Source organism: Amblyomma maculatum, chromosome 2, assembly GCF_055883805.1.
Source record: "Amblyomma maculatum isolate TAMU_Amacu chromosome 2, ASM5588380v1, whole genome shotgun sequence".
Taxonomy (NCBI): domain Eukaryota; kingdom Metazoa; phylum Arthropoda; class Arachnida; order Ixodida; family Ixodidae; genus Amblyomma; species Amblyomma maculatum.
This window is the reverse complement of record NC_139345.1, coordinates 94,864,547-94,936,635: the sequence shown is the minus strand read 5'-3', so window position 1 is coordinate 94,936,635 and position 72,089 is coordinate 94,864,547. Positions and strand designations below refer to the sequence as shown.

The window sequence follows — 72,089 nt, the reverse complement described above, 5'->3', positions numbered from 1 at the left end:
AGAGAAAGGCCGCATGAAACTGTTCATGTCGCAGTACACGCCACTTTGACAGCAATTACTGCCCGTGACTATCTTGGTTTCTTCCGCAACGTTTGGATTTACCTCAGATTCAATCACAATGCGTGATAGTTTCGTGCAAGTTTTAACACCTAATTCTGTACACGGGCATTTCTTTCTAACCCTGCATTTTCTCTCGCACAGTCTTCCTGCAGATGTGGTAGCAGCAGCGCAGTATGCCCCTATGGTGCCAAGTGCACGCGACAAATCCTGAAGCCGAACACTGAAAGCAATAACGGTGTACAAAAGTACTCAGGACGATAAAGCGTCGCAAATGAAGACTTCCTTTCCACTCCGCCTTTCTGCGCTTTAACATATTTGCGTTATCGATAACCAAGAAGCACAGATGACCCCGCTCGCCAAAGACTTGCACTGGCCTCCCACGCTCTCCGCTAACCTGAATACTGGAACAAGAAACATTACATTATGAAATATTAAGGAGAAACCCTTCAATGGATTATACCGTCGACGTTCGTTCGTCCGGTCATATTTTAGCTGCAAATAAAAAGACGCCATCATCCGAAACTAGCGTCATCAGAAAAATAAAAATTCGGTTCCCACCACGAATTAAACCTCTACCTCTTGGATCCCCAGCCGAGCACTTTAACCAACTACGCTACGTCGGGGATCGTGAAACGCATATTGTAATTCTCCTTTTGTACTGTGAAGATGAGTGTTATAATATCACATGATCTCAGATGGGAGTCGCATGTCAACTATGTGACATCAGTAGCATTAAAACGGCTCCTATTTTTCAGAAGACACCTCTTTCAAGCCCTGCCTTCAACAAACCAACTTGCATATAACGCTTTTGTTCGGTCTTTTCTGCAATATGCGATGTCGCTTGGTTTCTTCACACGAAATGTCTCATAAGTAAATTAGAATCCATCCAAAGAAAGGCAGTTAGGTTTGTGTTTAACAAATACAGGTATACTGGCTCACCGACCCAACTACTAATTGACGCCGGCATTCTCACTCTGGAAAATAGAGCCAAACTTGCACGTCTTGAGCTGCTTTATCAATTGATGCATAACCAACTTAATCTTGATAAATCTAAGTACATCACGACCTCAGAGGCAAGACCAACTACAGGTTTTCCCTCTGAATTTTAACCTAGCGCCAGCGGAAATAATCTGAGCGCCGACTGATATAATCTAAGCGCCATGTAATTTAGTTCGAATGCCAAGCATTTGATCATAGCGCCAGCATATTTAATCCAAGTGCCAACTCGAATAATCTCAGCGCCAACCAATTTAATCCGAGTGCCAACGCAATTAATACAAGCGCCAGCGAATTTAATCCGGGTGCCAACCAATTTAATCCACATGTGAAAAATGATTGTGGTGGAGGGCTACAAAGCACAAAACATGAATTCCAGAAATAAATAGTAATTGAGATCACATTCCAGACCATGCGACGAGTAAGCGTCACATCTGCATGCACTATTTCGCTTTGTTCTTATATTTTTGCAGCAACCAAGAACCATATGTGAAGCCGAAAAAAAAAATGCGGTTTGTGACACGTCTCTTGCAGCTTTTAGCTTAGACGCATGGCAAGTGAATAAATATACCTGTCATCTTCTAATGGTTTGGTTAAGCACTGCTTATCATGGGTTGTTTTATGCACTGAATCTGCATGCTGATGGCAAGTGCGGTCTACACACAACAGCCGGCTGTTTTTAGAAATTGCAACCGGTGCAGATATGTATTTGGGTTTATAATCATGATTTCACACCACTAGCAGAAAAGGATCAGTGTAACACACAGTTGGTTTCGGCGTGAAGACAGAGTAACGCAACCACGGAAAGAGAGAGCGCGCCCCTGCTTTCGGTCTGGCCGCGACACGGTAGAGTGAATGAAACTATGTACAGCGGAGCTTACAACCGAGGCCAGGAATAGCTACTGGCTTCTCACTATGGTCACCTTAGCAGCAGTACTTAATTTGCCAGGCCGGCAATCCTAGCAGCGTAGGTTGCCAACAAACTATAAGCACGTACAAGCACAGAAGTAGCCGACTGAAATGCAATTTTATTTTCTAGGAGACATTAGGCAGGTCTAAGTATAACTCAGAACGTTTTACATATCGTCTTCATGCAAAGCTGCCCGTATAAAAGAAAAGTTATGGCGGTCAAAAGCAGCACACTTTACCCTTTGTATTTGCTGCATAGAGTGTCGGGCAGCGTCGAGCAACAAACTGCGCCGATGGTCCTTTCTAGTCATTCCGGGGGGAGTGATTAGCACCAGGTCTCTCCGCTCGCTGAGGAAAGCTTTGACTTCCGACTTGAACTTCGAAAAGACTTCCTCTATAGGGGGTATTCACGTGACGTCACAGCTGACGTCAGTATGCAGTCGATGCCATATTTGTGTCCTGTTCGGACTAGTACTAGTACGGGGCGGCGGTTAGCTTAGCTGTTCGTGCGCGTCCGTTTGCTTTGCCACTCTGCCTCATGCCAGCACCGTTGTTATGAAAACTCAATCGGTATTATGAGTGACAGTTTGATTTATCAGCAAAGTGTGCGCGATTCGGACAGAGACCTGTACGAAACAAAACTTTGGTACCTACCCGTGTGCAGTCGATATGCGCAACTGCACGGTAAGCGTCGGCCTGTGCCCACGCATAGATATGTGCGACATTCATGAATCCCTTGTCCTACGGACGAGCTTCGTCACAAGAAACCAATCGAAAGCCTACTGACCACTCGAAGAATGCAACTACGTTACAAGCGGCTGGGTTAAGAGCCGCGGTTGAAGCAGACGAACTCGCTCTTTGTGTAATTACGTGCGTGCCGTCCAACGTTTATACCAACTAAACCGCTGAGATTTTGTAGCTGATATTTTGCATAGAAATGGCATTTGGTAGTCAGGATGTTTTATACAAAACTTGTTTGATGCACTTGCCTTAATCGGTCAGAAGAAGTCGGATGTTTGCATCGTCTGTAGCGGTAAGGAAGCAAAAGAAACCGCTGCCACAGGCCACAGGGATGACACCGGTGGCTCCATCTCGTTGCCTTGCGGGCTCGAAATAACTTTTTGCAACAAAGCTCTGGGAATACAGCGCAGTTTTGGCCAAGCTAAACTTGATTTGTTATGAGAGATAAATAAGTTTATAAAGTTTTTCAAACCTTCTGCAAAACAACTCTGCCCGACTACGTTCCTTCGCCGAATCTGCATGCGGTCTGCTTTGATTAGCAGCCGACACAGACGATGCGAACATCCGACTTCTTCTGATCGAATGAGGCAAGTGCGGCAAACACAAAGTTTAGCGAGCCCTCTTTGAAGGATTTTATTGCAGCAAAACACGGCGAGGAGGTGTTGGCGGCGCGCTGCATGCATGCGCATGACTGGAAGCTATACCGCGCTGCTCTTTTACCGGGAATGTGTCTTCCGAGTGCGTGAAGAACAGTCGTGCACGGATAGTGACAAGAGCTGGCTGCTGGGGCACATCCGGAAGATTCCAGTCCAGCCCATTTTGACATACATTTCTCATATTCTATAATACTTGTGCGGTTGAGCCGTGCCAGCCATACGTAACGTCGCATCTCGGTGAGGTATCTCGTTCGAGTGGAGTTGTTCGTGTCTACTTCCGGAACCTTAAAATGCCGAGGTCGTTCGCGCAGCTCTTCAGCTTCCTTTGTTTACACTGTGCACGCGTCTATTACAGTCTACGATAGCTCAATAAACAACATATTGCTACGGATGCCACTGATTGTAGAACCGCACGACAGCACTTGATACGTACGTTCGCCCTGTTCGTTCCGTGGACACAAAAATGGCCGACTGCGCCTCAATTACCCACAATACACCGCGCACAGCGCGTCAGTGAATACCTCCTATAGGGTTGAAAAATGGACTGTAAGGAGGCAGTCGCTTGATCGAGTGCGTCTGACTGGCCAGGCTTGCCTCTTCCGCACGGCTGTGAGCTGGAGCGTTGTCAAAAATAAAAACCGCTTCAGAACCAGGTTCTTCACTTTCAACACGGGCTGATATGTCGCTCAAAAATTCATTGAAAACGACCCAGTGAACCTTGTCTACGGCCGTCCAATGAATGACACCATTTGCGGACATGCCGGCGAGAATGTTAAGGTTTGCTCCTTTGGTGCCAGTCGTCGTCTGCACCGCAGGCTGTCCCTTCACTGCACGGCTGAAGCTCCTTGAACACCATACGTTATAGTTGGTCTCATCGATGTAAAACCTGCACAAGCGAGGTCCTTCACACTGCAACCATTGCGCGTATGTTTTGCTGCTGCGTTTCACGTCGTCTGTGTTGCGGTCAATCGGCCTCTGAGTCATCAGCTTCATAGCGTAACCGTGCGAATCCAGTAGGCGATCAATGCTACTTGTGCTGATGGCAGTTCCTGGCAATTCTTCCACTGCTTGCTTTATTTGCTTTAGCGTGAAAGCAGGGTTGTTATCCACAATATTCTTTAGAGCTGTTACCTCATTTCCGAATTTCTTCGATGTTCCGCCTTTCTTCAACGCTTCTCTATCACTCGCTGCAATGGATCTCGCCGTCTTTAAATTGATGCCCAGCGTGTCTGCCAATTTTTTCACATCTCCTCCACGCCTCGACATTTCGAGAATTCTGGCCCTGTCATGCTCGGAGACTTTGCTGTTCTTTCTTTTTGGTGCACCTGGAGGCTTGAACGGCGGTCCCCGTTTTCGTTGCCCGATTAGGATGTCAGGGCACTGCTCATCAGCTTCCATGGAAGAAAATAATGCGCGTTAAAGTTCATGCAAAATTAATGAAAACACGCAGACTACCACCTGCCTATAATATACGAGTACGCACCACCGTCCGGCTCTACTCCGTCGTGCAAATGCAGACGACAACGCGGCACACACAACGGAGGCGCGAAGATTGCCGCCTGCTTTGAAATCTCTTGTCTTCTGCGTTTCTAGCAGTTATTGTTTTATGCTCTTGAGAAAACATTTCTATTTCTTGCAAAAGAAAGTACACCTATTTCTAATAGTGAATTCACGTGTCTACGCTTTCATCCATTCTCCTAGCATAGCGCAAAAACCGACGACAATTCGGCACCGAGTAAACGGAGGCGGAAAACTTGCCGTCTGCTTTGGAACTTTTTGGCATTGGCTGTGTAATGTTTGGCTGATGAAATTACATATAGCTAAATTAGATACGGTTGATTAAAACGTTTTTTAATTGTGTGATAAACTAATTGTGTTTCATCGAAGACATTTTAATTCTGTATATATTCTGTAATCAGCAGTGCGCACATTTGTGGGATAAATTGTCCTCTTGGAATATAGAGCCAGTAAGCCACAGCTCTGGGACCCTTCGGTATTTCAGTGCCGAAATTGTGCGTTTGTCATTGTATTGACGAAAGTCATCCCATGAGCTAACACTTCGCTTACTCGTCGCATGGTCTGAAATGTGATCTCGATTTCTATTTATTTCTGGAATTCATGTTTCATGCTTTGGAGCCCTCCACCACATTCGTTTTTCACATGTGGATTAAATTGGTTGGCACCCGGATTAAATTCGCTGGCGCTTGTATTATTACGTTGGCACTCGGATTAAATTGGTTGGCGCTGACATTATTCGAGTTGGCGCTTGGATTAAATATGCTGGCGCTATGATCAAATGCTTGGCATTCGAACTAAATTACATGGCGCTTAGATTATATCAGTCGGCGCTCAGATTATTTCCGCTGGCGCTAGGATTAAATTCAGACGGAAAACCTGTAGGCATAAACATAGCCAAACACTAAAAGAATATTCTTTCCGCATTGACTGCCTGAAATATCCCTTTTTCCCCCTTGCAGTAAAAGAGCGGAATAACCTTCATCATCGCATCACTAATAGTACATCACTAGATACTTTTGCAAAACCTGTTGAAGATCACCTCCTGTCATTATAATATATTTCAAATGTCATCCTAAATAGTTGACTTCATGTTTAGTGCTACATTTATCGTTCATATTGTTTCTGTGTGATGCTATGTGGGCCATGCCTAACCTATCAGTGTGATCATGTTTGCCAGGCGTCAGTGATCTTGTTGTATAACAGTGATCTTCCCTGTATAACTGTATAATGAAGTGTGACACTGTATTCCCATCGTTTCACCTTTTAAGTTCCTTTTAAGACTACGCACTCTTCATCTGACATTTTTAGCCATGTAGTCCTTTTCACCCTGGTATGCTTTGTACTAAATGCCCTTCCTGTTAAAATCCCCAGTGGATTGACAGTATGTATAAATAAAAAAAAAAGCTTATTAAATAAATAAATAAATGCGGTCTTTTCCAGGATCCCCTGCCGAGGATCCCCAGGATCCCCAGCCGAGCGCTTTACCAACTGCGCCACGCCCAAAATTCTTCTTGTCTACAGTGATGATGATAGTAGCGATGACAGTGATGCTGCAATTAGTGATAATGACAGCGATGGCATTAGCAATGATAATAACGGATCATTTATTTGATGATAATAATGACCGAAACGTGATTGCAAACAAACAACTAAAGAAAAACCATTGACGTGGCAAAGCAAGTGCGTACAAACAAATGTCATTTGCAAAAACAAGTGCAGCGACAAATCCAACGACAATATTGCCTACATAATCAGCGGAAAGACAAACCACACCAATGTACCAACCGCATCTCAACCAGTGCAAAAATGAGCACTCGGACGCAGATCGTATTAGAGTAGCCGTTCTGCGATTCCATGTGCACTACAAGCACTTGGACCGCTTCGGTATCTGCGGAAGACTTTCAAAATCAGCCACGATCAAAGTGGCACTTAGCACTGCCTAGTATATATCATGCTGCGATGAACGGTTGCATGAGCACATGACTTACTGACCATTATTTACCGCATGACTAACATTGCTAATTACTCGTCGGAGTTAATTCCAGTTAATCAGTTACTTGCGACTGAAATTGAACTTTGCGGTGCATCAATTGTATTGTTGGATAGCTTATGTCGAGTATGATTGCCCTGGACTAATTGTAGGTCTCAGGTAGTTACCATTAATTAGTTAACTGATAAAAAGTTCAACTTCAGGAAAGTCGAATCATATATCATTTAAAAGGTTTTGAAGAGTAAAATCCGAAAATATATATCGTAGAGTAATCTGTCGATCTGGATGCAACTAGATTTAACCCTCTATGATATTTAAAGGATATTGCTATTTCCCCTTCGATTATACTGGAGCAGTGTCTTCCGAGCGGAGGGCTGTGCTTAAAATTTGGATGACGAGCGTCAAAGTCAGGGAAGCGTGAAGCGCTGTGTTAATCGGGCGCGAAGAACGACACTCGTTCTGAGGTGAGAAGGGCTAATCGAAAGCCGGATAGAAATAACGCACGCGGAAGTGTAGAGTTGCCTTGCAAAATAAACAAAGAAACACGAAATGCCTAAGCAGACCGCCTCGGTGGAAAGTACAAAAACAACCTTAAAAAAATCCACGAAGACCGGGAACAGCCAGCGGGGCTGATTGGGGGGAGGGGTTGAGGGGCTAGGAACGGTTTATTCTTCACGGAGACGGACCAAATCAGCGATCCGTAACGTTGCTGATAAGAGCTGCGATTTTCCCTGGACGTCCTTTCGTCGCGCGCGCTGCCTTTATCGCAGCCGCACTCTGCACCTTCATGGCCTGGGATGTCCCCATCCCCATGCCCTTCAGTGCTCAGACACCTCGCTCGGGTCGTTTTATTTCCGCCTTATTTTGCACGCGCTGAGTTGCGGGTGGAGGGTAGCCCCTACATGCGGACCGGAAGCGACCTGCTTTCTTGGTTACTTGCTCACTGTTAGGTTGGTGACGACGTCATTCAATCTCTTGTGGTCGTATCTATTGACCCAGAGCAAGACGCCGCTCCGATGGGCGCTTGACTCGACCCTGACACCTTGGGTGAACTGAATCCTTGTCAAGCAACTATCTCCCCCTCTCCTAACTTTCTCGACGTTCCCCTCTATCTTATAAAATAGTCTCAAAGTGTCGAGATGTCAGAAGTATGCTCACCTTCACCCTCGAGCTTCAGAGTACGTGTTTCTTCGTGCTTGCATCCGGGATTGTTGGCGTTACCACACCGAATAAGGGATACGGGTTCGCAAAGGTCAGGCCTGTGCTGCTGATGCCCCAGCTTTATCTATTGTTTTTCTTTTTTTTTTTTCACGTTGCACGCCTTTCACCGTGTCGAAACAAGGCTGCACTAGCGAAGCATATTAAGTGGTACCCGTTTAAAAGATAATTAGTGCCTAGAAAAGGATCAGATCATATGAAATACAGTTTGTGGACCCTAGTAGAAGTTACTCTGAAATAAGGAAAGAGCGATGACATTTTTTTTTTAATTTGAGCAGATGAATCAGCGCTTCTTGCAATGGGGAAGTTTCGTATCCGTTATTGACTGAAACGAGCTCAATAATGGTTGAGAAATATTGTTCGGAACTTCCGCTATCCGCACTTAGCTGCTATCGAAAGTCTGAGCCGTGGTCAGAGTTTAGCTGTGGTTGACGTCATGGCTTTCGCGTGACTAGATAGAGGATAGCGTGCGGGTATCAAGACCGACTGAAATACAGACCTGCACAGATAGCACTGCTCCAGCGCGCACCTTCTAGTTCATAGCCTTCGCCGCTAGGGAACGAACACTACGGGTAACCTGGCGATACTGTAAACCTGTTAATAAGAAGGGTCTATTAGTTCTGTCATTTTTCTTCGTCGTTATAGTTTATTTATCTGTCCACGCTGTAATGCACAAGCACCTGTTCTGCGCATGTGCAGCGAGTAACTGCAGTGCCGTCGCACAAAGCGGAATCGCGGTATGTCTTCTGGCGACAGAAAAACATTAGAAAAATAAACACTGTCCGCTAAAATACAAAAAGGCAAAATTTTAGAAGTATAACTTGGGCAAAGCTCTTTTTTTTTTTTAATTTGGGTACAGTTTGTTTATATTAATTTGTGATTTGATGATGATGAAAATGACAGACGAACAGGTCAACCGAGCGCCCTCAACGACGAGAAAGGTAACGAAAGTTGGCGCACGAGGTCCCATAGGACCCTGTTTTTTGTGCAGGTCTGTATTTCAGTCGGTCTTGGCGGGTATTTCGGTTTCAGCGGCGGCTCTATCTCCGGCGATGGAGGCCGAGTGACGTCAAAGTTGCTACGTGATTTCTCCCCGCTTCAAAGGCAGACGTGCGCACAAGGCGAGGAAGCTACGGAGAGAAGTAAAAGCTTTCGCTTTTAAAAAGCCTACCGACATATATTTTTCGTATCACAGAGCACCAATAGAAGTAGCCAGTGGGTAGAAGTTCGCGAGTGCTTTGAAGAAGGTTCCGACAAAGTATGCGCACGTAATTTAGCGTTTATTCTGTATCTAGGCGCTCAGCAAATTGAGAAATGTGAAGCCGGACATACTCCTGTGGTGCTCACTATAGTCTGAGCGCGTTTCTACGAATTGGGTCAGCTTCTCGAGCAATCTGGCATGCTGCCGAGCGCTCTAAATTTGCTTACTAACACTGCCATTCAAACTATACAGCTTGGACAAAATTGCATTTAAAAAGCGCTAATCAAACGTCGTAGCAAGAGAAAGAAAGAGAACGGCGCAATCTAGCAGACGGTGGAGCAGACGGTACTCTTGGTTCGAGTACAGACGGCGGAGGCGTCCATAAGCGCCACCTGTTTGTATGTTCATCTCCTCTTACGGCGCGCTGTTTTATCGCATTGTGTGAGGACTGAAGAGGACTGAATTCAGCGTAAACGTTTCTGTCGCTTCAGTGGCAGTAATTGCGAGAAAATGTACATCGCGTGGCAGCAAGCGGAACTAACCATGGTTTTGCACAACCGTGGTTACGCTAACTACGGTTAACCAAGCCCGTATAACAAGGTTATAAGCCAGATACTTGCGCGATTCTGAGAAACCCCCAGCGGGTAGCGAGCCTCTTGGCAGTTTGTCCGGTTTCACAGCACACATTTATCAGGACATTTTAGAAATACATTGCTTTGAAATGAGGTAACATACTTGATCAAACTCTTCCTCAAATCACTCGCCAACTTCTACTGACCAGCCGCATCAATTAATGCTCTTCGAAACTAGATAAATATTTCGGTAAATTTTGTTTATATGGGTTAATATATATGGGCCGCGCTGCCGTCTGATACTCACACACTTATCGCGGTGATTTAAAAACACTCCGTCTTCGAAATGACATTTCATACAATTCCAGACTGCTTTATGAAGTTCATGGTTGCTCTGAACCAAACGACGACAAGGTGCGCTGTAAAATTAGGAAACTGCTTTGAAAACTTTTGTTTCCATTAATGCCTATGGGCGGTAGGCCTACTTTTCTGTCTCAGTCGATCCAGCCGGCTGACAGCAGCGCCGCTCTATCTTGTGATTACGTCACATGTAGGCGATGGTCAATAGAATCATTTGTAAATTCGTGTACGTAAGATCTAAAAACATAAATAATCACCGCAAGGTCTTCTCCCCGTGAGCCACCCTCAATAAGCGGCGATTGCAAGTTTCATGAAAGGACGGCACTCGCTGCCGAAGCGCTTAATCTCATTCACCCATCGTTGAACTTTATAATTACCATTCATGAAGCATTCCCTGCTCCAAATCTGGCTGCATAGACGTGGACCACCGTAGGGGCGATTAAAATGGGACCGGCCCGTCTGGTTAAATTATGTGGAGATTTGCTCAAAGACGTCGAGCCTCGCATAGTTACTGGACACATTACTGGACACATTTAGATTTAGATGTCTTGTTGACTAATTATCCGGTCTGTCCCATATCCATTGTGCATTCTGATTATCAATGACAAAAACCGTTTTCACACACACACACACACACACACACACACACACACACACACACACACACACACACACACACACACACACACACACACACACACACACACACACACACACACACACACACACACACACACACACACACACACACACACACACACACACACACACACACACACACACACACACACACACACACACACACACACACACACACACACACACACACACACACACACACACACACACACACACACACACACACACACACACACACACACACACACACACACACACACACACACACACACACACACACACACACACACACACACACACACACACACACACACACACACACACACACACACACACACACACACACACACACACACACACACACACACACACACACACACACACACACACACACACACACACACACACACACACACACACACACACACACACACACACACACACACACACACACACACACACACACACACACACACACACACACACACACACACACACACACACACACACACACACACACACACACACACACACACACACACACACACACACACACACACACACACACACACACACACACACACACACACACACACACACACACACACACACACACACACACACACACACACACACACACACACACACACACACACACACACACACACACACACACACACACACACACACACACACACACACACACACACACACACACACACACACACACACACACACACACACACACACACACACACACACACACACACACACACACACACACACACACACACACACACACACACACACACACACACACACACACACACACACACACACACACACACACACACACACACACACACACACACACACACACACACACACACACACACACACACACACACACACACACACACACACACACACACACACACACACACACACACACACACACACACACACACACACACACACACACACACACACACACACACACACACACACACACACACACACACACACACACACACACACACACACACACACACACACACACACACACACACACACACACACACACACACACACACACACACACACACACACACACACACACACACACACACACACCACGCCCGCCCGCCGGAATACATATACACACACTCGTACACTCACACGTATACGCGCATGCACGCACGCACACATACATAAAACATCCAAATTTGTTATAGGAAAAATTTTGGGGTATTGCGCATACCGGTACTTGAGTACATCAATTCTCTAACGCGCTTGTGACTCTGGAGATTCCAGCACTAAAGGCCTTCGCGAAAATGCGCCAAGTAATACGTAAAGGCGGGTTGTGGGAAGTATGTCGTTCCATGGACCAGTACGTACTTGGTGCTTTCCCTTTTTTTTCCCGGAAATAAAAATGATCAAGTCAGTTGGGTTATTTTGATATTAGCTCTGAATATTTATACGCGTATCTGGTAATTAATTTACGCGTAAACAAAAACACCAGATGAAGACACAATGACACTTGTCATTGTAATTTTTCTTTCACTTTCAAAAAGTAAATAAGAAAAGGTCAGGGCAACGCAAGGAAAGAACAAATCCAATATGCAGAAATATAAAATGATATAATTTGGAGAAGATTAGCTGGTGTAAGATGGTCGAAACTATATGAGGCGTTTTGTCAGTTTAACAATTCATAAGAGCTGAATATGGGGATGTCTGTAGTGAAGAAAATGGGGCTATTTCACAGCACAGTGAAAGCATTTAAGTGGCGTTGCCTCATAGTACGTTTGTCCATGTTGTCCCACAGATGATGTAGCTCAGAAGCATGTTTCTTCCTCTTCGTCGAAATACAGACCGAGGGGGGTGATTTCCACGTACTGTACAACTTTATTTCATCCAAAGCTCGTATTCACTCAAGCAGGAAGTACACGAAAACTGCTTGACGCGAAGTTCAGTGAGCAGAAAATACATCAAATAAACAAGAAAACAGCTTTGTTATAGAGCGGCGTCACAAATGGGATCGCTGTGTTTGTTTTCCACTTGTTAGAGCCATTGAACGTATCACTGATATTGCGAACATATCGAAAATACAACTTATGTTTCAAATTGTTTACCAGATGGAAGTTACATCAAAACACCTTCTGAAGGATTCATCTAGAAGCCTTCATAAATCCTTAGGTATTATAAACTGAACAGCAAGAGAAGCAATAGTCCATGACAATAACCTAACTTATTCTCCCTCATTCAACAAGAAGACATTGTATCTACAACAAAAATACAAGTGCAGTGGCCTCAATCGCGGCATGATATACAGAGCAAATGCCATTTTATCTCAAGCAAGCCCGCCGAAGCATCACCAATTGAGTCTTTTGCAGGTAAATTGAAGCGCGTCCCACACGTACCGGAATAACACATGAGACGCACCCGTAGCTCACGGCATGCGCTGTGGTAGCTCATGGAGGCTAAAAGGCATTTGACGTCTACCTGACTGCTACGTGGCCCTTTCACTAGTGCGCAATAAGTACCGCATGCGTCACCATGTTCTCGGGTGCCGATTTGACTGAGACTGGCACCATCGAGAGCGTGACAAGTCGCTATTTCCTGAATAGCAAAAAAGATGCCGGATGTGTCATAAACAAAGTTGTGCATTCAACGTGTGTGGCGCTATGAACTATAGAGAAAGAAAAACAAAGAACACGACGCATTCGAGCAGCATGAAGCGAGGCTGTCACTCGCAGCCCTTTGCAGGAGGTACGTGTTTAAACAGCGCGAGAAATCAAAATCTTTCCGCGTTACGGACACCACACACGGCCACATTAAACTCGAGAGCTGCTGCAATGCTGCAAGGTTGAAGTTCTATCACTGTGTGAAATTGGCGCCTACAATGAATGCCAAGCGGCCTCCACAGTCCTCAAAAGCCTCGAAAGTGACTTGAATATTGGCCGATTCATTGGCGGAAATTCAAAGCTGCGCGTCTAAGGCTGAAACACTATTCACTGTCAGCCGGCAGCGGAAAAATATTTTTGCAGCGCTGTATCTAACGCACCGAACAGTAGATGCACCTTATGAACCAAGGTTCTTCGCTTTAGCGACTTTAGTCAGAAATCTTAATCCATGTATGGCTATTGGTCTGATAGTTTGTCAAATCGAGCAAGCGTGTACTTGTGTTGCATCTCTGTTCGTTATTGCTTGACAAAGGAAGGAAAAAAAAACACTGCCGGTAGCCTTTTAAGAAATCTGCTTTTTTTTTTTCTTCATGTTTTTGCGATCGCACTAAACCTTGTCATCCACCTCTGTCTCAACAAACAGCAGCTCCCGAGCTTACACACTTCCAAGGTATTAGTCGCTACAGTGCTCCATAAGCTTTTCCTTTTTCAAAAGTTCAAGCGACAAACCCGCTTTGTTCTTTTTTTCCCTTTGAGAGTTGGCATTGTTGGCACGTCATTTCTTCCTCACAAGGAATAGGGTCCACAGAAACCTCGCGGAAAGGGGGTTAATATCAATGCGGAGCAAAGTCGCAGAGTTGTGCGCAAGCGACCCGAGCAGGCGTCCACCACGCAGTTCGCCGAAGGTATTATCGCTGCTGGGCGCTTCACGGAGCATCCGCCCGTTAAGCACTGCAAGTCTGAGTTGTGAGAAGCACCGATGGACCGTCGCAGCGTCCACTCGCATAATCACGTAGCGAAGACGTCACATGTGCAACGGCATAGTCTTTTTTTCTTTTGTTTTCTTCTTTTTCTTCGTAGGCTCGAACAAAGAACACCGCGGGAAGAAACGAACGAAACAAGCAGTTCTTCGCAGCACGTCCTTTTTTTTTCCCCTTTTTTTTTAAGTTGGCTCCTTGCGGCGTTAGAAGCTACGATAGGCGTGGCTCGCGGTCATGGCGCTTCTTGCCCGAAGCGGTCAGACGCTGCAGCCGCTATGCAGCAGGATAACGAGTGTGAAGCCCAGGACTATGGAGGAAGACATGGGGCAGGTCATGGCAGCCATTCCGCGACCGGATGACGAGCTCGGGATTTCCTTGTCCCCTGCGACGAGAGCAGAAAAGAGAAAAGGGACAACATTTGGTAATTATAGACTTGAGTGGAGAGTGGCCATTTGGGTCGGTTAAGACACGGTGTGAAAAACAAGGCGACAGCACTAGCGGACGCATGTTTTTTTTTCTTTTTTTTTTTAATGCGAAATGCACAAAACGCTTACCAGTGGCTCTTTTCTACATTTCTAAATTGTTAATTGCTAAACAATTAAGCGTTACAAACTACGGCGACATAAGATAGGTCGCCATGAAATTAGGAGACGCCTGCTTCTGGAAAAGAGAGCAATGGTTAGCCTTGACCGCCTAGTAAAGAACAGAGACATTAGTCTGCCAACCAAGATCCGTATAACTCGTGCTATGGTCTTTAAAGTTGTGATGTATGGATGCGAAAGTTGGACTGTGAAAAAGGCTGACCGCCGAAGAATTGACGCGTTTGAATTGTGGTGCTGGCGAAGGCTCTTGAGAGGTCCTTGGACTGCCAGAAGATCAAATCAGTCGATATTGTCGACCATAAACCCTGACTGCTCATTGGAGGGTCAAATTCTAAAGTCAAAGCTCAGCTACTTTGTTCATCTGATGAGAAGAAAGGAGTCGCTGGAGAAAGATTCGATGTTGGGAAAGGTTGAGGATCGCCGAAGAAGGGGTAGGCAGCGAACGCGATGGTTAGATGGCATCCTCGAGGCACTGCAATGAAGTTATGTGATATTAGGAAGATAGTGAGAGACCGGAAAGCGTGGCGTGACATGGTCCATAGGGTCACGAAGAGTCGGACACGACTGAACGACTGAACTGAACTGAACTGAAGATAGGTTCCGTTGCTATACAGACGAAACGAACCGTCGTTAACTAAAGAGTTCGTTTACCAATTAAAAGCTGAAAAAAAAAATCATTTTTTATTACCTCTAGCTGTCTTTCATCCCACATAGGCCACAGAATAAATGTTGGCGTGCCAAAGCGCAGAAATAATCTTTATTTTGAATATTTCGTTCCAATTAATAGAGCACACTGGAACCACTTTTCGCCTCCGTCTTGTCCATTACCGTACCAGAATGCTGTATTTAATCATCTTTATTGACTCTCCGAGTACATACGTATTCTTTTTGTTTGTTTGATTGTTTTAGGACCACCCACCTCTCTCTGCAACGACGAATGGCCTTGATAGTAAATAGATGAAATTAAATAAAATAGAAAGAAAATTTTGGCAGAAACATAACACGAGCTTCGAAGAATTAAAAACAAAGTTGTACATTGCTAGGGATTGCCAAAAATACTCTACTCGCCTCTGTGAACCTAAGCAAATATTTTTAAGTGTGCTTTCGAGCAAAACAATCGTGTGTAGAAAAGGCCCGACTGAGGTTCCTGCATTTGTTCGATTATCGTTATCCTAAGTGTCTGAATATCCCAAACGTCTCTAGCCTTGCTGACAGATCAACCTCGCCTTCGCTACTGAACCCAAGCAGATTATCCCCTGTGTTTGAGTTGCACCATCAAGAACTCAAAGCGAAATAAACAACAGTCCACGGTAGGCTTCAGTGCGTTATAGAAAGTGTTTCGACGACAGAGCTTGTCTTCGCTGGTGAATTCGGACGGCAAACATGCCGTGACCATGCGCAATAAGTGACATAGAGGAGGAACAACTTTTCTCATTACAAAGCTGTTGTAGTGTTCTCACCGTTTCTAATGCACGATGAGAAATTTAGGACCTCGAAGTATTTACTCGGCCATTGCGGCGTTCAACTCCGGAGAAGCGCTTTGGATCAGTCACCACACAGGTAACGACCAAATAAACAACCACAAGCGGCCACATTTTTTTCCAGATAAAGCATTGCAGCAGCCAGAAACACGAACATTCAGCCTAAACGACACACATAGCCTCCCAGTCGGCTCTCAGCAGCGCCACGGGTTGCGGCCTCTTTATTAGACGGACAGGGAGGGAGTTTATGAGTGGGACGGCTGGGCGGGAAACGCAAAAGGGCTGCCTTTTTATACGAGCGACCGTAAATGAGTGCTTGCTCGGGCTCCGGCGAGCCGGCAACAACGGTGCCAATGGCACCCATTTCGGCAAATTGTAGTGTCGGCCCCTCGGAGCGAGTGCTGGCGTCGAGCACGACGACGACGAGCGCTGGGGTCCGTATATATATACGGCCTGCCATTTATCGCGAATAGGACACGTCGCATGTAAATGCGCCCACGACGACGGGCCTGTAGTGGCGCGCATTGTGGCCCTGCGGCTAGCTCTATATAAGACACGTCGTCGCTGACGCCTTCATAAAGCATACAGGCGGAGGAAGACTGTACGAGTAGGCAGAGGCGAGGCTCGACGTAGTATGCCGATAGACAGCGAATGTTAAAAAAGAAAAAAAAGAAAGTGATTGCGAGAAGCGCTCAAGTTTAGTGATTTCAGCGCTATATCGTGTGTGGAGTGCATTGCGCTAATAATTTTACTCCGTAGCTTGACCACTGTGCGTGTGCGTGTTACTTTTCTTCATTTAAAGCCGCCATGGAACTTTCAATTTTCCTGTTCATTCTTTCGTCAATTTGTTGCCGATGCCTAGGGGCGCATAGGGGCGATGGTTCACTCTGTGAAAATTACAAGACGAGCAACAGTGAACGGTTGTCTGCAGGCCGCAGTTTCAGGAACACATAAACTTAACTCCCGAGTATTCCATTGTTTTAGTGCATTTGAATAGCTGCGAAAAGTGGTGGTATTTCTCTATTTGTTCGGCATGAGAAGTGTTTTTTTTTTTTAACCTTATATTCATGACAAGTTAGAGGATGAAGAGTATGTCTCACGGATTTACATCCGAATGGGGAGTATACTCTCGTGGCCGGCCCACAAAAGGCATATACTTTGATTGTTTTTATTCTTTTCTTAAAATTTATGCTCTCTTACTTAAGGATCGCTGTAAAAAACCGCGACAAGTTACGAGTTAAGTTGTTTTATCGTGCTTTCAGTCTTCTGTGCACTATAACCAGCCTGATGTGGCTGCTGCTTTTTTATTATTATTTTTTTTTTAGAACGGAAACCTATCTCCAGCCTACAACTTCCACGTTCGCCGGGTGTCGGCGAATGACCTTTAGTTCTTCACGAGCCTCCCCTTTGTCTCCTTCCTTCAGCCAATGGGTGGTGATAAGGATATTTTTTCACGAAGCTCCGTCCTTTCCTTAATTAAGTCTCTGAGTGGGAATAAGGATATTTAAGACAGGATGATCTACTCTCTGGGCTGCAACTGCCAAGTTCGCCGGCTGTCACAAATGACCTTCAAGCCTCGCAAGATCAAATTAGGACTTATTCGTTTTGTGATGATTTAGCTAGTGCGTGTGCAGTGCTTTCACGTTAAAAAAAAAAATGAAAACAGAGCGGATTCAAACCCGTGCACTCGCGTTCAGTTGCAGAGCGTCTGAACCACTGAGCCACCGCGGCGGATAATCTCGTCGTCATCACCAGGTTTAAGTAGCGTTAAGCCTCCTGGACTTATTTTTTGTTCCTGTCCTCTTCATACAGTTCGTTAGACTAATGCGATTCACACGTCTTTTTATATCTACTAAGACGTTATGCTGCCTATTTTTACTGATGACACAGAGTCGGTACTAGTTCTCTCTAGCGTAGCAAAACAAAGTAATATTATGCAAGGGACCTTGCTGAAATTCGTGAGACGAATACATTATGGTTAGACCAATTACGATTATATGGACAAAAAACGCTGTGGCTTAAGACTCTTCTATCCCGCCCTATAAAATTGGTAGTCGAAAGTATCGAAATAAAAGAAAGAAAAGAGAAAACCAGATTATAGCATCGCATTACAGTAATTGCCGCTATGAAATAAAGAGCTTCTTCGATTCCTCAGAATCTTGCCACAAAGTCTCGTGAAAGAAAGACGAAATCATTTTCATATATTTTCTTTAAGCAAACATGTACGCGTAATTATGGAGTGTATCGCAATTTACCTTTCAGTCAAATTTGACTTTTGTCAGAGAAAAAGCAATAAAATAAACTTGTTTCGGAAGAAAAACTGACATTTGTTTAATTCACAACACAAAAACGAGAACACTGTGTGCAGTATTGAATATAACGATAGTTTCACTTTTACACCTTAGTATCGATATGAAGCTGCTATATGTGCTTTCTGGAGAGATGAAGAACAAGCAATTGCTGAATGCAAAGCTTACCAGCTCTCTCGTAGTCCTGATTATAGTTGGGAGGAGGGTAACCTTGAGTGCCTTCCTCTTCAGTGGAATACTCTCCTCTTCGTCCTGATAGAAAACAAAATATTTTCGGCTCGTTCTGATATTATGTTGAGTTTTTCTTCTTTTTTTTTTTCTACCTTCAGACAAAGAGGCATACTCTGGAAAAATGTCGGAAACTAGAATTTGTTCCCCTTTAAAAATCTGCTTTCGGAGCAGATTGTACTTGTTAACAATCAACGAAGAACCTTTCACACGCCTGTAATACAGCGACCCAATCTACCGCTGCTTGCAGTCAGTGTTATGGATAGAAAATATCTGCGCCAGCCTCATACAAAAAAAAAATTAAATCTCCCATTCAGTGAAATAGTTTCTAGAATGTTTCCCATAGAAAACACAATAGTGGCACGTGTGTTAGATGTAGAACAAGAAAGGAAATATGCGGCAGGAGTAGGGGACGTTGAAGTATGGAACCGTTCACCGTTCTGTGGACAAGGGCCGTCGGGCTAGAAACCACGCAGGCCCACTCTGCGGAACGGTAACGCCCTGTAAAAATGACTGGCCTCATCACAATTGTAGCAGAAGGGCCGACGGCTGCACGCCACACTTCACACTTCCGTGGTCGCTGATAGGCTGGCGAAGCAGGCCCACGAGAAGGAGTAGGCGACCACGCTGCTTCAGTCGTAGCGTTCACATTGGAGTCTGATGCCAGACAGAAGACAGATGCATAGGTAGGTCTGAAGTCAAGCTAGCGGGCAATCTCAGAGACGTGCTGCTGCTGCGCTTCCAGGCGCACCTCGTCCCGGACCGACTTCAGACATCTATATGAAAGAAGGCGTTCTGGAAGGCAGCTGGAAGGCTTGTATTCCTCCCTGACAACCGACCGAATCAGGTCACATAAAACGGCCTTGTCGCTTCCTAGGGGCATCCATAAAACAACGGACCCAAGCGTGCTTACACCCCGATTGTACTGACGGGCTCGTTGCAGGAGCGGCGTCTCCATGGTGGTTGCCTCCTTGAGAAATTCCGCAACAGTACGTGGTGTACTGCGCACAAGACCCGCGAACAGCTCTTGTTTTATCCCACGCATGAGGTGGCCAAGCTTTTTTTCCTCCCCTGTAGAGGGGTCGGCACGCTTGAAGAGAGGCGTCATGTTCTCCAGATACATGCGGACGCTTTCGTTTGCCCGCTGGTTACGGGAGTGCAGAGCAGCTTCAGCTTTCTCCAGGCGGCCTGCTTTGGGGAATGTTGCTAGGAGGTTGCGGCGAAATCTTTCCCTGGTAGACAGGGGTATTCTCGTGGTTCTCGAACCAAGTCCTAGAAGATTCATCGAGCGCAAAATACACTTTGTGGAACTTACGCTTGTATCTTCACCCATTTTAGTGGACGACTCCCTCGAAGTTGTCCAGCCAATTTTACGCATCCGGAAATAACTGCAGCGGTGGAACAAGCGCACCAAGAACGGTCCCACAATTAAACGTCCTCTGTTTCTATCGCGTATGTTCTTTCTTTTTCTAACCTAACACACGAGTCAATATAACAAAGCGGCATTATTACCGATGGCAGTTACCATGTACTCACCTTCTTTGAGCAGAGCATTGGAAGCGTGTGTTCCCAACTGGTGCCGAGGACCGTTCGATTGTTGCGTTGCTGAAATATGAAAAAAAAAAAAAAAAACGTAGAAAAACAAATGACAGAAATAGTCGCAATCCATACTGCTTGTTTCTTGCACAGAGTTTACACAAGAAGGCCACTTGGGGAAACGGGACTCAACAGACTTCAGGAACTAACCTTAAATATCATTTCGGCATTTTTTCATTAAAACTGAAATTTATTTAATTCGTTTCAAAGCATCCCGCAGTTTCGATCACGAAATACTCGCTTACACTTCTTTTGTCCCTACTACTAATGCCTATGATTTTCTAGTGAGTGCATGCAGGTTACTTCATATCAAATTATTTATTGATAAAATGTGTTTACATGGTTTAACTGCAATTTGCTTGCATATAATTAGCTTCTTTCTACCCAGTACAGTCCACACACTAGACTGCAAAGAAAGGACTGATGGCGTCCCTTTCCAGCCATATTTTATGCATTCTTTACGCACTTGTGTAATCTGTCTGCTTTATTAAGAGCTGCAGTGAAGAGGACAAGCCCCGAAGAGAGAAATACACTTTCACTTGGAATGCAGAAAATACTTAACACAGACAATTTTTTAATATATTTTAATCCACGGACATGCAATAAGCTTCGTTGAAAGCATAATAAGAGTGAAAAAGAAATACTAATCTAGGCTCTCCTGCTTTTGTGTGCGTTCTTGATGCGGTGCTATTCTAATCACTTATTTTTGCTAAGCTTTGTTGCATTTGCAAAGCGCCAGTAGTTATGGGTTGCCAACCGATTATAATGGAGAGCTTACACGTGGTCTCCCAGTGCTTTTTGACTTGGAACTCCTTGGAAGACGCCACTGTCGAAGATGTCGGCCGGGGTATCTCTGCAAGAGTGTTGGGATTGATTTGACGATAATGTAAATGTAAAACAACCTTGCACACAGTCCGTAACGTAAACCACTGAAATACCACTAATTGAGCTTCAAAGTGCAAATAAGTAAAGGAACCTAATTAAGGTAATGATATCTGAGTTTCTTAAAGAATAATCTGTTTTCGTATTCCCAGCTAGATTGAAACCTAATTCCTAGGTAAAAACGACTTTTTTTTACGCGAGCCTTTCAGTCCGCTTGCATTGCATGACTAAATCTCTGCAACCCTTGCCACTTCCTCTCAGGCTACCGTTAAATACGTGCGCCTAATAGTAAAACACGTAGGAAGTTAGTTCAATGAAAATTAGTTCCCGATACGAAAAAGAACCGCGTGTTGGGTGATTATTGCGTCCGGATAATGTTGCTGCGTTTCTCTATTGTCTGCCCTCCGAAAAATATTAACAAGGGCGGGAAAAGCGGCCCAAGTGACATGGAGCCGGTAGTAGGCGGATTGATGTTCCAGGCTTCATCGGCAACAGTGGCGACCATGATTTTTTTTTTATCATGAACGCCACACGACATGCCGAATTATATCATTCCTTTCCCGACTACATCGCGCACTCGTTTCAAGATTTATGCGAAAGAAAGTACGCGTGAGAATAAGGTAAACGCGGTATGCACTCGAGAGGTCTGGCTTTTTGGAGCCAGGACCCTCAAGTCTACCTAGTGCATGTGTCATAACCACGCCAGAAGGACATGTGAAGCCATTAATCCTAAATGTCTGAACCGCATAATCACTTTGCAAAATAACATCGAAAGAGCTTCCCGGCGCTATTATTTATCGCGGTTCTACAATAACCATATATTTTTATTCATTTTGTTTCTGATTTCATTTTCGCTCGCTTTTTACTTTTGTTGCCATGGACATGCATCTTTCCTTCTCCGCTTGTGGCCGTCGAAAATAACTTTCTTTCAATGCGTCCCGCGTGTTCAGATGAGTGTCAGACCTCTGCACTTACTACCGCACAGCGCACGTTTTGTGGCGAATTAAGTGCATGAGGACAGCCTCTGAAACAACTGATTGACTCACCCTGTAGCTTGATGTTGGCCTCGGTCTCTCCGAGCGGGTTCTTGGAGACGCACTTGTAGGTGCCGAAGTCTTCCGGCTTGAGGTCGCGCACGGTGAGTCGCAGCAGCAGGCGGTAGGGCCCCGTCTCGAGCACCAGCGAGTCATACTTGGCGTTCGAGATGAGCATAGTGCCGTCGTCTCGTTCCCAGAAGGTCATGCCCCGTGGGTGCGTCTCCAGGTTGCACTCGAGCGTCACGTCTGCCCCAAGGGGAGCTCCGACGAGCTGGTTGGGTTGCCAGATCATGGGTGCGACTGCGGATAGCACGGCACCACTCGGTGTGGGAACCATTTCGGCTGCCGGGCTACGCATTCCACAATAACAGATTTGGCGCTTGAGAATACTACATGTCAGAACACTCTCGTTCTATACTAAGCGTTCCTTGTGCCTGCTTGAATTATTCGATCATTCAGAGAATAATTGATACAAGCGAGAGTGTTGTGCGAGGAAGTTACTGTAAACAATCTAGTCTTTCCGATACGCAGGTTAGTCAGAATGACGATGCCGCAAAATAACGCTTTGAGTTTAGACAAATGCATGTCATCTAAGAGGAAATTATGCCAAAAAAAAAAAAAAGACTGGTAAAGATTTCTTGGTCACCCGGTTCGATATTATTGTATAATTTTCCATTGCACCCGATTAGTACCTTTTGTCTTTATCATGGGCCGTCTGTGACGGTACGTGCTGACACAGTACAGCGCCTTGTGGTCGCTTCTGCGCGAACGTATTATTGTTATTTTTTTGCATTTGTTGAACATTTGTTTACGGTTCCTTAGACGCGTCCCCAATACGCGCTGTGCCCCTGTAAGGGCTATTGATAGCCTGAATATTGCCACGTGACTTCGAAAAGTGCGGTGCGTCCGCTTTGTAGAGCGTTACAAGGCCTGTCGAAGAGAAAACGACTTCAGTGAAAATTTGGGCAAATGGGCAACATGACACTAAAGAAAGTCTTGAAAGAAGTCGAAAAAAAAAAATATCATTGCACGTTTTAAAGAACCGGGTGGCAGGTCCTAGATCCAAATATCATCCCGGTAAATATTTTTTAAAATACTGGCTATTACGTAATTCATGCGCGAGAGTAGCTACTTCTTTTCGTGCACGCGTAGCTCGATAGCGTGCATCTAGCCTTCACATTTGAAGAACTGAAATCAACTTTAGCGCGGCAATGCGGAATTGTCCCTGCAGTTACTTTCATGCCCCTTTTTTGTTACCTGCAGAGAATAATTTGCATTCCGGATAATGAACGAACACAATTTTCATCAACACTATTGTTGGGGATGTTGTGCCTCTTTGGGAGGCCAATGTGAAAGCTTCTTTATGCTGCTCGATGGTAAAGGTTACGTCGCTGCAATTCACGACGATGTGAAGGAGTGCTCGCGCAGTATCTCACTAGCGTAGACGAGTTTTAGTTAGCGGAATATGACGCCTAGAAACAGCTTAACACAGAGACGTGCAGTGCATAGACACGGTACTCACAGTCGACTTTGAGGAGAATGCGCTTGCTGACAGAAGGCTGCACCCCGTTGGAAGCGATGCACAGGTACGGCCCCATGTGCAACCGCGTTACCTTGGTCATGTTTAGCCATTCGCCCTGGTAGCTGGGCACACCTGCACAGGACACCACAAAACGAAGGGGCTCGATTCCAACGCATTTTCGTGTAAAAAACGTGCTCATGTCTCACAGCTTTCTAATCATACTAGTTGAGAAAGTACGCTTCAAAAAGTGATTAGTTTTAGTATGCTTTCTTCGACTGCTTACAGACTGTGGCTCCGTCTGGAAGCTGTCAATAAGCACTATTTGCTATTGCCGTCAATGTCTCCTAAAAATCGTTTCTTTTTCGCCTTATCTCTACGTGTTATCACGTCCAAGAAGTTTTCCTACTGCACCTCTTCAACCGATTTCCTTTGCGAAGTATTTGCGCATTTATCAATGATCTAAAGGTTTGCAACTTATACATAGTTCACTTTGTTGGTCGCGTGCGGCGCCACTATCCGTAAACACCAATATTTTTTATCAATCACAAATACCGTTATTGCGATGCTATCCCAACGGCTAATAGACGACCTATGAGATGTTTCGCAACGGCTAATATTAAAGAGCTCTGTTCATAGCCCTCTTGGTGACGCTGATCTAAGAAACGAGCAGCCCTAAGAGTGTCGGCTGAAATAATGCTGACTTGACCTGATCAAAAGTGCGATTGTTTCACTCGAGTTGGACAAACTCTATGTTTCACTCAATGGTGACGATTATGTGTTAAATCATGCTCTTTTTTTTTTTTTTTTTTTTTTGTTCAGGATCCCTGCTGTCCTCGCAGCCAGTCAATTTACACAGACAAATGTTAATCGGTGTTCAACCTTAACGAATCGTATAACGGCCTGTACCGAAAATACGTTGCTAGCCTCATTTACGTATCTGACAGACATAAAGAAGACTGCTGGACGCCTTGAACAGCCCAAGCAAGATTGCAGGGTATATATTTTAAATCGGGTAACGCATCGCTACGTCGCTGGTTCTACGTGCCACGGTACCAGGTGCTGATTTAGCCCCACTTAAAGGTTTAAGGGTTGAGCTCGAAGACATGGGGTAAAGTTCCGGCCTTTGTGATCACGCTTCCGTGAAAGTGTAATGCCGAAGGCACCCGGAAATTCAGTTTGCGTACACCGCTACGGTGTCTGTTTCTCTGCACCTTCTCATAGTCCCTAGGTGAACCCTTTCTCACGGTGCATTGAGGTGTCCACCAGTGAGATAGGACTATATACTAGAGTGTCCGTTCTACTCTTAAAAACCATGGTTGTGCGTGTACTGCTGTTTCCAAACAAGAATTCTACATGCATAGCGTAACTTCACACCGAATCTAACAGAAATATCCTAACTAAACACCGAATCTCATATGTACCAACACATTTACAGGTATTCCTAGATTATTCGAATATTCATACAAAACGATTAATTGTGTGATAAAGCGAGGCCTTATTTGGGGCGCTAGTGCGCTTTAGTTTAAGTTGTAAAAATGCACAAAACATATGCGCACTTGTGAGTGCGCAACACGAAGGCAGCATTTTAGTCCGAAAGCACTCCCCGGCTCACCACAAGAATCTTGTGCGATCTTGTATGTGCCGTCGCTCTGTTTGGCTAAGCACTTGCGTGGGGTCACAACCACGCTGCCTCGTGCAGGTAATTCAAACGAAGTCCAGTATAGCAGCTCAAACGCGCGAGTCTCCACTACTGCTTTTCAAAGAGAGAGGGAGAGAGAGAGACAGAGGGGTGGATTCGATGACTAAGCAGTGACTGACCATGACCTCTTCGGGTGCTTTCACACTAAAAAAAATAAAAATAAAAAAAAAGAAATGCATCCCAGCCTATTGGAACCGGATGAGTTGGAACCCAGGATCAGTAGCCGAACGTCTTAGCCACTGAGCCAATGTGGTAGGCGCTCCCGCTAGTTATAACCGCGTTTAAGTATTCACAATGTGACGGGCCGCTCCCAGACGGCGCCACAAGTAGGGTTAAACTCATGGCCTCTGAGATTAAGCTCGCCGTTATGCCGCAGCTGAGCTCAAAGTTCACGGTAAAACCTGCGCCATCTGACGTGATGGCTTCCAGATGGCACTACATTTACATATAAAACTACAGCTTCCCGCGCTTTCGCGCTATAATCGGTTTGACAGATATAACCCCTGTCAATTTTTTTACTCTATGACCTTCACGTCATACGTGTGAGAATAAGTCTTTGCTACTGATGACGACAATCATTTAGGCAGCCCTAAATATGAGTAGATAAGAAGCGTGAAAGCTACGCATGTGCCATGGCCTCAGCAACCAGACATCAAAGCAGGGCTTGCTAAACCTTCCTCAAGCCTGCACGCGGCCGCCCAGTCTAAAATGTCACAACATTACGAATGCTCCCGCACTTATAGACCGTGTCGCGGCGAAAACTTTTCAAAACTGGAAGAAAAAATATTTCGGCATGTTTCTGGTTTCGTTTGGTTTGGTTTGCTTTATGGGGCTTGATGCCCCACTATAACTCAGATCATGAGAGATGTCGCAATGAAGGGCTCCGGATAAGTTCGACCACCCGGCGTTCTTTGACGTGGCCTTGTCTCGTGTTTCACCTCCATCGAAATGCGAGCGCCGTGGTCGGGCTCGAGCCCAAGTCCCCCAGCCTTAAACACTGAGCCAACGCTGCGCGTAGTGAAGGCTATATTAATTTAAATGCTGGTTCTGATGAATTGTGTGCTTCTAGTAAACAACGCATACGAATGCATTCGCTGCAAAGCACGTGATGGCTGACGATGCCGTCATGTTCAGCGTGTGGCATATAAGACATATACCGACATGTGCAGCTCATATAGGTTTCGTCACTGATCCAAGTGGGAGCACAATTCAAATAAACTCCCAAGCTTAGTACTGCTGGTTCGCATATGCTTGCTTCCAACGCATTACATTAATGATGCGCCTAATAGTCGATGTTCATCGATATATTACGGGGATCATAAGCAGTGAGAGAACACTAACAACATCAATTTGCAAAATTACAGTGCAAAATGAAAAGCTAGGCGCCTGTGTGTTGTGCGATGTCAGTGCACGTTAAATAACCCCAGGTCGTAGAAATTTCCAGAGCCCTTCACTACGGCGTCACTCATAGCTTGAGTCGTTTTGGGAGGTTAAGCCCCATAAACCGAACCAGTCCGATGTTAGTGAAATTTAAAGATCCCAGGTGATCGAAATTATTTTGAAGCCCTCTACTAAACCACTATTTTCTTCCTTTCTTTTTTTTTTTTTTTCACTGCTACGTTCCTCCCTCTTCTCTTACGGCGCGGTTCAGGTATACCATCAGAAAAGGTGCTGCAGATACTGCACCTTTTGTATCCTGTATTTCTTTAAACCAATTCGCAACTTGCAGTCAACTGACAAGTCTTTGTTCGGTTCCTTGGTTTGTTTGCCGTCCGTTAGAGTAGCCAGCGTACAGCCGCCGGCCAACCTCCAAACCATTCTATGTCGCAAACGTCTCCGTTAATCTTGGTTACATTTACTAGAAGATATCCAATACACCACATAAAATGAACATCACTGGAAGTAGTACTCCGAATATCAAATATCGCTACCCTATTATTATTATTTTTTTTTATGGGAACTTATGCTGCCACTCCCCGCCTAACGCGGGCCAACGGGTACACCAAAATGTTCTAGTAAATCCTATTTGTTGTCATCTTAATTCCTTAGCGTGATAGTAAACAAAACTTTTATTGTTGAAGGATCAACTACTCGAATCTTCCGCTCGTTTTCTCAGTAGTTCTCGGTTTGTGCCAGCGCAGTCGCATCTTCTCTGCCGCGCTGCAAATACTTAAGGAACAAAATCTCTTTTCCGCAGTGTTACGTTCGCTCTGCGGGAATATTATATCTACAGTTCCTTTCGCCCGCACCTCTTGACCTGCAACGAGAGTACAACTGCGATGGAAGTTTCACTCAGCCTCGAGCCCACACAAACTTTGTTTCACGCAGTGTATGATTAGAGCGTCAATAAACGCAGCAACCTTGCTCAATTTGGGGCCCGCTGAATGGGAGACGACGCCTGCAAGTGAAGGGCAAGGGCCTCCCAAATGCGAGCTGCTTTGAAGCACTCGGGCTTTGCAGGAAACTTTCCCTCGTCTTGCCTATTCCGTTCGTGCCGTGCGCGGCATTGTCTCAGCCTGGGCCGTCAAGCGCAGCCGGGGTCAGTCATGCGTGTGGAAGCCGCGCCCTGATTTCGAACATCGCCCCGACTATTTCAGTGGTCGGCCACGTTATGACTGAGTCAGTGCTATGAGATAATTAGCATCAACATTAGGGGTTGGTCTGCTTGTCGGAATTGGGTGCAGAGTAGTAAAACGATTAAGTCTTTGCAGCTTGATCAAAACATTAAGCGTAGCCTGAAAGCCTAGCTACGGAGCAGAACGTCTTATGCACGATTAGTTTTCAGTAACTTAAGACACGGTGTTGCACAGTGTGTAAGGGCGTTGATGATCATGAAAAGGCCCGCTGTTTAAGTAGCCACGTGTGCGGTCGACTAGCCCGCGCATATGGAGGATAACGGTGGATAGGTAAAATGGTACGCAGGAAAGCGTATGTACCATCTATGTGGTCAGGGCTTCATCAATCAAACACTGCGTAGCTGACATTTGATTGCTGCAGCGATATGCTCTTGTGAAAGTTTAGACTACGGCTACATGTCCTTCACTTCGACAATCTGTCTCTTAAGTCCAACGAATTAACCTGTTTTGACGAGAATAATTTGCATGTCCAACTGTAAATGATGTCAAGGGTTCTACAGCCTAGAAAACGTCATAAACAGTTCTTAAACAAATTCCTGCAGGCTGTAAGTGCGTTGGCGTTGAAGATGAAAACATTGGTGGCATCTACATTTTCGCGCAGCTCCAAGACCTGGATATGCATGATTTTCCCGTCGTCACTTAGCTCGGGCTCGCTGAAAGACAAACGGTTTTTCGAGGGAACAGCCCGCGTGGGGCACTACACCATGCCACTGAGCGAGCTCACCCCGCGGCCGCCGCAGAGTTGAACCACGGCCGTCCAGCGAGAAGGAAAGCTGCAAGCAGCGAAGATCCATCGGCGAAGGCGGAGCAGTAAGCAAAGCGTAGGCAGGAAGGGAGCTTATTTTCTATTTCGAGGCTCTTGTTTTAGCCAGTGGCCGAGCCCCGGGCCGGACCGGACGACGCCACGAAAAGACCGTGGGACCGTGGGACGACGTCGTAACTTTCACTTAGGCGCTGTCCTCGAGACTTCAATTTTCAAAACGAGTTTCTCTGCCGTTTTGCTCTTTGCATGCCCCGCACGCCCCTTGGTGCCTGTGCAACCCTTTACTCCGTCCCGCCTCTCACTTCGTTCCGCAGCCTTCCTTCTCCCACGCTTCTTCTCTAGCACCCGTGCCCAACACCCGTGTTCCTTTGTTTCATGGCCTCGGGAAGCAGCGCCCTTTACAGGCCGCGGGTCCCCGTCTCGTTACATAATGGAAGCGGACGAGCCCTCGTCGCTGCTGGGGCGCCGTACGTCTTTTACGCACTTTGAATCATGTCGTGCGCCTTCACTCCACTCTCTTGCCTCGGCCAGCGTCGGCCCACGAGTTAAGGCTCGTTCGTGTTTTCTTTTCTCTCAAGCGCTTATTTTCCTCCCCTTAAATCGTTCTGTTTAAAAACCCTTTTGTCTATCTCGCGTCCCTTCTTTTTCTATCCTTCCTTCTTGGTAGCCCTTTCATCCCCTCTCCTTCTTTTATTACGGCCAGCGCGGCAAATCTTCCGAAGCGCCGTCGACTCGCCACATCTTAGTCTTGCGAGTCGCGTTTTTCCTGCGGTCCCTCAAGCTCTTACGTCCGCTGTCGCACTTTTTCACTCTATATTTTTTTTTTCGCTTATGCCTAACGCTCGTCTTTGCCGCTGCTGTCGCTGACCTAGTGGATTTTTATGCCATAGAAAAGGTGTAGGCGAGAGCGAAGAAGGACGCTGACAGGCAGGACAGTCGTTAACAGAGCGGCTGCTGTTGGTGTTATTAGGTTTTCCGATCGTGCCTGAAGACACGCACGTACAGGAATAGATGCCGCAGCGCCGTGTGCGACGTCATAGCGGAAGGACACGCGCTACTGTAGCGTGCTGCCCGGATGCCGTGACTCTGCTTGAATGAATTAGACGCGCAGTGTTCGGGCCTTGGACTTTCGAGTGCTCAAGCTCCATCTTGCGCTAGATTCAGCGTCCTCGACGAGCAAAGAGCGGAGAAAGTTGCTCTGAGAGCAATGCAAAATTCAGGATGTCGAGGAAAATCTTTCTGTATTCCTTCCGCGTAGCGCACTAAGCCGTTACGCGCGCTATCTGGCATGGCTAGTGCACCGCCCTGATGCCTTTGAGGCTAATGGAAGCCCCGAGAAGCGAGGAAGTCGTCCAAATGCAGCAAGCAAATTTTGTACTGGAGTGAAAGCAAGAAGTTTCTAACTAAAGTCGGATGAGCTTGCGTTAAAGTTTGCCCGAAGCCCGACTTCACGCAGCTTTTAAACATACCGAGTACTGGTGGCAGAAACTTGGGCTAGGAATTATATGACTTCTTCTATAGGGCTCGAAACGTCGCTTCGACGTACGTCTGGCAGTTTATGATCCGGTGACCTTCAGTTCTTAGCCACATTTCAGGCGATTACAGAGTCAGGATCTGGACGCACTTTCCCTAGAGGAATTTTTAGACTGGAAATTGGGGCCCCGACCGTTGCATTAGCTCTGATAGTTTACGATGGTTATACGAAGGTTAGATTACACGCAGCGTAAATACATAAGAAAGTGTACGAATGAACAGCCGCCGATGTAATACCTCAGTCGGTATAGGGCCCCGAGCGTGAAATTCGCTGTTCATGGGTTTGGAGTTCACCGGCGGAATGTAGTTGTTTTTTCTTCTACTTTCTGAACGCTTATAATCACGGTCACATTACTATTTCACATATAGTAACACACTAAAGAAAACTCAATTTTCTTTCCTCGGTATCACTGGCTGTTGCCACCCTATTTATGTATCTAGTAACGAGAGCTTCATTTTCTCTACATTTGCTTCTTTATTATCATCATCATCATTTATTATTCCCTTGAAGATCCCTATCAGGGACATTACATAAGGGGGGGGGGGGGGAGGAGACAACGGTGAGAAAGTGTCATACATTGGCATAAAAACAAAGGATATTTTGGGCTTACTGATTTACTTTCAATGCCCTGCCAGTCCTATAGTGTCTGTTTGGTTCGTGATTTGTAGTTTTAACGTTTCTTAATCAAATCTTTTATCTCAAGAGATAATCTTCTGGCATCGTGTCTAACTATCCTGCATCCTAATTCTATCGCGCACTCATAATGATATCTCTGATAATAACGTTCATTGCTTTCGCACTAAGGCTCTTTTCCCTGGTTAGCGCAAAATATCTCTTGGTAGCAATATTCTGAATTCACCTGTTTTAAAGCGAATTAGTTAATGACTGCTATATTGACACGCGCATTAGAGGTAGGAGAAGAAGAAGAAGGAGCGCAATCGGACGAAGTAGACGACGTTGAAGTGTGGGCCCGTTCCTGGTGCTCTCGTTCGCTGGTTCAACCGTCTCGGTGCCCTCGCTCAGCGCCCACAGTAGTCTTTCTGCATAACAACTGTTACAATATTACTAGTTTTTTTCCCCTCCTTCTTGAAAGCTTTAGGTTAATGTCAGACCTGTCAGGCCTCAACATCACACCTTTCAGACGACCTCCACATTCTGCACAATGGCGAGACTAGAGTACTATATGAAATTTATTTTATTTTTAGTCCCCCCATCCGGACTTTTTTATGTTCACTTTCGCTTCTTCTGTTTACTGAAAAGTGTATTAATGAACCGTAAATTATTTCATTCGGCTAACTCTACTAATAATCAGTCCTGCTATTTCTAGAGCCTATACCATAGCCATATAATGCGCGGTAGGTATTACCTTTTTTGTGTTAATGTCGGCAATCAGTACAGCAGGCCGAGTTTCCACTTTACCCAATGCCGATTCTCTGTCTTCATAGAACATAAATAGGACTGAATAAGGGTTGAGAGGGAGCCTCGATCAGTTCGCAAGCCGAGCCCACGCTTCGACAAGCGGATGAAGACAAGCCCCCTGGTGGAAACGTTTTCTCTGCTTGCGAACTGAGGCTCCCTACCAAACCTTGCTCAGCTCGTTTTCACAATGTGTAGCCTTCTTATTCCTCTCGGTCTGCACTGGTTACCAAATCTAGCAGCGTAGGACTGTACAGTCTTTCATTCATAGCTTTTATTAAGATTAATTGCGATGCATGCTATTGGCTTGTCAATGCTGTAGAACTCCTCTGCGTTTCATTGAACAGGTATCAAATTGCCTCTTTCTCGTTTCTCCACTAAACCACGTTAGAATGGTACGCACCCAACCTTTAGTGCAGTATATGATTCATTTGTTCTCCTAAACCCACTAAGCCATATTATATCCCATTGAATTCCTGCTGGTTCCTCGAACATACACTCTAGACTAGCCTCACTAGATGGGGTTCACGCATTAAACGTTGCCAGGTTGAGCTTCTGTCGGCGGCCTGTCTGGAACTATAATGCTTCGGCACAATCCGCAGCGTCACAGGTCTAACCATTGCCAAGGTCAATTGCTCTGTAGCCGCTGAAGACTTGGGACCGGGGGTTAACTGGAATGCTGATGTAGTAGGTGGCAGCCAATCAGTACACCAAGGCGACAAAATCCGGTTTTGGTGAGGGAAGGCATTCCTGACGGCGGCCACTAGGATGAGACTGCACCCTGTAGTCCGTATCTCGAGCTTCGCGTTGTTTTCAGAAATGTCTTTACCTCATTTACCTAGAGTCCTATAAGTAGTGGAAACATCGGTGCCGGATGTCACTACCACTTCCGGCGTTTCATCAATCAGATGACTTAAAGTCAGAGAGATAATGACAGCTCTGAATGCGATGCGAACTCGGAATGCAGACCCAGACCAGGTTATGCGATTACATCGACAAGCTAAGTTTTTATTAAATGGAATATTGCGCGGTATTGGGACTCGGACCATGGTTCCCTTTTATCGAGGCGGATAATGCCCCTGCCACCTTCCACATGGGAGGTCGCGAAACCCGGCTGCCACCTAACTCGGTTGGAACACAGAAATACCACCAGTGTGACAGGCAGCAAAATAAAGAGAGAGAAAATGTCCCCATTTTTGTTTCGCACAGGGGAGAGGTGGGAGAGATGGGACCAATAACTCGGATTTAACATAATACTGGGATATAACAAATGACTTTTTTTATCTGTTCCTTTACTGTATGCGCGGAGTCGAAAAGGCTTATGCTTTCGAGTATCCTCCGCATGAATCAGGTTGATTGCCCAAAAATTCTCACATATTATTCCACCTTCTCTTTCTTGTTTCCGCGGGCCTTCTGCCGCTGCCACTTCTCTTCTTCAGTGGCTACAGGCTAATGCTCCTCCCTTAATCACCCACACCAAAACAAGCGGGGTGCAGAAAAATAGAGAGAGAGAGAGAGAGAGAGAGAGAGAGAGAGAGAGAGAGAGAGAGAGAGAGAGAGAGAGAGAGAGAGAGCACTACAGGCAATTGTACGCACACACCTTTCTTTCCGGAGAGCAGGATGAGTGCGTCATCCTCTCGGCGCCACTTGATGTCCGGCTCTGGTGTTCCCGTGGCGCGGCACCGGAGAGATACGTCGCTGTTCTCACGTACCTCCAAGTCCGAGCTGGTGTTCTCATCGTCGATTCTTGGGGGCACTGTGGAGGAGAGGGAGGGTTCACTCCGATCGCGCCGTCATTCAAGAGAAGACATCGCTGTTAAGCAGGCGATTGCTGAATAGTCGCTAAACTTCGGTGTTGCACTTACCCATTTAATATGCGATTAAAGGAATTAAGCTGCGTTTGCTGTCAAGAATCGTATTTCGCTAAGTGAATCTTATGGTGAACGCATCACGCCGATAAACTCCCAGGGCTTCTAGTCAACCTAAAGATTTCCACAAGCCCGATAGGGGAAACGTTAAATGACGTATTGGAGTACGAAGGGACCTTTAGTGCAAAATTAAGTGGTCTCTCTTTAGCTTCCTTAAAAAAATCCTACTTTGGAGCATATTTTTTTTTTTATAGACGGCTAATGGAGTACAAACAAAGAAGCGTTATCATAATAGGGCAGTTTAAGTTGACTCATGATCAGGAAATAACAGAAAGTAGTGACGAATACCTCATAACGTAGTCTCGGGCATTCAGAAATAACTTAGAATTATTTTTTAATGTTAGTAGTCTACAGTGCAGGAGGACTACGTTTTTGGGGCATGTTTGCCAGATGTCACGCGAAAAGTAACACGAACGAGAGTTAGTAGAAAGGAGTTCTGCGCGATTGAGCTGCAACTTTAAGGCGAATTTAAGGCCAGAAAGGCCAAGATGTTCTTTAATGTGTTCTCTCTTACATTAAAACTAAACGGTGGCTGGTTCTGCGAACCATCACACACACACCAAAAGGTTTTAGTGGAAATTAAAAGCACTAAAACTTTCCAAAGTGTCAGAATGTATGGAAATAAATCAATCTAAACGTAGGCTACTTGCTGGCGCCGAGCCACATTTTGTCTGGCCCGAGCATTTTCTCCATGAGCGTTTGCAATGCATTCTCTGCGCAATGAACTTATTCGCTTTCTCTTTTCTGTCTGCTTCTGAGAAGAGTCCTGATTGTAGAGAGGATGTGGAAAACCATAGAACAGGGTCTCGGACCTTCAAGGGCGCACCCTTGCTTCTTGTGAGCCATTCAGAAAGACACCCGTGAGAACGAAAAAAGAAAAAAAGAAAAAGCCTGCATTTCGAGAGTTCTCGTGTGTCCGACGCGAAAGAGCTGCTTTGACGAAGTTTTCCACGTCTGCGAACATACAAACACAAACGACAGTGCAGGATGTTTACAAAGAACCTTGGAACTCGTGCATTACAGCGACCCGCTCAATTTCGGCCTCCGAATGGAAAAACTGTTTTGAATCACTTCTAAAGAATACGAGAATATTTTGGTTGGTTCTTGTGTGTCTTGGAGGGGGATAAAGAGCGAGCTGCTAAACTGCCTGCGCACATTCTTTAGCAACATTCGATGCGGTAGCACGCGCAGGGGTACGTTTTTAATGTCGCGTTTCTGCCTGTACCGTTCTTACCACTTCTCGGAGTTCGTTTCTTCTTAACGTTTGCAATGACGCTAAGCGGACGAAAGCCGTGCCAAGAAACGCTGCTCTATCATTGTTTATCTTCCGGAGCTAGAATATTTGCAAACCGAAATACATTCGCTTTAAATTCAGTGAAGACTGGTGGAAAAATTTATCTCTTCTTCTAAATTCGGCGAAAAAAAAAAAGTTGGGCCTGTCAGAGCATAAAATATGGGCGTTTTAGTCGAGCGGGCGACAGGCCAAATAAAGGAGGTTCTCAGATTGGTGCAGTATGCTCGTGGCTCTCAGCACTCACATCAGGCGGTTCTCTTTTGTTTTTCTATCGAGTAGACAAGTTGACGAAAGTGTGTAAGAGCGATCAGGCAAGCATTTGGTCGTGCGAATGCTACGTTACCCGTTCGTTTAGAACTCGAGAAACACACATGACCAAAACGTTGAGCAATGAGCGGTAGGGTAGATCGATGCCTCGTTGGGGTGTTTACAAAAAAAAAAGAAAAAAGCTCACTTCTCCAATAAAGAGAAACGCTGGTGAACAGTATGGTATGGTATGGTATGGTATGGTATGGTATGGTATGGTATGGTATGGTATGGTATGGTATGGTATGGTATGGTATGGTATGGTATGGTATGGTGCGGTGCGGTGCGGTGCGGTGCGGTGTGGTGCAGTGTGGTATTGTTTGGTGTGGTGTGTTGTGATGGGATGTAATGTGGTATGGTATGGTATGGTATGGTATGGTATGGCATGGCATGGCATGGCATGGCATGGTATGGTATGGTATGGTATGGTATGGTATGGTATGGTATGGTATGGTATGGTATGGTATGGTATGGTATGGTATGGTATGGTATGGTAGGATATAGTGCAGTATGATATGGTATTATATGGTACGGTCAGGTATGGCACGGTACGGTATGGTATAGTAGGGGTTTTATGTTTCTCGGCTTAACACGAACTGTGAGAGACATTGTGCTCTGATTAGACACACGTTCGCTATTTGGATTCATTTAAAGCGCATGGACGTTGCACAGCACGCGAGCGTTTTATAGCGGCAGCGCCCTGGGTTTCGAGTTGGCGTAACCGGAAAGTGGTTGCCATGTGAACCCCTGGTGAAGTTGACTACCATAGAACGAGGATGGGATGGCGAGAGCGGAGCAATGCGTAAGTGGAAATGGTCACCGTGGAAGGAGAGGGACATAACAAGACCGTAGGAATGCTTGAAGGTCGCCGCCCCGCCCATGTCGAACAAGGTCGCGGACGACGAATCGGCTATGACAAGTGAAGTTAGGGGACCTATGGCGTGCCAAAAGAATAAGCAGAACGGGTGACAACAACACATCCCAAAATGAAGAGGCACCTTCTTTCACCGTCCTCGTCCGGATACGAGTTGAATGATCTAAATTCATGACGTCAAGCCACTTGATATACGGTTGGTCTTCAAGCCTTGCGATTCGGTCGATCGTGTGAATGCACCTTAACCGCAGGGTGGTTAAACACAGAACCACCCAGAACGTGGTTATCGTTGGTAGGAAGATGAGTGTTATCTTGGATGCAAAATTATGGACATGACGAGACAGAAAATGCGTAGATGGAGGAGTTTCTGTGATAGGAGGGAGATGGTAAAGCAAATAATTCGGAATGCTTGACGAGAGGATGGTTTCCTCAGGCATATCAGACAAGGGCTGTTATGGCAACCATAGAAGGAGAGTAAAGGGAAAGTGATGAAATGTAGAATGGTCTGTCTACGGCGTCTAATGCAGAACGCGTTGCCCTAAGTTTGAGTCAGGGATGGAGATGCTGCGAGCTTGAAACGGCCCACTAGAGAGAAGCGTTATTCGAAGAATGAGTGAGTGTGAAAAAAAACAGGAAGGAAATAAAAGAATACGTGCATGTCACTCTCAAATTCTTCGCCTAAGTGTATCGCGAAACGAAGATATCGCTGTATGTCGCGCCTTGCACAGTGGTAGCCGAATTACGAGTTTTACTTCTTTTGTTGCTGGCCTTCGCATCCAATAAAATGCTTCCGCTCTGGGACAATTTAGATCCTAAAACGTTGCGCTCAGCAGCATACTATCGTAGCCAACATCACAAGGTTTCCTTTCTTTCTAACTTCTGCAGACTTATGACATATTCAAGATGCACAAATATGTTTTTCGTTATTCAAGGTAAATTGGGAAAAAGAAAACACTTTGATTTGATTCTTTGGATTCGAAAATTGTTCACAACTGCAAAACGTTTGGTGCAACCGTGCGTGCAGGCTAAGTGATTTGTGCATCCTCTAAGGATTCCAACTGCGGGTTGAACGGTATAAGTGAAGCATAATTACTGAAGTGCAGGTTGACGGTATGCTGGCACCTTTAGTTGAGCCTACTACCAGCTTTTGCTCTTACTTTACAGAATACAGATGTTCTGCAAAAGACGGAAGGAGCACAACGTGAGTTAAGCCGATGGTCGCAACTGCGCCAGTTATCTTTACGAAAGTTCGCCCACGATCCTCACACATTTGGTGACGAGTCCAAATACCATCCTGAGTTTTTTTTTTTTTAATTGAGCAGCGTCACCGCCAAGCATGCAGCGGCAAACTTGACACATGCACACAAAGTTCCCACTTATGGTCGATCACTAAAAAAATTATCACCATTCACGCCCCGAGTATGTACTTTGGTAACGCATGATAGAACGGTAGAGAAACATACATAAATGTTTATAGAATTGCAGTTAAAAGTTAGGAGTGCTTGAAGCCTCTCCCCCTCCCCTCTCCTCCTCTACAGAGTACGCTGACTTACCGACGACGTGCAAGTAGCCCATGATCTTCTTCATGGGGTTGGTGTTGATCTGGCACATGTACTCGCCGCGGTCGGCCTCCTCGACATCTCGCACGTGCAGCTGCCACGTGCGGTGGCCGTTGTGCGCGATGCCATAGCGCGGATTGGTCGTGATCAGGTTGTCGTGCATCGAGATGAGCATGTGCCGGTTCGTGTGGATCCAGGCCACCTGCACCGACCACGGAGAAAAGAAAAAAAAAAACACCACAAAGTTGATTTGAAGCCCGCAAAGGTCCCGAACCACTTCCTCTCGTGTGAGGAAAAAAACTGGAAGTGGTTTAGCCGCACCTAAATGCAAGTTTTACGTGGGAAAGCTATAAATGATTTCGCATTAAATAAGTTAGGCTTAAAAAATTAGGCCAGTTAGGCTTAACTAAGCCTAATAATATCAATTAGTCTGGAAGCTGTAATTGCACCAATGAGCGTTCAGACAATATAAAACCTAATTTCGTAACCTTTGCTTTCTCATTGTACCTCATTTTCTAATTTGTGCTTCACACAGGTTTGTGCACTGTTAATTAGGAATAATAAACTTAGACCATCCCTTTGGCTATGATGTGGTATTCATGGGGGTCATGGTCGCTAATAGCAAGGTGTGTATATCCACGTACGAATGTGCCTGCATGGCCTAGGAGTAGTATAACTGACTCTGTGTACAAGAGTACCGATGAGTTCATTTCCCATCTCAAAAGTGGTACCCAATGCTCCTGCAAATTCATCGCCATTCAGACAGACATATACAGATCCGGTTAATGGGGTATGCCAAACGAGTGAGCATCAGAATCATCTGCTGTACGCCGTAGTCTGTAGCTTTGATCGAGCAACAACGCATTTTCTGAAGAAAACCGAAGAGGCAGTGTTTTAATTTTTTTTTCTGGCCGCCACCATTGTCTGGGTGGCTGCGAATTTTAAAGCAAAACAATATGGGCACACTTTGCATTTAAGGGTATGACGCGATAGGGTAGGCTACCATCCCACATATAAAGCCCCGCATTAACCCGGCCGTATGAACATAGCTACATAGTCTAGGGGTAAATTGAATGAATACAAATGTCCTAGCAGGCTGAGTATGATGTAACCTACCATATGAAAGAAAAGGACGAAATTGGAAGCTTCTACCAAACATAACGTCGGGCGGTCCTACTTGTCAGTGCGCAGCCAAGTGATTTTTCGTTCACAACGCCGACATCAACCCTGGGCCCAGGCGCCGGATTTTTATTGAACGGGGACTTTAACACCGTAGTTTTAAAATGCGTTATCGTGCTATATCACTCACAACGAGAGTTCCGGTCATATTTTTCCCTAGTATACTTGATGCTGAGAGTGCTTTTTTTTTTTTTTTTTTTTGTGCATGTGTGCTGCGACTTTCTTTGCGTTCGCTATGAGCCATTGATAACGATACATATGCGAGAATGGCGACAATTGTTTTTTATTAGTAACGTCGATCGAAATAACGAAATTATTTCTTGTGATTATCCCCTGAGAAGACGAACTTCTTTCATGCGTGCGCAGCTGACACGCATTCATATCGGGAAGAAAACCCTCTGTAACCAACATGTCGACGTTTTCCTTACGAAACTAACTTTTCGCACAAGCTGTTTGGTGTTTCAAAGCAGCTCAAGATGAACTGCGCAAACATCGGCTCGACATGCTTCATTTCAACACAGCGAATACGAGCCAGCACGAGGTGTATCCATTGTACTCCCGTTTGTCGCAGCTCTCAGACTCAAAAGCGGTATTAGAGACCCACATAACGGGTGAGTTTCCAGACAAAAGGATTGTCGCGTAGTTTCTAAACATCCGCGACCCCCTTCGCCGAAGAAATGTAGTTTGTAAAACAATCTGTCGTCCCAGTGTGCAATCGACTGAGTAGAAATCGAAGATTCGCTTGATTTGGACTAGGAATATATTACCATTCCCTGACTGCGTAATGAGGCCTTCTTTTGACAGAAACGAGTCGAATCTGCATAACAAGTATCGGCGACTTGGATCCAGCATCGAAGTTTTTTCTAACCAACGTGTCTTCAAGAAAAGCACCCAGTGAAGCGTTCAAGCACTGTCAATGTCATGTGAATGTCTTACACCGAGTGAGTTTATATGGGTATTGTTTCAGACAGAGGGAGTAAAAATGCACTTCGCCTGGGAAAAGAACAGTTTCAATTAAACCTGCTGGCTTGCAATTCCGTCTTGTTCAGACTGTTCGGTAGGGAGGAACAGATGGCATGTTGGTGGCCGTGTTGGTGTCGTCCTAAGCGTACGCCAGAGTTTTAGACGCCCGTCCTGGCTTCGTGAGTTCTTGGTACTATAGTGCAGTATATGCACAACTTTTAATTGGGCCTTTGGGTTTCCAAACTCTGCTTATTTATGGTTACCTTCGCTTGGAATTTATGCATGTTTACGTTTTTCACTATTATTTCATCGACAAACCGACGCAACAATGCAGCGTGACTCGCTAGCGCTCGATCTCAGGTGTCGCTTGGCACGTTCCTCTTGGAACGTGTTCACAGCAATACAGGGCTGGTATAGTTCATCCCGATAGAGTATAACAAAGCACTATATAATACCAAATAAAATATCACATAATTATACAGTTCATTTATTTGCTATCAAATAAAGCCCATTCGCTAGTGTTCTGTGCACTTAAGTCTGCTGGTCAGCCTGGGAAATAGCGTTTGTTTACTGCGTGACCTTGCATTTGGTGGATATGCCTTAGCTACAAAGCCAATGAGAAACATTGAAACGATCAATTAACCGGACACTTTGCCGCTTGAGAAAAACAATTAAAGCGAAATAGAATGGGCAGAAAGCTGAGAGGTGTCAGACATTTTCCAGGAATGTGCTCTGGAAAATATAGAAAGAAGTTACGGCACGCCTAAACCGCTTATTCATTTAGCGCAACAAAATATTATCATTTTTAATACAGCAGTAATTGTCACTAGTAATTAAATACCATATATGGACGTATAGGCGCAGACATAGTAAACTCAGCATGCTTTTCCGTTGCAGTTGCAATCATGCCGTCTGTATTGGAGATAAGAAAACATGATTTGTTCAAATGAATGCAAGCTGGCGTCTACTACCGGTTTGCACACACAACGGTCTCCAGTTTCAATTATAGACGCGTGAAAATTTTATAGCGTGCTTCGTTTACTTTTGTCCGCACCGGTACTTACTAATTTTTGTGCCCTGTCTTGTGAAGCATCTTCTCTTTATAGCTGCCTCTCATCTCAGCGTAACCGAGATTTTAAGAAAGAAGAAGAGTCCTAATCAAATGACAAGAACTAATGGCTATTGAGAGTCGCGTCGCGAGTCCTAGTCTGCAGTATTTGTCTTTTCCAAAGTTAGGTTTGTAATGGTGGCTAATTGTCCAACATCTTATTTATTAGCTTCAGATATAAAGTGTCAACGCAGAAGTTGTGCAAAACTTCTACATTGACACTTTACATCCAAGGCTATTATAGACAGCCGTGAAAATAAGCTTGTTGAACTTTTCTACCAAGGTCTCGTTCAGGCAACTCTATTCATTGGTTCATTGGCCTTCAATGAGAGCTATCACTTGACCAGCTGCCGGCGCATCACTCTCCCTCAATGCACACGCGAAGCCCAATGAGGAGACCACTGAAAGGGTGCATTTTTTTCCACTGAGATGGGCCTTAATATGCTGAACCAACGCCGCTGTCACTTGGGTGCTTTTTGTTTTTAATTTACGCGTTTTTACGGCAAGCAACAGCTTCTTTAGGTGAACTTTACCTTGATGTAAACATTTCGGTCGGTTGCTTTTCAAAACGATCTACGACTTTTGAACTGAAAATTGGTTCTTGAATCTAATGACGAAATAAATTAAGCTAGTCTCTACGAACAAGTAAACTTTGAGGAAAGAAAAAATGCTCTAGACTAAGGCAAAGTAACGAAAAACGACTGCGATTAGCTGCTGCGAACGGCGTTGCAATGGAAGCTCTTTGCCTGCGTCCAACCGGGTAGATGTCAACGACGGACCACGTACGGCAAGGGCACCGGTGATCGGCGACAGCCAATATGAGCATGAATAGCGCCGACGTCATGGTGACGTAATAGGGCTATTTTCGTGTCCTGAGGTGGTGCGGACCAACGTCGATGCGGCCTGGCAGCGCTGCGAACCAAGACTGTTTCTACCGGCCGCCACCGTCGTGAAAAGGCGTCAGTATTGTTTATTTACACAGATAACTTTGACATTCCTTGACATTCCTACATCCAACAACTATAGTTGTTGGATGTAGGAATGTCAAGAACGGATAAATAGTGAAGATTTTTGGCCAGTATTAAAATGCTAGTAGGACTGATAACTGCGATACGGGCGAGTCTTTTCACACTCCATTCAGCTGCTGCTACCCGGCACGACTTGCCTGGCGTCTGCTAGCTTCACTGCTGAAGGCGTTGTTGTCGTGGCTGTAAGAAGAAGGAGAAGAAAATGCACGGGCCTGCTACTGGCTCTGTAGCTTAGCCACCTCCGCTGCCTCGTGCAGACAGAAGAGATTTATTTTTATTTATTTATAGGAAGGGAAAGGCGTGGTAACTGTCTCACTTGTTTTTCTGTGGACACCGCAACCGCGCCGTAAGGGAAAAAACTGATTTATTTATAGAAAGGGAAAGGCGCGGTAACTGTCTCACTTATTTTCTGTGAACACCGCAACCGCGCCGCAAGGGAAGGGAGGAAGGTGGGAGTGAAAGTCGAAAGAGAGAAAGAGGAGCCGTAGTGGAGGGCTACGGAGTAATTTCGACCACCTGGGGATCTTTAACGTGCGCTGACATCGCGCGCCGTAAGGGAAGGGAGGAAGATGGGAATGAAGATGGGAATGAAAGTGGAAAGAGAGAAAGGGAGCCGTAGTGGAGGGCTACGGAGTAATTTCGACCACCTGGGGATCTTTAACAGACAGAAGAGAAAACAGAGAAGAAAGAAAAGGAAGAGGGAGAGAAAGACGTCGCAACAACAGCCGTCGTCCACCACCAAAGCGGTGGCGGGTGCAATGACGGCCCACAACAGATAAAGATTCGGTGGCAGGCCAGCCCCCGCCGCAAGCGGCGGCGACCGACCTGTCCCAGCCCCCTTGCTGAAGGCGTCGAGCCAATCTACAATGTCTTTATTTTATGCAATGGGCTCCCCAGCATAGCAGTGATGAAAAGCTTTGGCCGGTTCCGATGCGCCGTCCGCTGCCGCTTTGATGCGAAACTCGCTAAGCCTAGCGACGACTAGGGCAAGCAGGGAGCTCAGTTTGTCGTGTTCCCGCCTTGCGCATGTGGCCGTTGCCGACAGACCGCAGTTATTCTGTTAACGTTGCTGTCTCGTATTTTCCGGTACGAACGTGAAGTAACGTACACCAAGCCAAGCAGCGCTCAAACATTGCTGTGTGTTTACACAAGCTATGGGCGGAGCTTGAGAGGGTCAGCTTAAGGGGGCATTCTGCTCTGTGTTTCCCTGCTTGCACTATGGAGGCAGCTCGCACAGGCCGGTGGAATCCGAACCAAAGGCTTCAGAATTTCGCGTCCGCTTCTCTACCACTGAGATACGCCGGCAGCTGTTAAATCTTCCACTTTCTTAGGTAATTATGTTGCGTGCAACCCAATCTTGAGAGTATTCACCAGCGCCACCCTCCTCCGCAGTGGCTAGGTTAAGAAAGCCGCTTGTGCGCATTCGTATTCAATGTCAATGTCCGAATGGTGTCCATTTTCTTTTCTCTTATATTTTGCAGGCCCTCTTTCAAATGATCGCAGTCCTTAACGCCATTGTCTGCGTCGGCCAGACTTTAGCAGCACAAATAGTGAGCACTTCGACTTTCGTGGTTCTTGATGCTAAGGATAATTGCACCAGCCCAGTTCATACGCTTGAACTAACGCAGTTTGTCACTTTGGCAAAGAAATACGGGAGGATACAGGGTAGTGTGGTAGAAACTCTATTATTTTATTTCTACAGGCATTAATGACATTGAAAGAATAAATATGCGGAAATATTTCGTACTTCGTTTATTGGTGGCTTTAACCTTGGTAATTTGGCACTAAAATGCAAATAATTTAATGAAAGTTATCTTCTTTAGCCGAAGTGAGACGAATTAAGGTTAATGCTGTCAAATTAAAAGCAATAATTTTTGGGCTCGGAATAAGAAAGCTCTGGTGAAACTCGGACTTCACTGTGATAGCCACAGAATTAATCTTGTTGATGACCATAAAGTTCTTGGGGTATATTTTCCTTAATTTAGGATAGGGCACTCAGATTAGTTGCCTATGCAATAACTATCTTTGATTACAAGGGTTTTATCACGTTGTCGACATGTGCTTCGCAACGAGACGAAACTTCAAATGCACAAAGCATTGTTTACTTCCCATCTAGTATATTACTGTACCTTGGTTTCGTATACTGCCACAAAAGCAAATCGCAACAGACTGCTTAGGATACAAAAACCTATAGTTCGCCATGCGGAAAGCATGGAACAAACGGCCAATATATAAGAATGATTTCAGACTAGACGAAATAATTTCCATAATTCATTTTTATGAATTCCGTTTACTAAAACTGTTTTTTAATCGTCTTCTGCGGTCACTAGCCAAATTACCATTATGGAATGTTTGAATGCCGAACCGCTAACATGAAACATATCTAATATGGTTGTATAATGTACGTTTCTGTATGTTCTACAAATATCAAGCTTGGGCTTATTGTCTTCCTTCATTATTACAAAACCTATACACACCGTAGGCCTTAATAGATGAGAGATTAGGTCTCCAGTTTTGTATTTACATTAAGCATTAGGCTGTCGTGTTTTTGTTGGGGCTCTGTGAAATAATTTCTTGGTTTTACGACGCGTTTATTTATGAATTTTCAGTGTTAGTTTCGATGTTTCAAAACGTTTATCATTGTTTTAATGATTATTAGTGCAACCCATTGTAGATTTGATTTGTTAATTGTTACTGTCATGTAATGGTCTCCGGAATCTTATAGTCAAGCGGCTTCAGCAGCTTTTTGCATAAAAACCATACAGTTTTTCAAGAAAAAAATAGCTTCATTGAATTAAATTAAGTGTGAGTGCACTTTTTGAGGCACTTCCTACAGCTGCTAATAATCGTCAAATTAAGTGGATTAATTGGAATCCGGGCAAGTACATGGATGGGTGAGTGACAATAAGTGAGTGAGCAAAGGAAACTAAAGACCGTTTCTTGCGAAAGCGACAGTCACAGATGCAAAGGAGAATATGAATACAGGGCAGCTCTCCGTATATTGTGCAGCATCATTGAGACATGAGAACCCAGGGCCTCGAAAAGAACAGCGCAAAATAATTGGACTAACTCTCATTATTTGGTTTCTGATATTTCGCAATGCATTCCTTCACAACTAATCAAACGAGGCTCGCTAGGTCACACTCTGAACTTTTGTAGTAGATTTCACAGCTCTTGTTGGGGCATGACAGACGACGACTTTACCGTCGCGTCTAGCTGTTATAATGCTTCTCATGAAACTAGCACGCATTACTGAAACGACTCGAACATCTCACTTCAACGAGTGGAACTGGTTTCCTTCACGTGGAAACTCAAAGACCCTCAATAAACCTGGTATTTGCCTCCTTTAGTGGAATAAAACGGTGCAGAGGATGCAGAGATGGCATAGACGTAGAGTCCCGACTCATTTGAAAGAACACCGTGGTTCATATATTGGTGCCGCGCAATTCTCCTAAAGAAAACATCTTCTACTTTGAATGGAACTGCATAACAAGGCCTGGAGTACGGCATGACTCAGGTGGCCAAAGACAACAGTGCACTCCGTCCCTAGAATAGAATATGGCCGCTATGGTGTAGTAATCTGCTGCAACCTCCCGTATGAATGCACCTTATTCTCCGGCTCTCATCCTCCAGCGGTTAGGGAAAGCGTTGGTCAGACCTGCATTGCATCGGCGTTTTAAGAATATTTTGCTCCGGACAAGCATCCACTGAAAACTGTTCTTGGAGAAAATTAACGCCAGAAGCGGCCTAGCGAGAACTGATTTTTGGATTCCCTCATATTAAGAATGTAGCATACACCTTAGATAAAATGCCCCTGCGATTCGCGGATCATATTTTGGACCTAATTAACTCAGGAGATGAACTGCAAGCCATGGCTAATGAGTGAGGCAAGCAAATCAGTTACATGGACAATGCACATTCTTGCATTCATAGTGACAGAAGTAGCGAAAACATCACAGCAGAGGTTACTATATACGTATACAGAGCTAAGCTTAAATCGAACATTTTTCTGCTCAGCTTGCAACTTAGGTCCTCTGGCATATTTGTTTACTTTTTGCTCTATTTAACCAAAGTGTACGAGCTTTTTTTTTTTTTTTGTACCCACCCCTGTTACAATTCCTCTAGGGATTGACAGTACTTTGAAATAAAAAATAATAAATAATAAACTAGAGTAAAACTTTCCACTTGGATTTTTGAATATCTCTCAATAATACTGAAACGAACAGAAGACAACTATGAAACGAAGAATTAGTTTTACATTGATGTCAGCTAAGAGCTTCCAGGGGGTTCCGGTAATACCTGCAAGAAAAGGCTACACTGAATCGACGCTGGGCATGATGCTATGCCTAATTCTTTGCGAATTACCTACAGAACCCTCTTATTTGGCACGGCTATGCTGCCGCTTATGAAGCTCCATGCGGCATGTATCAGCACATCATATGCTACGTTATTCGTGAAAGAGCAAAATTATCTGCATTTTTTTTATAATTGTCGGACTAAGAAACGTCTGCATGTCAGAGGGGTGTGGGTTGACCTTCTTGCCCCATGTCTGCATTTTCTCTTTTTTTTTTTTTTCTTCTGCGGTACCAGAGTATAGTAGCGATGGCATCCTGCATAAACTTATGTTGTCAGTTCAGCGCTGTGTTTGTCTGCTTGTCTCGTCTAGGCCTCGTGCTGTTTCGCTTCATCAACTACGGCTATACTCCTTCTCATAAGGCATTTGCAGCACTACTAAGCCAATCTACGAAGCGGATGACCGAAGCCAAGCAGGATTACGTGCACTGCACAACTGTGTTCCTGCGCGCCTCCTCTCGGTCACGGCGACCACGATGTTAGAACAAGGTAAGTGTGCAATCGTGTACGCGTCGTTCGTGACTGGCCAATGTCATCCTTGGCATTCGTATTGCTCTAAACTGCTTGTGTAACGTAATGTAGAAGGTAGCGAGAATTTGCGGAATGGCTTCTTAGTATTTTGTAAGTTTGATGAAGTGGGTTTCGATGCCCTAATTTAAAGCCTCTAGAGTAGGATCGGCCAAGCTTCGGTGCCATCGGTCTTACTTTATATAGTTCACACAAAAAAAGTTTGTCATAGTTTTGGTGACCGTTTCAGACGCCTGGAAAAAAAAAATAAGCGCGCTTAATTCATAAACTTGACGAAGGCACGCTATTATTGCTGTTTGATTCTTATCAATTTAAGGCATAAAAAGTGGGTAGGGGGTAATCATGGCTTGAGTCTCATTCGAAAGCTGTTAAGCATATTTTTGCATCGTTTAGCAAGGCTGTACGCGGTTTAACTCTGATTAAACTACATCGCTTTTGTTACGCCAGCGCTCCCGCCGTTGACATTCCCCTCCTCCTCACCAGCACTGCAGTTGTCTTTTACATCAATGCCCTCCGGCGTCATTACGGTAGATAAGAATAATAATGGACTAGTTTTCAGGAAATCAGCCTGGAATAGGGGTTAGCACTCTCGGCTGAGACATAAATAAGTTAAATTGGTTCACAGGAAGGGAAAGGCGCAGTAACTGTCACACTTGCTCTGTGGACACCCGAACCGCGCCGTAAGGGAAGGGAGGAAGGTGGGAATGAAAGTGGAAAGAGAGAAAGAGGAGCCATAGTGGAGGGCTACGGAGTAATTTCGACCACCTGGGGATCTTTAACGTGCGCTGACATCGCACAGCACACGGACGCCACTTCGTTTCGCCTCCATCGAAACGCAGCCGCCGCGGTCGGGTTCGAACCCGGGAACTCCGGCACAGTAGTCGGGCGTCTTACCACTGTGGCACCCCGGCGGGGCCGGCTGAGACATGGAAGGATTGTGTTTCGAGTCCTGGCGTGTACACGATTCACTTATTTTCATTCAAGGTCATTCGGTCACACCGAACCGAAATTCAAAGTTACACTCCGTGTAGTAGAGTTTCTGCTCTAAAACATTAGGAAATATTCACTGCAAACATTATTTTGCCAACTCCTTCATACAGTGAGTTAAATACAGTTTTCAACAGCAAACAATCCGTATCTGCGCTCCAGAGCTTACCCTGCGTGTGTCATTGTGACCGTATCCGTGGTATCATTCATGCTGAGTAAGCGAAAGTGAAAAAAGTAAAAAATTTACTGGCTTGGTCTGTGACGCCGCTTGAATGAAGAAATTAACGGAATCAAAGAGAACCAAAACAGGAGGAGGAAACAACTTTATTCGAAGCATACTCAGGTGGGCTGGGAGTTGTAAGGTTAGTATGTTCGCTGCCACTGTCATGCAAAAGCGTGACATAGGGAGATAAATAAGTGAAATAATAAGCAAGTGCGGCTACAATGTTTCCAGAACTGTTACTGGCTATATGACTGAAGTCTGTTGCTGCTATGAGTATGAGCCGCACCTAGTTAACGATGTCATAGCAAGCCAGCAGGGCCAGCTCGCTCGAAATATTTCCGAGGCGTACAAAATGACCAATTTGAGTTGCGCTTTGCGCTAGCGCACTTTATTCTTGTTATCAAATTGCTATTTATTATTGCTATTGGTGGTTTCTTTATCTATTTGAACTAGATAAAAATACATTTATTTTTGCCCATTGAACAAATGCATGTAATTTTTACGTTCGTCACGGTGGACCACAAAATTAACGCTACGCAGATGCGATCAATAATTTCAAGCCCCATCGTACAATCGCTTATGTTTTTACTTTGTACATAATGGGTACAGGATTCAAGAGTGATACTTAGCCGCTAGACGCCAATTTCACCAGGAACATAACAAAACTTTGCAACTACAGTCGAACGAACACTGCGTCTTGGAGGAAGGCTTCCTTTATTTATTACATTAAAAAGGAGAATAGCGAGAGTGTCAGAACCTGGCATTTGCCTGAGCAGATATTCAGTGAAGCGTATTCAATTATAATTTTTTTCAATTTTCTAAATACAGTTTATTTCAAAGCTCTTTAATATTTATTTAAAATAATAAAGTCTGCAGCATTATTTTGTTGTTATGCCACATCTCAAAAACATTTTATTTCTAAGAAACTGGCCTGCTTTGGTAATTCACATTATCAAGCATTTACCCTTTTAAACCCACTGAAATATAAGTTCTTGCTTTTTGCTACCTACAAAAGCATATTTTTCATACTGAAAGTATGCGTTGTATTCATTATATCTAATGCGTAATAGATAGCTTCTTGCTGATCTCTATATATTATTACGTGTTATATGATCTAGTACCTTATCTAAAAGACATCCTATATTGCGAAGGACATACGTACGATATGATGCCACATCTAACAATCACCGTCCATCGCGCTTTATAAATGAGCGTTATTAGGTATAGATCCCCCCTCAACATTAATATGCCCATTACCGCATAAAGCACTCGCAATTATTGCGACAGATTTTACGTGAAGCTTACGCAAGAATGTTTTACGGCATATTATTTCTTATTAATCTATATTCGGAAGAAGAATTTTTTAATCCAAGAAAACTCTGTATTTATTGCTGTGCGAAAGAAGTTTTCCCAATTTTTCGACTTCGTGCTGTGGGCCATCAAGACAAACGAATTGCGCACATTCTTATTCGATAAATGTAATTTTGCTGAAGCCTTCCTAATTAACTTTAAATATTTTGTTGTATCAAAGAGATACCAGTATTTCATTTTGCATCTCTAAGTACAAATGTCGGATTGTCAGAGTAATAGTATATTTTGGAATTTCAAGAGAGCTCGGCCAGGTTAATAAATTATTAGATGGTCTCTTTGATGTCTCCTAAGACAATAATGTCGAAAGCCTACCCTTCTCTCCTATCATTTGCCTCTTATCGGCGTTTATTGCAGTGCTACATATAATTATAATTGGTCACACTTTCTGCGGAAAGTGTTTGGATGGTACACCAATCGCTCCTGTAGTGTGGCGTTCCTTGGCCCGCGTTCATTTGTGGGATTGGATACGGCAGGAACGCTAGAAAAGGAGAACACATCTCGCGGAATATCGCGCACAGATCCAACGCCTGAAGAAGGCGTTGACAGATCTCGCGCACGGGATTTCGTTCCATGAGCCTAGAACGGCTTTCGCCTTAAAGAAGTTTCGAAAACACTGCAGTATCTAGAGTGGAGAAATGCGAAAGCCTGAGCGTTGCTACTGCACACGATACATCGCGCGCCCCTTTTCGAACACAACCAGTGTTCCGTCGAACGCATCAAAGTTCACTGGCGTTCTTTAATAATTGGTTCCCAGGAAAGAAAAGGCACAGTATCTGTCACACACAAACTCACTGATACACTTCGCGGAAAAATCTCGCCGATGCAAGATTATGATATCACATCGCGCATTTATTTGGCTCATTAAGTCAGAAACACATCCACTTTCGTTTGGCGTGACTTCACATTGCTTGGACGTCGACGTCAGTCGTATGGATATTTCGATGTCTGATCGATTTTACTTTTAAATTTTGATTGTAATAATTAAATATTCATCCTATTAACACTTTTGCAGCATCATCAGATCGTCCTCAATCGATCATAACCATACGTTTGATCCTAACTTTTCTAGGAACGACACAATGGCTGAGGACACGTTCTGTACACAGGAACTCGCCAACATAGCCTAGAAAGGCGTTCGCCTTAAACGTATACATTTTAGAACAGAGAACCTAAACTCGATCTCTGTTACTACGCATATTACAGGTTGACAGTCATTGGTAATTAACTTAACAATATAGTGATTTTGCTGGAAACAATTGATAAAAATTATGGGGCTCCTAACTGTCCATTCATTGCAGGTGGTACAGCCCGAACTAGACGAGATACAAAAGCAAGAAGAAGACACAGACAAGCGCGGAAAAGTGCTTCTTCTGCCTGCTTTTGTTTCTCGTATACACCCACATTGAACGGATACCAACTTGTCCAGCTTTCCACCCTTCTTCCTAACTCTCCACAAGAATTTATGCAATAGCTTTTTCGTATGGACATAAGTTTGCTTTTAGTTGGCTTCCTAAGAAGTATCAATTACTTCCTATACACACTTCTTACGGTTTCAGCCACAAATGTTATTAACTATATTTCATGCTTTCCTAAATGTATCATGTATACAATTGTTAAGTCGGTTAAGTAATGATGTTAAATAGTAAATCCTACTTCGGTAGTTATAGGTTATTTTTACCTAAAGTCCTGTTCAACGCGCAACTTGTTCGATCTCATTTGCAATAATCACTGTAAAGTGTAGTTAATGTATTTAAACTCAATTATTAGTGTGGTAACGTCAAGGGTCTTGTTCAGAAGAAAATCCTGCATTGGCTTTCTCGATATGAGTGACAAATCGAGGTTGCCAGTCGGAAAGACAGGTAGTTTGCAGGTGATACGGCCAGGCACTGATTCGTGGACAGGTCTTCTGACGAAGAGACGTCCTTCTGTTGTGCGATGTCAGCGCACGTTAAAGTTCCCCAGGTGGTCGAAATTACTCCGGAGCCCTCCACTACAGCTCCTCTTTCTCTCTTTCCACTTTCTCTCCCATCTTCCCTTTCCTTAAGGTGTGGATCAGGTGTCCACAGAAACAATTGTGACAGATACTGCGCATTTCCCTTCCTATGAAACAATTTTAAAACGTCTTCTGACGTCACTAGACCACATAAAGTAGCTGAGTTGTAAGGATATGGGAATCGAACACGTGATCTTAGGATCTCGATTCAGACACGCAACGCCTAGACCGCTCAGGCATGGTCGTACGGCTTGGTTAAAGTGGGAGGAGGAGGAAGAACATTTATTTCCGCCGAATATGGCGCGGCAGCCACCTGGATTTTATATATATGTCGAGCTGTCCTTCTCATAATGTGCTAGCCCACAACTGTATCCTAAACTGTATCTACGAGATAACATAGGCACATAAGTAAGGGTTGTTGATTAAGCGAGTAGCACAGTGCATCTATGCGAAAGAGGATCTACAAGGAAAGCTATACATACTGAAGCCAATAACGCGGCCGAGGGATCCTCTTAAAGGCTAAGCTTAACTGTCTCCCATATTTTGTTATTTATTAAACCGTAGCTTTCCCTTTCTCGATTCCTAATAGAATTTAGTTTCTGACTAACACAATAAATACACTGTAATCTATGATCATGAAAGTAATGGCGCAAGGACAGCTGTGGCCGAGGAACGCCACGATATAATTGCGAATAGTCTGTCGTTCTGTTATATTTATAGACAGCTATGTATACTATATACTATATGCTCTGAAAGATCTCAATCAGCGCTCTAAATTATGCATTAAATTTATCTGTTATCTATAAAATAAAGGCCTTAAATACGCGGTATTTAATGTATTGTACAATGTGAAGAGCGAGTTTCTTGATGTCCTCTTTATTTTTTGTTCTTTTCTTCTCGCGTATTCTTTTCTGTTTTGTGGCAGTGGGAATACGCATTCATAACTCAATTTTCTTTTCACATTCGTCCTCATTGCAAGCGCAGTTCAGAGCTGTATGTGTGTGTCGTTCTGTCTCGTTGCCAGTGATTTTGCTGTTTCTGTCACCGAGTCCAACCAACTCGGTCAAGCTTCAGACCGAACTTCCTTCCACGTCACGCCGAAACAAGGTACTACACGACAGCGTCACAGTCACGCCGCTAATCACGGGACTATTGATGTTCTGCACGACTTTCAAACTGCCGCCATCTGTCGGCTTCCGCATGCCACACGTGCTCACAAACCGTCGAAGACGGAGTGCCGCCGCCGACGTGGCACCATGGCACACAACAGTCACGCAGGCACTGAAAAATAAGGTGAGTGGAAAAAATAAAGCTGGAGGCTACACGGCATCCTGTACTGCTATCGATGCCACCGTTGCTCCCATACTGCTGCTGCTGCTGATGCCGTTGTTGCGGCCGGTGACAATCTAGTAGAGGGGACAATGCGACGTGCGCTCTTCACACGATGGCATTGTGCCGTGCAAGAGGAGACACAGACCGCACACACTGAAACCGCGGCCGGACGAGACGAGTCGGCTGAAATGAGTGCTTGAAACACGACGAAATAAATAGACCATAAGTGCGGGAGAAGAGGTGGACCTAAATAAAAATAAAGGGATAAATAGCCGCCAATGAACGAAATGTAAAGGTGAGAAGAAGTGGGAAAATTGTGAAAAAGCTTTGATGATAGGAAGCGAGAGGCACCGCTTCCGAGGGAGCTGGGGACGAGCGGCGCACAGGAGGGAATCTAACAGCAAGATAAAAAAAAAAAAATCAAAAGTTGCGGAAATAAAGCACCCTAGATTCAGCGCGGAGGAAGCGTCATTAAAGTTCGCCAACGAGTCCCGTCACGTCGAGCCCGGTGCGGTGGCCTCACTTGACGAAGCCCAAATAGCGCGCAACAAACGCCGTTACGGGCGCTGCGTTCGCTGAAAGGTTCGCGACGCGTGGAAGAGGGAGAAGGGGCCCTGCGAGCCCGGTGTCGCCCAGCTAAGCGCGCAGCTTCCTCTCCGGAGAGGCCTATAGGGAAGTGAAGCTGGCCGGGGGAGAGGAGGAGGAGGAGCGGCGGTTGTGGGAAGAAGCGAATTTTTTGTGTGTGCTGTGAGCCGCCGTCTGTCGCGAGTTTGGCCGCCGCCGTTCCAAGGTGGTGGCGGGCCGACGACCAATTGGCACACCCAAGATGTTGACGTGTATTTACACGACCCGCAAAGTGCAACAGCCGGTCGCCCAGCATTTTTACCTCTAAGCTGCGGTCTTTTCTTTCTTTTTTTTTTTTTTTCAAATTTATTGGCCTCCAACGCCTCCAGTTTACTTGGGGGTGACCGCGCTCGATCTCTTCTTTCTTGACTGGCTCCGGAGTGTAATCGACGAGTCCTAGAAGTACGGTATCCGTTCTACGGTTTGTTTTGATAGTCTTGTAGTTTGTCAAATTTTCGGTCGTGTGAAGGAATATTCAATACAGTTAAATATCAGAGGCTGAGCGAAAACAAAACGTCATGATATCTTTGCATCAATATGCCACATACTTTGTAGAACAGTGCTTTACGTGTTCTTTGTACCCTTGTTTACTTGCTAATTCAAGTTATGTTACTTTCCAGCAGGACTTCCGCGTTTTTTTAATGAAATGTATTACAGTGCTAGTCCTTTCATGTTTGAGCTAGTAACTGGATCTGCAGTGCAACTTTAGAAATATATAATCAGAGAAATAACTCAAGTTACCGACATTCTAGTGGAAATTAAGAAGAAGAAATGGACTTGGGCAAGACATGTAGTGCGAAGAGAGGATAACCGATGGTCGCTGAGGGTAACAAACTGGATTCCAAGGGAAGGAAAGCGTAGCAGGGGGCGCCAGAAAGTTAGGTGGGCGGATGAGATTGAGAAGTTCGCAGGGGTCAGGTGGATGCAGCTAGCACAGAACCGGGTTAAGTGGAGAAATATGGGAGAGGCCTTCGCCCTGCAGTGGGTATAATCAGGCTGATAATGATGATGAATGAATCTAAACAAGTAGAAGCGCGTTCTAAATAAACACAGAAATAAAACATTTAAATTATTAAGAAATTTTGTCAGAAACATTGTTCCACTTATACACATCTGGAACACTGTTTCAGATATATTTGGACTATTACGAGGAACCGTGATCCAGGAAGAATATTTTATTGGCTTCATGTTGAAACTGCAGATTTTGAAAATTTAGATTGCCTAGAAACAAAAAGTTCACTAAAACCTTCGCATCAAGCTGCCATTTACGTAAAATTGTTTTCTTTCTTGCCTCAAACGACAACCCTCACAATAAAAAACCTCAACGTCACAGTAATGCCTCTTCAGCGCTCCAGAAGCACCTCAGAGAAAAAAAAAATTGTTTTTATATAGAGCGTTTTTCTCGGTGAGACTTTTCGCGTGCAGTTGGCAAAAGATATGCGCCATCAGCTGGTCACGCTATAGTTTTTTTTAAAAACCCATAACCTGGTCACGCTATAGTTTTTTCTAAAAACCCATAACTAAGGCTACGTAAATGTTACCTTTCTACCAAATTTGTGGGTAGCTCTCTTTAAGACGAGCGACAACTTCTATATTTACGTTTAAATCCTCGAGTACATGCATTTGCAGTAATATCATGGACCCCCAGTACACGACCAACTTTACAAAAACGCGTAATCGACACGCAGTACTCTATTTGACATGAGAAAGGCTACATAAGCTGCGTAGACATGCATTGTAGGCATATCCGCCATATTTTAAAAGCCATTGGTGCATTTGCTTAAACCGTGCAAGCTCTCGCGCTCTCCTCGGAGCATTGTCATTCCACCTGTCTCTTTTCAAATATTCCAGCAAAAAGTCAGAACAACACTAATTCCGAACATGCTCTGAACACCCTTTCTCCAAACACGTTCGTCGTTTCCCAGCTGTGCCCCTGTCGGCAGGTAGAAAATGCTGATTACACGGATCATACTTGCGAAAAAAAGCTACATGTAAACACTCTTTAATGCACTGGACTCACTATCGAGAGGTTTGAAAGTTAACCCACTTTAATGGTCACATGTCCGACGACGGAAGAAAATAAGGTCTCATTGCCTCGCTCTCGCCTCCCTTCTCTCTAGTGAGCAGTGGCGTAGTTCTATCTGGAACGTGTCATCAGGTAAGTGACACCAGGTCCTACGTAATCGCATTGATGAATAAAAAAGCTCTTTCACTAATATCAACCCGTTTCGCATAACTTCTACTTCTAAATGTGAATACGTGGATGCAAAAGTTTGTATTCCGCATAAAAAGCTGGAACGAGCATCGTTCCAGATAAAATATGCTGAATAAAAGTTTTAATTCTAGCTTACCACGAACACAAAATGTGTAAAACTGATTTATTCGACTATGATCAGCGTCTCATCGTTTCATCTTGCTTGACTGGCGTGCTTACTGTAAAACATCGCTCAGAGTATCCACATATAAGCCTGATACTTCTATTTTGTATTTTTTTTTGGGGGGGGGGGTTCAGCTTACACCACTCATGTAGTGAAATTAGCTAATATTATTTTGTTTTTGCATGTCTCATAGTATTGCTGTGAATAAAATGTGCATGAGAAGAAACCAATTTACGCTGTATGCTTTCTTATAGATGTCAGTTATAATTTGTTGACAGAATAAGTACTTAACTAGTACTTAAGTAGTATTGCAGTAGCTAAGTACTGGAGCTGCATGTTAGTCAAAATTCCTTCATACAAATACATCGCCTAGGCTAGAGCTTTCCATGTGGTTATCATTATAAAGCAACAGGAGGCTTATTTTTTTCTTCAGGTTATTCTTTTAAGGAGGATGATCATTCCAAAAGCAAAATATAGCCTAACATTTGTAAATTGTTTTGGTACGCACCATCCGTATATGACCACGTTTTGTGCAAGAACCAAGAGCTCATTGACATAAAGTATACTGCCAATATCGAAAGGAGAGACTCACAATGAAAATGACAGGAAACTTTCACATTTATGCTCGTTGTGTGATGTATTTAAGACGGCAATCTGCCTTGAAAAGATATCTTACGTGTCAGCTTTGAGAATGTAGCTTTAGCTTTAAAATATAGCTTTTTGTTTTCCCCTAGCATCATCGGAACTCAAACTACGAACTTGAGTGTCGGTTATCAATAAATTCAAAGACATGCTATAGTCGACCAGCCGGCGCTTCTTGCGGATAAAGTCAGATCGGTGTCTCGGCGGAGATCTAGTCCACATTAGAGCGAAAAAATTATGGAGGTTAGGATTGCATTTATCTTTTGAAAAAGGCTACTTGGCCGTTTAACCTTCACAAAACGCAGCCTGTATGGAGTAAACCTCGAATCAAGAATCGAAGCAAAACACGCTATTTATTATATTGTCATTGAAGCCTGGATCCTCAAAATTGCACGTTCGGTTCGTACGAGTGTAGAAGCTACGTTGAATCTGCTGTTCATAGTCGTAACAGGCAAAGCATGAAGACAACCATATAAAGAGCCAGTATTGTGTCCCTTACTTAAAACTGAATATTTGTTGGGAAGACAAAAATGCAAATACATGGCTATGAGGAAATTCTCAGCCACCAGAAGAATAACAGCGGACAGAAGCAAGTAACAGCATATAAAATTAGAAATGGTTAGAAGTTTATTGCCTTCGTTTGAAGAACGTGCGCCACTTTTCCGGTCCCCGAGCAATGAAGAAGGGAAGAACACAGAAAATATTACGTCACCTCTGCCCCCCCCCCCCCTTCTCCGCCCATAAGTGATTCTCACCTTAAAGCTTCCAAGGTTGTCAACGACACAGGTGAGTGTAACTTCTCGTCCAGCCGCTACAGTCACGTTAGGGATGGGCTCGGCAAAGCTGGGGAGTTTCCTGTGAACTGACGACGATCCTCCTGCAATCAATAAATAAATCAATCAGTATTGAACCAGTGCATCAATTATTTCGTCTGCCAAAATCCAAGAAATCTTAGCGTCAAAATATATTCTAGGCAATAGCTAAAAACAAACTGAAGAATCATCCGCAATGAACTCATCGATTGATCGACGCGAAGAATCCCTGAAGCAGAAAGCATTAGACTTTTTTTTTTCTGTTGATATAATTTATTCTTATTCTAGACAGCTGAGGCGTTCCGTGCATATAACTGTAAATAAAACAACGAACAGAAAAACAAAATGAGACCCATGACCGCCGTTAAGTGCAGAAGACACGTCACCTAAAAGATTAACGCGCTCTTCTTTATTTATTGTCGAGACCATTTCCCGACAGAGTACGGGCATTGGCGGCGACCGCTTAATCCCAACGACAAACACTTCAGATCGCGGAAGCCGTCTTTCCATTAAAACAATCGACCCCTTTGCCGCTTTATTTATGGTCTCCCTTCGAAGCCGTGTTTGTTTTAAGGATTGCTCTCCTGCGGTCGTTGAGCTCGGCGACTTGCGAGAATTTTACTTGGTGCTTTTTGTTGGTGATCTCCATTCTTCCAGTGTCTTCATCTTAGACGCCGACAGCGCGGGACTCTATGCCATTTTGTCGTTTAAAACGTATTCGAATGCTTAGAGTACAGTGGGAGTAATAATCAATACTTATCTTAACACAGAGTACAGGCTTCACTCACGACAACTCACGACAGTGCTGAAGTAAAAAAGTGTGGAATGCGGTCTGTTTGAAGCGCCTTAACCTCATTTGGGGCCTTTTCCAGCGAATATTTCACTTGATCTAGGCTGTCCACTGAACACTGCCTTCTAGGTACAGGCTCAGCTTTTTTGTACGTGCGAAAAGGTGCAGAAACAACGACTATCTTTTTAAGCAATAATCGATCAGAAAATCAAGGTCAACAGTGGCAGACGTATTGCGCTTTGATTTCAAAGAGGAGTGTTATTTCTCTATTCTCTGACGACGATAGTTGTACAGGTAGGCTCACCGCAATGCCTGATTTGGGTGTACACTTTAACATACAGAACAATAAATGTCCAAAATGTGTTTGGGTGGCCTGTCGAGAACAAGCGTTCATTTGGTATTGCTTGTCTAAGCCTACATCACGATATCGCGATAATGAGAAATGGCAGGCCTTCACTCTCTGGAACATGGGCGCACAGAAGCGTCTTTGAGCTGGGAGTTTCGGCAAAATGTCTGGATTTTTATTTGTGTATTGGTTGAAATGGTGTTCGCATATTTATTTAAGTTAGATTGCTCTATTTTTTCGTCTCGTGTATTACTATCTAAACATTTGCTTGAAGATACCGCAATCATTCGTTTATAACCTAACTGAAACATCATCAGAAGCATTCCTAACGAAATCGTTCAAACAAATTAAAAACGATAACGCTGTAGTATGCCATCACAAAACGAGATGTTTGTTTGTTTGTTTTTTTGTTTGTCAGACTTGCGAAAACACTTCATACTTGGGCGCTTTTCTCGACTGGCCGCACCGTGGGAAGCCCTAAATGATGTTTCGACTATTTTGGACGGTTTAAGACCTGTGCTGTAATAAAACATATACAGCCGGCTTTCATCCACGCTCCAAATTTGCGATTCGTCTTTTTTACAGCACCAGCCATAAGGGCGACAACTCTCAACATAACTTCATGCACTACTTCCGTCATTAAACTCTTTTCTGGCGATTGCGTTTTTTATTGTACAATAACTACACCCTCTGACAGTCCTCTACAGGCCGACCTCAATAATATTTCTCACTGGTGTATCACATGGTTAATGGCTCTTAATATTAGGAAAAGTAAGCATACGACAATCTCATGCCGTTTATGTTCTACCGACATATCAGAACACACACGCACAACAAAATAATAGTTCTTTAGAGTATGTTAATTCATATTAATACCTGGATGTCCGAGATGTCCACATAACCTGCAATTTCTCCGGCAATATTCACGTTAACTACATCATAAGAAAAGCGAACCAAGCTCTTGGATACCGAAGGCGGATTTTTTGTCAATCTCCCTTAAATCTCAAACAAAAATTGTATCACTCCCTTGTACGTTCAAAGTTGTAATGCGCATCAGCAATTTGGCACTCATCTTAACAGATTCTTATCGATGACTTATAGCTTTCAGCTACTCTCATACAAGTAATTCTTCACTCTTGAAGCAACCTAAATTTAGCCGATTTGAAAGTTAGAAGAAAAATTTCCCGTCTATATATTCTTCATAAAGTGGCTTTCATAATTCTTCCCTGAAACATGAACTTATGGCCCAACAATGTCCTTTTTGATTCGTTTCTACCCAAGACATGTGCAGAGTGGAACCGCCTTCCCCGATTCATCATCAATTGAAGACACTGTCATTTAAATCTGCCATTTGTAACCATTTTTACGTAACTCTGCAGCATTTTTTGTTCCCGAGCGCGGTACGCGTTTCCCCATTTGACTTGCCTTGTGTTAATTCTGTTACCTTCGTCATTGTTGTATATTGTTTTGAATCTGTTTTGTTGTTGTGATGGATTTTATGGCGCCTAGGCAGCTAATGTTTTGATGTAATATACAATCCCCCCCCCCTCTTTCCTCTCTAATGCACACGGGCCCTAAGTGTAACGTATCAGGTAGATAAAAATATCGCCGTCATTGACATTGTCGGCGTCGACCGCGTGCCCCGTTAACCCTTTTGAGTCTGTACAGCATCGACCTCATCTTCATCCTTTTTCATCAACGTGACCGTAGACCACCAGTCAACTACGGCAAATATTCTCAGCGCTCTTGAAGTGGTAATCATCACTTTCTTGTACTTCTCTGCGACTTCCATCTTCAAGACACTTTAGTGCTCTTATCCACTCCATATTAATGCTGCTTAATTTTCACAAGATTGTATAATGTTTCATTTGTCACTCGGTAATCCAACGTAGTGTTCGAGGCGATCTTCGACGCACCTTTTCGTACACTCAATCTCGTTCCACATAGGTTCCAGTTATAAATGGAACTTTCAAAAAAGTTCCGCTTAATAAGTGGAACTTTTTTAAAAGTTCCACTTATAAGCGGAACGTATGTGGAACCAGACTAAGAGTGCCAGACAGCAATGTGCTCATCTTGTCGCTATCATAAATTCTCTGCTTCAAATCCCCACCGTGATAGAAATAGGTTAACTAATAAATTCAGTTCATCTAATAAGACATGATATAAAGAAAATAACCATATTTGAATCTCAGACCTTCTGCCCATAAATCTTTCTGGAGCGCACTGTAGCTCGCCGACAGCTAGGAACGCTAACAGCATATTTAAGACATGTCTACGAGGTATGCTTAGCCGAAAACGGAAACCCAGCTTAAAGACAGTTGCGACTGTAGGTTCGACGCATCGGCAGAACAAATATATCATGCGTCGTCACTTCCGGCATCTTAATGGCTTTCCAACCCGCAGCCCGACCCTTAGCGTCGGACATTTATGTACGCAGTGGCAGCGCCACGTGCCATATTTTCCTGGCTCCCTTATTACTCTACATTTCGTGGGGAAGACAAGGGTCAACGAGGAAGTTTGGATCCCCAAGGGGAAGGATGGCGGAAAATAAAAGTATTAAAATACTATACTTCTTCGTCTCGCAACACGAGTAGACAGCCATCTTCTGGCCTTTGGAACCCTTTTAAGGAGCAGTCTCCCAAACGTAAAAGAGAGAGAGAGAGAGAATAAGAAAGAGAAGGCTTGGGAAGGAAAGGACCCAGCAGACTGTAGGCTGGTTGGCCGACCGGGGGTGGAAAACACGGGGATCAACACGCGGCCGAAGACGCCCGATGGAAATGCGCTGGCTGCCTCCGCCGCCGCGGGGAGCGATACGGGAGGGCCCTTCTCTAATGGATTACCCTCGCCCCTGTTTTGTCTTTACGCCATGCACCATCGGGAGGGCTTCGACGCTGAAGTGCGTCGAGGAGCCGAGCGCCTGTTATGCCATTGGCCTTCGTCCGAAGAGGAAAAGACGAGGGGGAGTCGGAAGGGCTTAGATGGGGTGCAAGATTAATGTTTCCCGCGTGGTCCGTTGCCCCAATATTTCATGTTTCTCTGCACAGCAGCGCTAACCCTCGCCCTCCTCTCCGCCCCTATACAGGCATCAACTTATACCCTTATACAGTAGGCGCGCAGCGCTCGAGGAACCTCAGTACTCCCGTCCCCCTCACCTCGAAAACGCCTCCTCCTCCTTCGCATTTCCCGCCGCCATTGCTTCACATTTGTTCTTCTCTTGTCGGGTGCCTTCCTTCCACATACATCGTCGCACGCCTAGGCGAGCGCGTCAATTATTGACAGCAGCCGATAGCAACCCGCTGCTGCTGCTGCTTCCGCCACTTACTGTGCATGCGTTGGTATACACGTGGCTCGAGAGTGGGACCAGCGCCTCGGGTGCCGCACACTATCTTTGTTACTGACGCCAACCCCCATGTCCCTACTTCCTCGCGCTCTCTTCTAGTTCCCAGGCTCATACACGCTGCCTCTTCTGTTTGTAACTATGCGGTATCTAAAGATTGGGTTGTTTACTGAACTTCACAAACTCGTCCTTCCTGAATAAAGGCTGGTATCTTTTCTGAAGCAGCCTGAGGGAAAATTCGTTGCCTCGTCTGCATAGCTGTGACTAAGAACTGTGGACGCGTGTAAGAGAATGCGCATAATATTAGCCTTCAAATTTTACTCATATTCTTTTCATACTTTATCTAGCACATCCAGAAAAACAGCGGCAATAAACGTTATTTGAGCAGTTACCTATCACTAGCACTTGCGCTAAACTCTCGCAGCTTCAGGCGCTCGGACTATGTTTTCAGATATTCTGAACAACTGTTAATGTGTAAGTTACAGAGAGTAGCCAGCAAGGAGCCTCCTGTACTGTCACACAAGGCTGGAATAGAGATTCTTCTGTTAACCTGGATTTAAGTTTAACGGCCTTACAAACTTTATCGCTGTCTGCATTTTTTTTTGTCCTTCACATCATTTGAACTATCAAACAAGCCGGGTGGCATTCGCGATCAGTGCCACAAAGACGCCACCTAAGCGCATTTCACCTCGCTAAACCTATTCATGTGGGCTTGCAACAGAGCGAGACATGAACGAAACAAAATTGAAAGCAACGCTGGCCGCTGCAGCGGGAGACCATTCCGCGAAGTTTATCTGTTTCTGTAAAGTGAATTTAAATAAATAAACTTTTCTATTTCTCCCCTGCGTATTTCGGGCAACGTCCGCTTTCACGCGTTTACAGCCCAACTTTAGCAGTGCATTTTGTGTGGGCGCGCTCGGCTTCAGGCCCTCATCGGCAACGCGGTCAGAGTTCCCTTTGTGCTCCGCTGTGGAACATCTTTTTCGTTTTTTTTTTCTTTCATGCTCCGTCGTTCACAGGCGCTCCTTTTGTTCGCACGTGTATACATGTTTGTCTCCTCCCACGAACGCATCACGAGGTCTTACGCGAGCGTCGGAGATGGAGATGGTTGGACGGTTGAAGGGGGTGGGGGTGGGAAGGGACTGTGAGAAAAAGCTTCTTTCATTATCCTAATTTAATTACTCTTCCTTGTGTGAGAAAAAAGAAACCAAATGGAAGAATGACACGTTCGTCGCGGCACAACGCCTCCCACGTTTTGATAAATGCCTCCAGATTGCTAAACTGATTGGTGTTCCTTATTATGTGTTTGCCGAGGAAAGAATTTGCTCCTCCTTCCTGTTTCGTTTTTAGCTTGCGATAACTGCCATTTTCAGGTTTCAATCTCACTTTCAGGTCTTTATTTCCTTGCTTGCCCTTTACAATGGGGCATCAGGCAGGGCAAACCACTCTGTTCGCGTATTTAGCATATTTAATGCGCACGCATTTTATGCCTTTTTATGTTTTGCTGTCAGACTTTATTTTTGTGCTGTCTATTGAACACGACCAACACAAAAGCCTGGAAGTGTTCCGGTCATTCATCCCGGTTTTCTTGTTGCGAACTAGGGACCTGAACGCTAGAAATAATTTACATTGTTGCCCCTAAAAATATTGCTGCCAAAAACCGTGCTATGTTTATTATGTTTTTTTTTTATCTGCTTTGTTATATGATAAAAGCTTATTCCTTGAAAACCATTCACAAAGCTTGTCCTCATTTCTCTACGTCATTCGTGTTGAATGCTAAAGGTTTCATATTTAAACACCTAATCTTTGTGTGAACAAAAAGCTGGGGTTTGCATTTTGGCTGGAAATGCCCTGGTATGTCGTATTGTAGCTTTCAGTGATGGAAGAGGCCTTTTGGTTCCTTATTCTACACTAATAAAAAAGGCAGGTGAATAGATTTCATGTTTAATTTAGCTCCTGTTGCAAAACAGAAAGGAAAATGTTACATAATGAATCCATCCCGAAATTATGCAAACGTTCAAATTAAACACTGTATTCGTGGAGAGTTTTTTGTGAAACTGAAGCGAACGCTGGACAGAAAGAAAACAAAAAAAAAAAAAAAAAACGAGACCTGTTTTGTGACCGGCATGTATGGCATGTATTGTTCGGAATAGGATGCGGGGGGTGAAGGAGATGGGGATGGCGTGTTACCGATTCATAGAGGCCAACCTATAGATGTTGTGTTGATATGAAATACTAATTCCAAATACTTTACGCTGCAGTGATGAGAATTTAAAGATTTCCTTATTATATGTGCATGTTTTCTGCGCCTTCCAAGCCGATGTGGTTGTATACAGGATGATTGACTGAATAAATGACTGAATAAATACAATAAATGACTTACAAGCTTAAGCTGGTTTCAACAGGCTATTATCGATTCTTGACAAAGAGAACTGGCGTCGAGAAACACACGTAAGCACAAGCTAAAGCGATAACCCTAATAAAACAAATAATACACTATGGCTATCACTTCGATTAGGCCGAGAAAACTCTTAATAAGCGTGCTAATTATAATAGTTTTAATATAGATATAAATAATATTACCACTGCCTACAGACTGCCTACCTACAGAAGAAATTTTAGTACTTGAATCCTAACGGTTTATCGCCTGCGGGATTTCCTTAAGGGAGATTGCCTAACTGGGGCAGCGAGTGTTCTGGGATAAGACGGAATGCAGCACTACTGTTTCCTAAGCAATGCTTGCAACACTGCAAAGCTGTTGGAAAACTTTCAAGTGCGCTAAGTTAGGAAATCCCTGCTGATGTATGATCATCATATAATGACAGACCAGTTCGAAGGGTACGACTAATTATCTTCACAAATATTCTTGCGTCACTTTGCTTTGGGCTCTAATGCAGTTTACTTTCTTGCGCATGACTTCAGGGTCCGACCGAGGCGCAGCAATCCCTTATCAAAGCTCTTGCGTAATTTGGTCTTATAACAACTGTAAGATATGCCTCCTGTAGCGAACTGTGTCATGATGTCATGATGTCCGCCACGAAGCTGCCAGATATCTAAAATGCTTAATGTTGTTACATCACTCGGAAAGCAGCACGGGCGCAGGCAGAAGGTTGTAGACGGCCGATAAAAAGACGGGGACAAAATCAAAACTGTTTATTGGCGATGTCGTGCCGGAAAATAGAATAACAATCTCGTCGGAGTCGATAGCAGCTAGCAAGCACACTGCACGTTCGTCGGGTGATAGACCGATGCCGCTTTTGGCAGCGTTCAATTCAAATGTATAACGACCAACGTTTGAGATAATGAGCCTTTGACATCTAGAGCAATTTAGAGCAGCATAGAACGATTTGCATGTCACCGCAGTCTTTCCCAAGTAATCTGGTCTCCTCTGTCCTGGAAACGAAATTAGTACACTATAGCCAAAGTAATGGGGCTTCGTGCTGGCCGCTTTGTGCCGATAACGCCAATAAACGAAACGACTGATACTTGCAGCACAAAAGCGTGTCAAAGTTTTCGTTGGTATTGCGAGTACAGGGAGAGTTTCCTACTACAGATGGGGATCTAAGTGGGCCCTTATACGTTTGCAGCTCGAAACATGAGCTGATATGTCGTAACGGGTGGGGCGCCATACGTGCGATCAATTCTGCTTTGGTGTCGGGCTCCATTTAGGGAGCCCTGCTTTCTGAGGACGTTGGTTGAAGGTAAAACTAGAACCGATGAAGGGATAATAAGCTGCGTTTTGTGACTTGTAGCAGAAATAGACACTGACAAACGACAGCTGGCATGACGACTGCCATTCTATGTGCCTTGTAACGAAGTTTTTTTTTTTTTTATGACTCGTTTGCTTCGTGATGAATATAAAGCTGTTGAAATGCCCATTAGTTGCGAGGTGCGAAACGCATCACCGGATGAGTGACACCTGTCGCAGACATGAAAGGTGATTTCTGCGCGCTTGCGCTTCCTCACTGAGGCGGGCGTGCAACGGAAGCACTAAAAGGAGAAGAATATGAACAACCTTCGCGCGGGCTGTTGTTATAAGTAGCTTCCGCCGAGCTTTAAATGAGCTTAAATATGCTTAAATATGCTGCACGAAGAGTCGGCTCGTGCAAAATAATCAGGAGTTCTGGAATTAGATGTGCCTGACTTCTTAATTAGCAACCATAAGTCAATTACCTTGTTGTGGCTGTCTAACGTGCACCATCTAATGTAGAAGGCGTTCAGCATCGTTACGTCAGCCAAATTCAGTTGTTGTTTTATTTTTATTTTCAGTAAATATATCGTCGTTTTGAAAATCATTGCGTTACAATTGATCTCGCCGTGCGATGTCAGCACAATAAAATAAAGACAACTATCGTTCCACGATGACCGCGGCCACATTGACACACTTGTGTAAAGTAATAAGCATAAATACCATAATAAGCATAAAGCAATACCAGCGCCAGCTGCTTTAGCGGGTTCTAGCTGCTGGACAGAGGGCTCCACTCAGCAAGGCAAACACCAAAAATGTTTTCCTCCTCCTCCGGCATGGGACTTATAACATCTAGTAGCTCAGCGAGGTTGTGCCTACATTGCAGCATCATGACTTTAAAGAGCCAAATGTCAACTCTCGTCGCATAATAAGTTCTGGGACTAATCTGTTTATTGTTCATAGCGAAGCGGGAGTATATAGTTCTACGGACGCGTAATGAAAGCCCACCTCACGCTCGGCATCAATCTCCCACCGCAAGATGTTTTCACTCTTTCAGAGTTTGTTTTAGGTTGAAAGAAACATTAAACAACGCAACAGTCAGTCTGAAGTAAATACCTGAGCTGGCATTTCTCAAAATGGCCTATGGAAATTTTAAACCAACCCGCCGCGGTGGCTCAGTTGTTATGGCATTCGACTGTTGAACACGAGGGCGAGGGATCGAATACCGGCGGCGGCGGCCCCTTTACGACGAAAGCGAAACGCAAAGCAGGCGCCCATGGGCAGTGCCATGTCACTGCACGTTAACGAACCTCAGGTTGTCGAAATTACCGGATCCCTCCACTAGTGCTTCCCTCATAGCCCGAGTAGCTTTTGGATTCTAAGCCTGATCATCTTAATGACGCTAGAACAGCAACAACAAAAAAAAAAAAAAGACACAATCTTCAGCCCTGCTTTTAAGGGTATGATGCGACGTCTCCCACGCCGGCAACTCTGGAAACGAGTGGACTGACCAACTTGCCCGAGGATTAACACTCCGGGCGGTCATCTCACGCATCCAGACGCACTCGCTGAAGCCCCCAGACTTTCGCCGAAATTACCGATTTTCACAAAGAGACGCGACACCTTTTCCCGCCTCCCCACCCCGACCTCGACCGAGCACAAGCCACCCCGCGCCGCAGATTACAGACACACCTAATTCTTAGTCATTCCAGCCTATCACTAATTACTAACGGAGAATACGACCCCGCATGTCCAAATTGCAACAACGGAGAACCCGCCACTCAGGTGCACATCCTCTGGGGATGCGAAAATATCCCGCCCCTAAAGGCCGTCCTGCCAGCTCCCTCCGCGGAAAGCTGGGACCAACTCCTCACCAAGCTAGACAAGAACACACAACTTGCACTTATTTCGTGGGCCCATGATGTCGCCTCCCCCCCCCCCCCCTTATTCACGACATCTGGGGCAAATAAAGTTGTTTCTCTCTCTCTCTCTCTCTCTCTCTCTCTCTCTCTCTCTCTCATAGTTCCCCTCCGCGGCCCTCTTGAAGATCCTCGTTCGGGTACACATTGGCACACTGTCCTAAGCTAACACATCATGAGAAACACCACCCGACATAGACATACAAGCCATTTTAACCAGTGTCTACGAATGTCAGGTTTCGTTTTTGGGTTCTAACGTCCCGAAAGTTATAAACACTCCGGTTATGAACTCAGCCTTATGAACACTCCGTAGTGGAGGGCTCCGGAAATTTCGGCCACCTGGGGTTTTTTAACGTGCACTGGCATCGCACAGCAGACGAGCGCCTTGCTTTTCGTCTCTATCAAAAAGCAGCAGCCGCATTCTAGGGCACAGCACCCCAGCGCCCTAACCAATGTGCCACAACCGCGGGGCGGTTTATAAAGGTTAGTTCGTGGCCTAGGAATAGCGCGTCTTACGCCTGGGCCGAGAGTTCTGAAAGATTCAATTGCCATCTGATCCTCCTGTCATAAAAGAGACAACCGAGTTGGCAGCTCCTGCCAACTTGGTCACGCCACGTGGTCCCGTGACGTCATACAACCCCTGGACCAATCTGTGCCTGCCCATGTCATCTGCCAACTACCATCCACCAGAAGCGTGGCCATGATTTTGCGCTCGCAACGTCAATGCCGGAGTTACTGGACACCGTGGTCTTTGACACTGCCGCTTAACAGCTTTAACATTTGCCTATTAAGAAATCAGTCAAAGTTGACTCGATCAAAAAAAAAAAAAAAAAAGAAAACAAAACTTGTCAGCCCTTCCCGAGTCAAAACCTAATAAAGCATGCTGCATTAGTTTAATGGTTGGTACAAGCTAGATGAGTTATTCTTCATTATTTGTGAATTTATTTGTGGGCTGCATTGTTCAAGTCGCAATTGATGCTTCGCAAAGGTGCCTTCACTGCCGAATAGCACGACAAAAACATTCTTGTAGCTTTGGAGCGCGCACTCCTGTATTAATTGTGTATATTTAGGAATAGTCTGTTCCGTTACATTATATTATTCTCTTCTATTTTAGTATTTTTTTTTTCATTTTATATGACTTCTTTCACCATCCCAATCATCCCTTCTAAATCAACGCACGGTCGAATACTTGGCGAACAATGCAAGAAAAAAAAAAAAAAAACATCTGCCAAAGAATATAGCGCTGCTAACGTGCCTCCAACGGTACATTGTGCACGGGCTGATTCGCGGCTGTCCGTGCGATGTGGCGACCACGACCGACCGTAGCGCGAGAGACGGACTTCGTCACGCGAGCGAGACAAGAACCAGGCCCGTTCGGAGCGTCCAAGCCGAACGAAGATCGCGAAGGCGCCCGCCAACGTCGAGCGACAGTCGTCGCAATGGACGGTGCGGAACAGCGCCCAAGTGTTTTATGTCGCGAATGGAGCGCGGTAATAAAGACGAAGCTGCCCGCTGGCTGTCACCGATGGCGCGCCGGGAAAAGAAGCGAGGACCGCGGGAACAGATAGAAAGCGGAGGGAGAAAGCCGCTTGAAGGCAGCAATTATGCTTCGGGGTCGTCGATTGGCCACGCGCTGAGAACGAGCGGACCGGCGACGGGGGTCCGAAAAAACGAGGCACGCGCGCATAACTGCATTAGCCAGATAGATAATGACCGGACAATCTCTCGCCCACCGCTTCTTCTTTTCTGTTTAGTGACAGTTATGCGAGCTGTGTTCTTTTTTAAACTTTTCGTTTTGTCCCAATCATGTGACTATCTTGTCTGTGCTTTCTTATACTTCCTAGCTCGAGGTAAGTCGTAATGTGGCCACGAATTCGCCCAACCCGGTGTGAATTTCCTCAGGCTGCTTGTCTATTTACCGTTGCCGAATAAATGTTTCTCTCCTGTCTTTATTTCTGGCACCCCTGTCGAATACTTTCGTTTCGCGCTGAGCGGAATGTCTTGAACAGGCCTGCCATTTGAAGAATACATTCTAAGCACACTTCGGACCACTGAAATGCGATGGGCCGAAGAAACGCCGCTGATTTCTGCTTTGCTGCACCTGCTTCTGTATGCTGAGCGGTGCTCCATTCAAGGAAGCTCTGAATAAAAGGCGCTGCACGGGCGCCCGGATCGGATGCCCGCGGGGACAGCTTCGCATATGTGAATCGCCTGGTGATGTCATCAGTCATGACCGGATGTGACGTCATCATGACGTTAGTTCTGGCTATGATACGTGGCTGGACACATCCGGCCATGGCTGATGGGGTCACCAGGTGATGACATCACTTACTCGCGGTATCCCACGGAATATCGCAAAGTGGGACATTTCTCGCGGACGCGAGCACGGACGCACACGCTGCCGATTTTGATGCTTTCGTTTTAAAAAAGAGCGCTTACACAGCTGGCGTCGCTTGACTGTTGGATTAATATTGCTTCGAGAAGAAACCGGCGCCGAATATTTCGCCATTAGTTCACAGAATGCGTGGCAGGAGAAACGTATTTGAAACACAACTTAATGCTACGTTGAGGTGTCTTTATAGTGACTAATCATTTTTGTTTTCAACGACTGGAAACAGTCGCAAAGCCTTCGGCGGCTAGAGTTAAAAAAAGGACAGCAACGTGGAAAGAAAAAACGGTAAATCATTTATATCTTTCGTACGCTTCACAGAGCTCTGGGGATGTCAGCTCTGATTCGACAAAGAGCTCGCGCTTTAGTTTAGACATTTACATTTTTCCATGCTTTTTTGGACAAAATAATAGACAATAAAACGCAGGCTGTCGACATAAGGCGAGAGGCGAGCAGGACAGATAAGCAGCACAAGGCATTTCTACCGGTGTAAAAAAAAAATAAACAAATTTGCACATACGAGCTAAAATATTTCCGTCCAGCACTGGCGGCAGCATTGTAAATGTACTTTTTCGGGTTTTCCATGGATGACCTCACTGAAACAACTTCGTGCTGTAAAAGAACGTAATATTGCGATAAAACAAATGGAGAAAACAGTTCCAATATGCGTCGCCGACCAAGCGATATAAAGGACCCCTGTGCTCTACTTTACGTTTAAATTTGCGTTTCTTTGAGCATCACAGTGCCACTTCCTCTTCCGGTCGCATTCATTTCCACTTCCGATTCATCTGAGCCAGCCTACAGGCCCCGCTCATCAGGGCGCCAACCGACACTCAAAGGGAGATGAGCCGTTTAATTTGATTTGAATGTAGTGGCCAGCTTTGCTTTTTATCTTTACGTGGCGAACAGTTGGAGAGTGCTGTTGAACGCTCGGAGTCAAACATCAGTTAATGACGGCTTTCCTGTGAATTGAGCGTCAAAATTAGGTTAGCTCCGATTTGAGAGTGAGAACCATAGAAGAGCTGTCTCGACTAGTCTAATAGCACTGCCAAACGCGGCATCCGAATCTCATTTGTCGTCTGGGCTTGAAAAATATCACGCCAAGCGGAAGCGCGCCAACGTTTTTGTTTTCTAATTTCCATCGATTGATTATTCGCCTTTCTTTCGCACAGCAGGGAAGGAAAGCGCCACAGAGCCCGTCCTGTCTACTGTGTTACCTATGGTGACCTATGATTTTTTCGAATTATGTGCTTTAAGGTTTTAAATTCTGGACATTCAAAAACCAGCCAAAAAGTGTTTTCTTCCCATCTTTTTTTTTTAATAATCCGCAGCCGCCTGAAGCTTCTGTTGAATATCTTTTTTATTTTCTACGTTTTTATTTTCTGCTGAAATTTATCCAAAATCAAATTGACACTCCTGCAACGATGATCGCAAAAATAGCACAGGCAAAGATCTCAGTTCAAAAAAAAAAAAAAAAAAAAGAGACTTCCAGTGACGTTCAGTGATTCATTGTTTTAATCAGAGTATTTTCTTCTTCAGTTCTGATGTCATACATTGACTACAACAGGCGTTTTTAGATGTTAATTATACATTCCTGACATGCCTCGTTTAAAGCAATTTGATTCTATAAAATAATACAAACGAACATTCGAACTAAATTATAACCTTCTACGCATGTGTATAATGTTCCCGATGTGATAACTTTGTGTTTGTCCACAAATACGGTATTGTATACGTATAATGTGCGAGACTGACTATATGCACTGTAGGGTTGAAGGCAATGATTATTTTCAACACGCGATCGTGATGTAAGTCACCGTGCCTGTTTATATTTTAATGCGAAAACATTTCTTAGCTCATGAGTGGCCTGGAAACAATTTCTGGACAGAAACTGTGGAAAGGATCTGTA

The 72,089-nt window shown here is 44.7% G+C and overlaps 2 protein-coding genes across 2 annotated transcripts; both read right to left on the bottom strand.

Moving 5' to 3' along the window:
* Positions 1 to 2,052: 2,052 nt before the first annotated feature.
* LOC146199300 (uncharacterized) lies at positions 2,053 to 7,677 on the bottom strand. The gene is made up of 3 exons (XM_084592096.1): positions 7,654 to 7,677; positions 3,884 to 4,442; positions 2,053 to 2,359 (listed from the first exon to the last, which is right to left on the bottom strand). Exons 1-3 carry the CDS (start codon positions 7,675 to 7,677, stop codon positions 2,133 to 2,135), a joined length of 810 nt encoding a protein of 269 aa, XP_084448222.1. The 3' UTR covers positions 2,053 to 2,132.
* A 6,460-nt stretch (positions 7,678 to 14,137) lies between these two features.
* Positions 14,138 to 57,786, bottom strand: LOC146199299 (neurotrimin-like; the record flags this gene model as incomplete). Its single annotated transcript, XM_084592751.1, has 9 exons — positions 14,138 to 14,906; positions 19,085 to 19,168; positions 20,681 to 20,749; positions 21,519 to 21,593; positions 22,669 to 22,959; positions 24,182 to 24,313; positions 33,830 to 33,985; positions 38,185 to 38,392; positions 57,655 to 57,786. Coding segments are annotated over 9 exons (1,272 nt in total), but the record flags the coding sequence as incomplete, so codon positions are not given.
* Positions 57,787 to 72,089: the final 14,303 nt, after the last annotated feature.

Bases quoted from the DNA above. Each gene is read 5' to 3' on its own strand.
- LOC146199300 (XM_084592096.1), bottom strand. From the start codon at position 7,677: ATGGGGACATCCCAGGCCATGAAG. The intron at 4,443-7,653 runs GTGCAGAGTGCG...TTCACGCTAAAG, and splicing joins GGACATCCCAGGCCATGAAG to CAAATAAAGCAAGCAGTGGA. The intron at 2,360-3,883 runs GTATTCACTGAC...TACCCCCTATAG, and splicing joins ATTTTTCAACCCTATAGGAG to AGGAAGTCTTTTCGAAGTTC.